Source organism: Daktulosphaira vitifoliae, unplaced genomic scaffold, assembly GCF_025091365.1.
Source record: "Daktulosphaira vitifoliae isolate Bord-2020 unplaced genomic scaffold, ASM2509136v1 Scaffold_4, whole genome shotgun sequence".
NCBI classification, from domain to species: domain Eukaryota; kingdom Metazoa; phylum Arthropoda; class Insecta; order Hemiptera; family Phylloxeridae; genus Daktulosphaira; species Daktulosphaira vitifoliae.
The window spans coordinates 29,822,240-29,894,328 of NW_026099575.1; the positions used below are offsets into that span (position 1 = coordinate 29,822,240).

Genomic DNA, 72,089 nt, shown 5'->3' on the forward strand with positions numbered 1-72,089 from the left:
TCGCGAAACACTGGGGACACGTATAGATGATACCTGACAGTGATTATAATAACTATTATAATAAATGCAAATGTATAGAGTGTATTTAATTTTAAAAAGAAATTCTTATTGAATTATTCTAAAAGAAACACCCACATTCTATTTTATTAATTATATTATAATTACAAGTCTTATGATTTATAAGTATAATACATAAATAATTACTTATTACAGAAATTAAATTTAATATGGAATTGATATTCAATAATTTAGTATTGTAATTTTTACGAAGAAATCATAGATCTTATATGATCAATTAGACTATCGATAAAAAAAAAAAAATTGTAAGTTTTTTTGGGATTTCCCGAATTTATGAGGAACGAGAATTTTTTTTTAATTTTTAAGAGTAATTTCTTCAACTAGAAACAATTTGTAATATTTTGACGTATCGTTTATTAAGATCGATACAGTGAAAGTTGAAAATAAGTAGTAACAAACAAACGAAAAAATATAAACACATCATAGTAAAATTAATATTTTCTCAGCTTTAAATCGAAGCCAATATTCTAAAATATATAGTATTTATGTTATCTACATATATCGTACCTTGTATATATCAATTTCTGATATACATAGGCGGAATCGGGTAGTTTAAGGGGATTTAGTCCACAAAAATTAAATTTTTAAAATACATTTTAACGATATCCACAAAAAGTTGCTATAGCTCTTCAAAATTTTATGAAAATTATATAGTGTTCAGTAAATAAGGAAATGGGTTTCTATTGTTGTCATTGTTTATAACAATTGATATTTATCCTTACTTACTGAATACTCTATATGTATTTTTATACAAAAAAAATTTGTTTCATAAGTTTTTCAATATTTTCAAAAAAAAAGTTTGCCTAAGACAAATATTCGTCACATTATATTATTTCTGTTAAAGTGGTAGCACTGTTACTTTTAATACGATATAGTTGCGTTGTCGAGAGGGTGTATGCCGATTACCGGCAGTCCCTCTTGTCACTGGTTCGTGTTCTGCTCTTATAGTAACGCTATCGGTGCATCTATACGTTGTCTACTGCTCCTCAATCACTCCACAATTAGTTTCGTCTTGTAGCTGTTAATTATTTTTCTTTGACTATTAGAAGTAATTATTTATTTTTTATCTACTAAACCGTGCAATCGATTTACTGTTAAGCATGGCCGAAGAAAATGCAACAGCTGCTCAACCCGAAAAACAACCAGAAACAACCCCAGAACAAACTAAAGCTGAGGGAAATGGCAAGGCCGCGGCTGCTGTCACCGAGGAACCGCCCAAAGAAATGAAAGCTGTTGTGCTAACCGGGTTTGGCGGCTTAAAGTCAGTCAAGATTTTGAAAAAACCTGAGCCCATTCTAGGCGAAGGCGAAGTTATCATTAGGGTGAAGGCATGGTAAGTAATTCTAGTGTTTTACTTAACTATAATAAGGGCAACACTAACATATGTTAGCTTAAATCGTGCGCGCCCGGCTTTTCTCGATCATAACTATCACCGGTTTACTGTATATAAATAGAATTGGAAAAGTACGTTCAGATTTTATGTAAACATAGAAACATATAGTTCATTAGTACTGTAAAGATTACTGCGTGTTATCGTCACGATGTGCAATAAAAGAATTTTTAGGACGAAAGGTATTAAATGTACGTCTTAGAATACGCCCAAATTGAATTGTTTACATCATTTTCATGTTGTAAAAACACGGGAATTATTTTGTTACTGTCCAATATTATCTGATCATAAACGTACGGACCTATTTTTGTTACTGAATTTTATTTTAGCAATGCGAAATACTATTCATATAATGTTAATAACTGCCACCCTTAGCAAAAACACCGCATGATGTATGGCAACAGTAGCAGCTGCTGCAATCGTGTCTTCACCTGTTTGTGTCTAGATGTTTTTTCTTCGTATTCTATTCTTCTGCGGCTCATTGAATTTACGTCTTTGATTATTTATCGTTACTTTTAAACGATATAGATAATCATTTTTGTTTCCAATTAGTAATCGTTAATTATTATTGTTATTTTATTTGGATCTATTTTGGCAGTTCATTTTTCAGATATGTAATTAAACAATTTAGTTTATTGTATTGATTGAAAATCATCTAGTAATATTTACCTTCTGATATTAGCCTGAAGGATTTTTTTTAATATACAAGCTGTACATAACATCTAAAGTTTAAATTTAAAATTAAGTTCACTAGATAATCGAGAGTGTTTCAATTAAAAATGGAAGTATATTTCATAAAATCTATAATGATAGTTTAAAAATATTAACGTCTATCCTAACGCACCTTTGTAAATATAAACTGATTGCAAATCCAGTAAAAACATGTTCAAAAATATAAAACATATTCCTAAATGTATGCAAGTGTGTACATAATTTAAATGTAATCCCAAATGAAAAATAATGTTTTGTTCATGAGCGTTCATGTAACTTAATACTGATCGGCTATCCTTCGGTCGTTATTATTTAAATTTTGTAAAACTGAGCACATTCGTATTTATATTAAAGTCGCTTGCCGTTTAGTTGTTCAAACCGACCAAATAATAATTGTATTAGCCTTGAGTTTTAGACAACCTTGGAACCTTCACGACCATATGTTTGATCGAAAGTAAAATTTATTTGAATCAAAGTAAGTCATATTTTGACTGGCAAGACCCTACCCTCCTATATAATTGTTGAATTATTAAATAAAACAAAAATAAGTAAACCATTATTTTGACCAATGTATGAGAATTTTTGAAATTTAANCCTACCCTCCTATATAATTGTTGAATTATTAAATAAAACAAAAATAAGTAAACCATTATTTTGACCAATGTATGAGAATTTTCAAATTTCATTGAAGATATTAAAAAACCTCATTGACTGTGCGTGTTAGGTCATTAATCTATGAATTAGAATGGTTTTTAACCATTCTAATTTTTTTTTAATTAGTTGACGCATTTTTTATCTTTTATCGAATTGACACCCCAGTATACCCATTTAACAACGATAATGAAAATTTTTTCATAATAATGATGTGTGTAAACAAATTCAAAATGTATTGACTACTATTATGTAATCAATGATTGTTTAAATTATTTGGTCAGTTTCTTTCTCAGTTTTTCGAGTGCGATGTATTCACGTTCGTGTTTATTATATTGACCGGATGTTATATATTTATTGTGTTGCATTATTTTTAGATTGAATATACAAGTAAAACTCGGTACAATGTTCATCTAATAAAACGGTACACAACTCTTTTTTTATTTTAATTGTCCGGTAACCAAACATGAAATGAAATTTAATACACTATTTGCCATTGCGAAATGCATGTTGTGCGCACCACAAACAAATATATCGTCATTTGTCTTTCAATTAAATGTTATATATTTTTTATTCAATATTAGTCATCGGGGAATACATGACCTTCAGTAAATTATTAATACCCGCATTTAAAAGTTATAAATAGAAACCATTGGAGGTGATCAGAGGGAAAGTAATCGTTGAGGGTGTCGTGACGAACACGAGAAAATCACTTTTGGAAAACAGGGCGTATGTTTTATTGGGACGACGGGTTGGGGTGAGCATTGAATTCTACTGACCAAACCTGGCAACGCTGCCACCCTCTTCCCAGTCTACGAGTTGACTATGAACGAAGAAACACGCAAACACATGTTGCAATAACCAACCCCTCCCTCTTATCTCCTGTTTAGCTTTTGGCCAGTGCCTTCGGTTGCCGTCGGCTCATCTCCGTCTGACGCGAAACAACGTGTGGGCAGAATCAACAAGTCCAGTGTTTATATGTAATACTTTCTATTGACTTTTCCGTTGTGTTCAATCTTGTTAACTCAATGGCAACGGCAATAAAAGCACACTAAATTGATGTATTAAAATTCGAGAGGTCAATGGTCTTGTATAAATCACTAATTCGATAGATACTTCTGACCAATTCAAAAGACAATAATTGTTAGTGTTTTAGTTACACACAATTTTTAATTGTGTTAATGTCAAAAAGCAGTTAAAATATTGTCGTTATTAATGCTTGAATAAATTTTAACGGCAAGTGAGGGGAACGCCGAGAGAAAACAATTCTTATGTAAATTATTGTTTTTCCATTATACTATTGTTGTTTCTTTAATTTGTATTTTCTTCTGTTTGTGTTGCACTGCCCTATGTCAAATTTTGTAATCATGTGCCAACTGCCGATTGGTAGCGTACACTAAATGATCAGTCCGTATTTGTCAACATGTTATTAATTTTAATAAATTATATATGTTATCTGAGCTATGAGTAAACTTGTGTAAAATTGATTAAGTGTTTTAATTGATGAGTAATAGATATTTTATAAATAAAATGTTTTTTATTCAAATAGATATATAGTTCAAGTGTATATTTAATATTGTTCAATCCATCGTAATAGGACAATGATATAAATTTCATAAAATATTTCCTAAAGATTAATGAAGATAACACTGTAAATTTTCTCTTTGTCTAAATAATCTGTAATTGACTCGTTTTATGTTGGCTTAAGCTAAATAAAAATTTTAATGATTTAATCGTATACAAAATAAAAAAGAAATTTGGAGATTATTTTCTTCTAACATTTCAAGGACTAAACAATAATTTATTAACTCGTTTTCAAAAGTTTTATTTTTATTAAAATTTTTTGTGTAGAAAATTTAAGTAGGGTTTTTAAATAACGCACATTTATAATGAAACACACATAGATCAATGAACAGGTATCTACAATTTTTTTTTTTTGATTCAATAATAATCTGTTTTTTTTTAACATCCTGGCGGTAGTGTTAAATTAATTTTTACTTTTATTGTACTTATAATTTACAGTTATATTCATAATATTTATTATTGTATAACTTTAGAAAACGAGGAAGTTGATCTATGTACTAATCAATAATAAAAATCTTTAAGAAAATTCCAATAATTTTATACATAATAATCAACAATTTATTTAGTTTTTGTTGAGATATAATTATTTTGATATCGAAGCCTTATATTGTCAGTAATACATTATAGTATTACAAATTGGTTATAACCTTTGGGCATCGAATATGTAATAATGATGACGATTTCGAATGTATATACTCAGAGGCGACAATGCGATATGTTGTTAAATGTAATTATCAATTAAATTTATTAAAACATTATGAAAATATGTAGTTAACTATGGCATTAATATTTTTTTGTCGATAAATGTTTTAATACGTGTTCAAAAATATTTCCTTTGTTAATCATCAATATTTTTGTTCATTGAATTCAGAAAATTATAATGTTATCATAATTGTATTAATAATTTGTTTTTATGAAAATGATTAAAACAAAATTTAAAAAAAACAATCGCTTTGCAGTAATAATGTAATGGGATTATTTTTTTGCGCGAAACTTGTTTTCGACGAACATTTGGTTGTTACAATAACAATATTGTGCGTATGCACGTTGTCGATGAATTGAAAAATCAACAGCAGCAAAAATGCGTATGGTGCGAATACATTTCAGACATAGGTGTAAAAAATGATATATTTGTATATATAATGATGAATACATTCGAATTGTTTTCAACAGCCACGACAACGAAGCTTTGTTGAGTAGTACGTTATAGGTATTGTTATAATAATGTCTTTAATAAAATAAATACAGACTAGGTGTTTGACCCAAGAGCTGTTGTTAATATTTTTTAATTTTACATTATTATCGTATAATAAGAATAGTATGATAATAAAACAACGATTTTTCATAGGATTTCGTGTGTTACGGAGCCGTTTTTATTTTATAGTGTCGTGTCACACCACGTGTACAAACATAAAAGAATATTTTTTAACCTGCACTGTATGTTGTGTACACCATCCACAGCGGAGGGTGAACGTGTATAATAAATATATACACGTATTTAATTTTATGTTAAGTTGAAGACAACGATGAGTTGCTGTTGTGTTTCAGTAACAGCAGTGGCGGCTTTTATCAATGTTCTCTGCTAATGCATTGATATTATTCTTTATTATTATAAATTATAAATAGATAATATCAGTGGTAAACAAACCTAAAACAATAAAAATACCGTTTGTTATAACTGATGAACGCACAATATGACCTTTTGATATGCGCAGTTTCTTATCGACGGCTGTGTTCCTGATGTTAATTACTGCGCGAAGGGAACATTTAAAATAATTATATCATTGGATTGTGTAATAATTTTCATTTGTTTATGTATCGATGGACCAGAACGGTTTCTCATTTGACGAGAGAAATCTGCACCTGTCATGCCGAGAAGTGATCTTGCTAATTTCATGGTGTACCGTTTACCCATTTGTGTTTCCCTTGGAAGCAATCCAGTGTTAAAAATTGTATCGCAACTGTGCTGCACAAACGCAGTAGCACGTCATTTTCTAATTTCTCTTTCACTTAAACGTTATTTTTTCTTGTTACAATTTTGTATGAATCATATCACCGTTATAGTTAAATCCAGTGGCGCCTAAAAACATCAAAAGTAATTACAATTGGCTATAGATACGTTTCGAGGAGAAGAACAGAAAACGTGATCGAATGCAGTTTTATTATAATAAAACGTAAAATTGAGTTAGACCGATGTATGAGTCTCGAGAGACCAATACAAAATATTTTTATACTTAAATAGACAATAAATGCGTTACCAACCCCCTTACCATTCTAAAACTAATCGTCTAGTAAAATAATATCGTTAGGGTTTTATTTCCCTTTTCTGAACAATAAATATTCAAATTATGCAATAATCGCATTTAACTTTTTATGTTTCAACTCGAATTCTATTTGTATAGACCAAAGACATCTTCATGTTTTTTCTCAATTAATCACCAGGTGAATACGTTAATTTTATTTACAAAAAAAAAAAAGAAACAAATGAGTAATTGATGTGATCGTTAATTTGATATTTAAAAATTCACTGTCACTTTGTGTTATAATAAAAATTAATGTGCTTTTAAATCATTTTGAAATGCTAAATTTCTCCTTTTATTTATCGGTATATTAATTATAAAAATTATACAAAATATTGAAGGTTGAATTCATTTTGTATTCCATCGCCTTTTACCTCGTTTTTTTTTTTTTATTAGATTCCTAAAAATAGTTCATGTATTGACGTGTTAGGGTTGCTATTCCTTTATGTCCTAGTATGTCCATGTGCATGACAATAATATGTTATAACTTTGTGATGAGGTTGAATGAATAAAGTTAGGGCGAAGCGGTTGGCGGCAATCGCGTTACGTGACGACAAATCGCGCCTTAAGTCTAGACTAAGCGGCGTCGCAGCTAATACGTTGCTTGCCACTGGTCGTTTACATTTCTGTACTTGGGGTACTAAGAACTTTTTGTGTTTGATGTTCTGATTTCGAAAGCATTTTAATGAGTAACTATCGTCTGTTACGCATTTTAATGGAAAAAACACCTTGTCTAAAAAACCTAGTCTAATAAAAAATGTAATTTTCTCTATCAATTACTACCGAAAATGATATTGTAGAAATTAGTTTTAAGTATCAATATTACACAAATATTTTTATTACATTAAAAAGATATCATTATTATGTAAGTATTATTTAGAATTGTACAATTAAATACATGTGAATTTTTAATATCTTCAACGACATATTATGTTAGATTTCATGTAAGTTTGTTTGGGTATTGTAATATAAATGTAGTGATATTTTGATGTACACTTCTACCTAAAATATTGGTTTAGAGTAACCAATGGAAGGCTTAACTTTTATAACCCCCCTTGTATACGTCTCTTACGGCATGTACATACGTATATAATGTATGCTATTTATGCCTACTGAGATTAGGTAGGGTTAGTACATCATTCTAAGTGAACACAATTTTAAAATTCTTGTTATTCAACTATTTGACAATACCTTATCAAAAATAATACTTATTTTTTATACTACAAAATTCGTATTTTATTAAACAATTATAAATTAACGTAAATTTTATTCATCCTAACGTTTGCCTTGATTTATTTTAATTTTAATTATATATATATATTTTTATAGTGGTCTTAATTTCCAAGATTTAATGGCAAGACAAGGTGCCATCGAATCACTGCCTAAAGCCCCATTTATTTTAGGTTTTGAGTGTTCTGGCGTCATTGAACAAATTGGCGAAGGAGTTGAAAATTTCAAGGTAAGAATAATAAGTTTTCTTAATTTTTGGTATAAAATTTCAAATGGAAAAAGTAGCTAGTAGTTTTGATTATGTTCATGAAACAAACAATAGTCTAACAAGATTCTTTGAATGGTCAAATGAATAACAACGTAAAAATAATTTGCTATTTGAATTGTTGTGCCCACACGTATTCCAGACGAAAATATGTATATTTTTTTAAGTAGTAATTTGGCATATCCTTACTACACTAAAGTGTACGAATTGTGCCTTATTTGATTTTTTTTAATGAAATTTCTGTCTGTTGAAAATTTGTTTTGATAAAATGTGATGATTTTTTGTTTATATAGTGGGGCTTTACTGATATGCTTTTGTCTGTTACTAAGTGTTTCATAAACACAATGTTATCTAGACTCGGTAGCAGCGATTAATTCTTTAAGTGACTATCGCACGACTTAACATATTATTATTACTTCATTACATTGAGCCATCCTTAAAAAGGGGCCCAGATGTATCAAACATTCTGTGCACAAATAATTAAACCTAGCCCGCATTGGACTGCAATACTATAGTGTTCAATTTTAATTCAATAATCATATTATATACAACTGATTATAGTGGTGGTATAACTGTTTCTAATAAAAAATAATTTTTTAATGGACCGTTTATTATTATTCCTTGATGGTAGTTTGTATATAAACTTTAGTAAAGAAAGATTATTTCTCATAGCTATCGGGTTAAATATTGCTTCGACCCGAAACATTAATAATATATAATAAAATAATGTATCACCCAATAGAACTTCTCCGTTATTATTAAATGCTAGTCATTGTAATTATTTTTTATTTATTAACTAAGATTTAAAGTTGTTTAAGAAGTATTTTCTGATGACTTCTGACCTTTCAGAAATTTACTGGCATCATTTATTAGAAATTCTTACTCGGAAGATGTATAATATTAAAATTAGAAGGTCTTTGACATATATGCTATGTAACACTATAGGAGATTAATACTCACTTATAGTAATACCTGTAATAATCATCACTTACATTCTTAAATTCCAAAAACTGCACCGTAAGTTAAGGATAGGGTTAGAAGCGATTTTTAAATGTATTCATAGGTATAATATATCAATAATAAAACGATTGCACCCTTACAATACTTACAAAACAAAAATAATATTGGCTTAAGCATATTGGTATTTGATGGAAATCCTGGGTTACCCCTCTGAACTGAGAGCTAAACTTAAAAATACATTAAGATTGATTTTAAGTTTCGATGCAAAGCTGAGAAGGTATTAATTTTACTATACGTCAAAAGATAACAAATTGTATCTAGTCGAAGACATTACCTCGAAAATTGAAAAATATTCCCTCGTTCTCCGTAAATGGGGGAAATCTCCAAAAAACTTACAAATTTAAAAATCACTAATTTTCGACATTTTTTCAATTTTTTTTTTTCTTAAAACTGCCATAACTTTTTTAATAATGACCGAATCAATATAATTTTTTTTTTTTTGTAAAAATTTGACCCTTTACCAGCCCATAAGGAGGGTTTCGGAATGGCAATTTTTTTACACAAAATTAACTTAAAATGTTCCGAAAAAACTGACACTTTTATATATATATATATTAAATTAAAGCTTATGTAATATACTTTAATTAAAAAAAAAATTGACATCTGGATTCCCGTATTCAAAAATATGCTATTTTTGTGTTAAAATTCTGGGTTTTGTATTTTATTTTAAAATACCTTACAAGGAGAGTACACTGATTTTCATAAATATTATATAAATATATTTGACATAGCATATAAAGTTAAACTTATTTTAATTTTTTTGCTACTTTTTAGTCTAGAAAAATTACTTTGAAATTTGAATTAGCTTAGATTCGATTTTTTCAATCTCGCAAGTTGAAATAAAAGTTATGGTAACAAATTTAACTTTTTTTTATTATAATCTTCACAAAAATCAACTGTATGAATAAAAAAATTGGTTAAATATGTTATTTTCATTATTTTTAACATATTAAAAATCTAAATCAGTAATAATTTAAAATAATTTTTTTTTTTTTTTTTAAATTATTTTTCATATGTAAATACTTATTTTTTACTAATTATTAATAATTACAAAAATTAAAAGTGATAGAAAAAGACTATTTGCAGATTTGAAAACAGCGCGAAAAGTTGAAAAAGAAAAGTATATTTTTGCTTCAGATGAAAGTTCCTTGTAGTCCAATGTATTTATTCATAAGATCAAAAAAATTTTACAAGTACTTTATTATTTCTATAATTTTTCCATAAAATTTACAACACTAAACTATTTGAATATCAATTGTATACAATATTTAATTACTATAGTAAATATATATATATATAAATCAAATAACCCATAATTAGGATATAATCAAGGAAATAAGAGTTTATGTTGCTTTAAGTATAATCCACCAATTTCTTATGATTAAACATTATTTACAGATTTGCATAGAAGCGTTTCTTGTGATAGTGATTTTAATTACTGTCAGATATCGTCTATACTTGTCCCAACTATGCCACGTCCATACTGTATCGCAACCCCACTGTGCTACAGTTTTTTTTTTATGTATGTGGCTGCTTTTTTTCAAAAAAGATTTCTTTCTTTCAATAATACGTCAAAAAATCACAAATCGTATCAAATTCCCTTGTTCTCTGTAAATGAAAGAAATCTCCAAAAAAATTACAATTTTTAATATCCGTAAATTTTGAAATTTTTTTCTTAAAACTACCATAAATTTTTCAAAAATGAACGAATAAAAATTATAATTTTTTGTATAAACATCATACGTATTTACCTTCCATTTGATATTCATTTTTTGAAAATCTGAAACTTGCTTACAGTAAGTGTTCAAAATAGAAACTTATTCACAAAATTCAATGTTTTCATTCAACTTAATTTTTTAAAGTTTTCCAGAAATACTGCGTCCTTTAAACACATGTTTAAACTAAAGCTTATGATGTTACGTACTATATATTAAAAAAAAATTTTTGTTCTGTCGACCTATCTTCTATTTGATAATGGTTGCCGTAATTATAATACATATGTATTATAAACAATATGTATTCATATATTACACTTATATATCACAAAATTTGTAATTTGATATAATTGAGGAAATATGAGTTCATTTTGCTTTTGAAATAATCCACCAAATTCTTAAAATTAAATATTATCTACAGATTTACATCAAAGTGTTTTTTATGATAGAATTTTAATCATTGTCAGATATTATCTACACTTGTTTCAACTATGCCACATCCATACTGTGCTATCGTTTTTTTTTTTAAGAACGATACCTACCATATTTTTTGTTAAATGATTTTTTCATAAAAATGTACAAGTAAAATATTAGGTTTATTGTAAGAAAAAATGTTAGGAGTAACTTTTGAAAGTTAAATAGTAACCTATAATTATTTTTTACTATTTAATGAAGAATGGTCTAAATAAAACGTTGACTAGTTGATAATCAGTTTTATATTACTACTTTTTGAGCTAATGTACTTTTTAGTTTAGATAAAAGGGGGGATGTGCAACGTTGAAGAATTCTTATCTGTGCGTCATGGTAAAAATAAAGGGTCGCTAAACTCCTCTACCCGTTTCCCACCTTTTCTAAATCTTTAATTACTAATATCTCAAAAAGTAATTTTATAAAACTGGTTATTGACCAATCAATATTTTATTTAGACCATTCTTCATTTTGTAATAAAAAAATAATTATAGTATAATATTTAAAACTAAATCAAATATTAATTTGTATATTTTCATAAAAAAAATCATTATTTAACAAAGAAATGGAGGAGGATATATATCTTAAAAAATCTCACTGTTAATATATTAAATAATTTATTATATATTACATTTTTAATAACCTCCTCTATAAAAATTTTCATAATCACCTCCGAAAACTTATTGAAACAACACCATTGATTTAAATAAACATCACATTTTATAATAAAAACAATTACAATTACATATTTTTCTTCCTAGCAAATTATTGCGAAATAGATCAGGGTTCTGAAAAAATATACATTTTATAAAAAAAATTTTATAATGTGGTGTAGGTTGGAGATCGTGTAGTCGCTTTACCTGAGTGGCGAGCTTGGTCCGAATTGGTGTCTGTTCCAGCCAAAAATGTGTTTGGCATACCGGATAACTTAACTTTTATTGATGCCACAGCCTTGGCCACCAACTACATAGTTGCCTATGTCCTACTATTTGAATTAGGTGCCATTAAGCCTGGTAGCAATCTAATTCTACATTCAGCTGGCGGAGGAGTGGTAAGTATTTAATTCTATTTCCTAACATCAATTTTCTTTTTTAGAGTAATTTTAAAATGAAAAACTAAATTTAACAAATCTGATTAATCATTTTATCGTAATGTTCTCTAAATGAAGAGTGAATGTGTCAAACATGAAAAAAGTGAAAAATTGTTTTATTTCTGATTTATGTTCTATGTGCCAAAGGCCACAATCTTTTATGTGTTTCAAATGTCAATTAAATTTTTTACTTGTACAAAATTGCATTCATAGATGGTGTTTGTTGTGTGAGACATGCCCATGTTACCATTGTTTTTTGTGTTTTCTGAGCAAATATGTTTTTGGCACATAGAACGTTTGACATATTCATTCTTCAAATAATGTATATAATATTTTTATTATTGTTTATTAGATAAAATTTAAGATGATATTAAAAAAAATTTTGAATAGTAAACATTTTATCATTGATCGTGTAATAATTGTAATTTCATATAATTTTCTGTAAATTCTGGAAAGCACGTCAAATGTAAGGGTTATTCCATCCTTTCTCCATATACTCTCATGTTTTTCAGATATAACATATATCTGTTTAAAAAATTAATATATTATGACATATATTTAATAATCAGTAATATTATTTTTAGGGTCAAGCTGTTGTTCAACTCAGTAAAACAGTAGAAAATGTTACTGTTTTTGGTGTTGCATCCAAAACAAAGCATGAAGCACTAAAAGACACAATTGATCATCTTTTAGAGCGTGGAAGTGACTATACTTCTGAAGTTCGAAAGTAAATTTTTTTCTTTTATGTTGGTTAGATTTTTTAAACAAATTTTAAATATTTTAGAGTTTCCCCAGAAGGAGTTGATCTATTTTTAGATTGTGTTTGTGGTGAGGAGTGCAGCCGTGGATATTCCTTATTAAAGCCTATGGGAAAATATATTCTTTATGGTAATCTTTTAGTGTTTTTAAATATTTAAATAAAAACTCAATGTAGAATGTATTGTAAGATAATATTTTATTTGAAATAGGATCATCTAATATTGTCACAGGAGAAACAAAGAGCTTTTTCAGTGCAGCAAAATCTGTAAGTATAGTATAGAAAAAATTTTTTTAATCAAACTAATAATTTATTTTCTTATTTAAGTGGTGGCAAGTTGATAAAATTTCACCATTGAAATTATTTGATGACAATAAAACACTAATAGGATTTAATTTGAGGAGATTATTGTTCCATCAAAGTCAATCTACATATGTCGCAAATATTTTCGATAAAGTTGTTGATTTATGGAAAAATGGTAAAATTAAACCAGTTGTTGATTCTACTTGGGCATTTGAAGATGTAAGTATATTAGTAATATGATTTATTTATTTTTAAAAAGTATTAATTTTTCAATTAAATTTCTATGTTTGATTAAATTTATAGCTTACTCTTAAAGAATATTATTTTAAATTGTACTGTTCAATATAAATCTATAGGTTGGTGAAGCTATGCAGAAAATGCACGACAGAAAAAATATTGGAAAAATTGTATTGGATCCAAGTTTAGAACCAAAACCTAAACCAGCAACTCCAATAAAAAGCAAATCAAAGAATTCCGATAAAGAAAAAGAAAAGAAAGAGGATGATTCTGCTAATGGTACTTCTACACCAGAAGTTACTAGTCCTACAAGTATGTTTAAATAACTATTTATATGTAGTAATATGGCTTAGCTGAATAAATGGCAATAATTTCAAATTTCAGTAGATTTTTTTCCTTACATTTATTAGTTAAAATTCTTTTAAAATATTTTTATATTTGTACTGTCTTAATTTTTTGATATCTTATTATATATTATTGTAACATTTTTGTAAACTTTGCTTAATAAATAAATTTATTGATTTTTCAGCTAAAGAAAAAGAAGAAAAAAAGGAATCTAGCTAAATACTACGGTTAATTTATAATATTCAAAAAAATATAATTATTACCTACTTATTTTATAAATATAATATTTAAATTCATTATCGCTTCTTGTGTTGTTTTAAATACATCACAATAAATTATTATTCAAGCATTTTAGCAATATTTTTAATGTATTTGTTCCAATCATTATATGTTTTATTTTAACAATGAACTTAATGTTTATATTTAATCATAAATTATTTTATACAAATATTTTCATTATAATTTTTAATGTTATAAATTATTTTATTTTTTCAACAATTAATTGTTTATTGTAATTTATTTGAACTGAACATGTACCAAATATTTAGGTAATCCTATATGTTATTTTTTATATAATTGTTTTGGTTCATCTAATTCATAAATCACAATACATTTTTTTATTATACTATTATTAATTTTAGCTTATACTTTAAGTTTTATACTATACTAAACAAATTACATTTTACGAATATTTATTTTTCCATTATTTTTTTATACAATTTTTAGGCATGAATTATCATAGAAACTTAAAATATTACATATTTTTTAATTATATCTTATGCCAAAATATTTATATTTGATATCATAAGTATATAAACATAATTATAATATTATCTCTATGATAAAAATTATTCTGTTTAAAAATGTTCGAAATTAATGTGTGAAATATATTTATGTTAAATTACTCATATATTATATATAATGAAAATAAATTAATCAAAACTGGCTACTATGTATATAGGTTTAAGGATCTCTATTTTAATTTTTTGGTGTGTTGGTTGCGAGTTTTATGATCGTGTAATGTATATCTAAATATTTTTAATGATTTCAGCCAAATTTTTTATTAACTAAACCCATATACAGCTGATAAACATTGTTTAAACTCATAAAAGTTGTGAATAAAAAAATGTTTTAATGTTAATTTTTTTTTTTATTTTATAAAATACATAAATATGTAAGAATAATTATAAAAAAAATCTTAAAAAATACAAAATAGCAAATTTTGTATTAATATATATTTTTTAAATAATTATCTAAAAAATTTCTTGTATTAATACAAGAATGAAGAAACTATGAATTATTTGTTTCTATTTGACTAGGAACATCACAGTTAATAAAAAGTCTATAGTATAACAAATGCTTTCACTATAATAAAATATAATAAATTTTAATTTGTTTTCCTGGATAATTCGAAATATTACGATACATGTTTAGTTTTTGTTACATTACTAAATTATTTTTCTAAAATTAATAATTATCAAATATATTGATAGATATTAATATCTAATTTATCGTAAAATTTTAATGAACAGCAATAGATTTAGAAAAATGTGCTTAAAAACTGAATCACCTACTATTTTGAATGATGAATTTTGTTTATAAATCACATAAAAAATAAATTGCATATTTTATTGATATCTTTATTTTTAGATTTTTAATAAAAATTAAGAAATTACAATAGAAATTCAAGTTTTAATATGAAGCTAAGAGACTTCACATTAAAGTAAAATTATAAGAGGACATACAGTAAGGACATCACACCTGCTATAACAACTGGAAAGGCAGTCTAGTTATTACAGCAGTGGTAATTAAGACCACTAATATAGTTTTTGTTGGTAAACTTAAAGGTGGTGCAGAAATAATTTTTAGATTTTCACTATTTAACAAAACTTTAAAACACCAAACATTTTTTTACAAAACTTAGTATAATATTTATAATATCTTTAAAAATATATTATATATTCTTCTTTTTAAAAATTAATAGTATCTTATGTTCTAATATTCTTAAAAAAAAATGGTTCTACTCTCTCTCACCCCTTTAATGTAGTATCAACTTATGATTTTTAAATGGAAATATATGATTAATTATCTTAAAAATGAGAAAATGATTGGGTCAATAACAACTTTTGCCTAATATTTCAAAAGATGTTAGCATTTTTATATTTTGTAGAGAGGAGAAAAACAGGTCTGTTTATTTTGAATTGTGTGCATCTATGAACTGCTAAATTCCTCCAGCTTTTACATAATAAGTACTTAATTCTGTTAGTGACATTTCCTCGATTTTATAAAGTAGAACATTAATGTAAAATTGTTGGATTACATTATAACGAAAAATTAGAATATCACATCTGAATTACATAATATATTCCATGTAGTGATGAATGGTGGGTGCTGGTGGTGGGGTTATGACTTTAAATATAATACCGCTAGTTAAAGGTATAAAAAATTGTCAAATTAAATATAATAAAATAAAACATATATTATTATTTTAAAGGTCATAGTAGAAAATAGAAATGAAAATAATAATAATAGCGATTATACTATTATAGCAACCGTTAACGACGAACGTACACGCAGTTAATTTTAAAAATAAATTACTAATATAGTAATATACTAATATTTTACCGTATGGACGAACAACGCTGCCGGTCGTTTAAAACCCATACATAAGATTTCAGCTGAACCGCACCCGCACGCACACGATTGAGTGCCTTGTTTATAATATATGTTTCAGAATATTGTTTGGACGAAGCTGTCTGTCGTCCAAACACTGCTCATGTGTAATTGCGTACTTGCATGTACTGAAGGAAACAACTTTAATGTTCGTACACGACAAATGTATTATAACTATTTTACTATTTAAAAATTTGAATTTTTAATAAAAATGTAGAAATAAGAATAAACTATTAATTTTCTTCTTTTAATTAATTTTAGTAGGGGTGCAATCGTCATGTTGTGCAAGCCACGAGCCGCCACCGAAAAGAAGGTGACCAAATGTCATATTTTATTACCTTAGAAAATTTAAATTTTTTATGAGGATATATTCTCTATATACTAAAGTGTATTACTAAGTATAATTTATTGTTGTAAATTTATTCCCATATACTAAAATAATCGAAATAAATACATGTTATTGTAATTTTCAACATAACTTTTTTTAACTCAATTATTAAATGTTTAACTATTTATATAATACATTTGATCTAATATTAATAATTATAATACAATTGAATGGGATAAAAGTAACTCTAATTTATACTTTAAATATTTTTAAAATAAAATTAATGTGACCTAAAAAATTAATTTTATTTTAAAAAGACACTGCCTTTTTCCCGAAAAACGGCTTTAACTGAATTTTAAATATTAAATAGATTAATATAAATAAAACTACTATCAAATTAAAATTATTCAACCACAAAAATGTAAAAATTCATGTGTCATTTCAAAATATGTTTTAATTTTAAAAACACCAATATCCTTAAATATAAATATAAAATATGATTTTTGNTTTAAAATCAAAGAACTACTAATCAGGATATAATTAAAGAAATAAGAGTTCATGTTGCTTTTAAAATATTTCACCAATTTCTCTAAAGGAAACACTATCTACAGATTTGCATCGAAGCGTTTCTTATGATAGTGATTTTAATCACTGTCAGATATCATCTATACTTGTCCCATCTATGCCTCGTCCACACTGTGCCTCGACCCCACTGTGCTACCGTTTTTTTTTTTTTTATTTTAGACCACTACTACGCACAGAAGCTAGACGCGTTATAAACATTATAAGAAGAGTAATGACATTTTTAAAACATGTACAAATTTTTAATTTTCAACAAAAAAATAATTGTTGGAATAGTAAAGAAACTCGCATAAGGAAAATTGAAATTAATTTTTTTGTATTACAAGTTTATAATCTCATTAACTGGTAAAAAGTAACTAAATACTTTGATAAACTACTCAGTGGACTATATCATCGACTATATTGTTATGTTTAATAATGCCTATGATATATATATAGTTAAATCATTTATAGAAGTAACTTCAAACTTAAGGGGAGTATTTGTTCTATATATCCTAGACGTTAAATTATGGTTCTGACAAATAATTTTACTTTATTTAATAAATTATTTTAATGATAGGTGAGACTGGGGGAACTACGGTCACCTTAGCAAAAATTGTTATATCTCTGGTTCTAAGACTCTCAATGTTACGCTATTACAACAAATGAATGCATAAACATATTGACTGCATTATGTCAAAGTCTCAGATTTTTAAAACATAATCTTATATATATATATTTTTTTTTTAATGCAAATGACCGATATTCCCCTTACCCCGGGGGAATATCGGGCATTCATATATACTTGCAAAAAGATGGAGAAAAAACTAATTTAAAAAAAATCACTGAAATATAGTTCATATAAATTATAAATATATAAAAATTTGCTTTCCTTAAATTAAATTTCTTAAAAAAATTTTTTTTAGATAAATAAACGCTGAAAACTATTTTTACACATTTAAACATGAAAACGTTTTTTGATAATATTGTTCTAATAAGAATAAGGTTTCTTTATCATTCTTAATTTATACATATGATTAACATAATTTTAGATGCATGGGTTTATTAGATAATGAGGTGACCAGTATTATCCACTGACCATAGTTGCCCCAGTCTCCCCTATCACATTAACACAGCGAAATAAATCAATTAGGATAACTTAAAACTTAATTAATAATGAAATAAACTTGGTAAAATGGCACTCTATGCCATAACATTTATTTTTTTAAAAACATCAATAATTTTCTCTATTAAAATTATTTCATTGAACAAAAACACAATAAGTCAGAAGTGCTTACACAATAATTGTAAAAATTTTAAATGAGATACATTAATAATATAAATCTAAACTAAAATATAAAAAATAATTATAATGGTTTTAACGATTTTTTAAATAAACAAATATTAAGTAGTTTTTAAAGCTGCTGTTTGATAAACATTATTCGGTTTTTATAAACAAAATAAGTTAATTTCATGAGAAATTATTATTTAAATCATAAAAATAATTCAAACATAACATAAATAGTACAAATATTTTTTACACTACATGAGATATTCATGATATGTGTAGGACATATAAGTTACATCTAAAAAAAATTAAGATTTTTAAAAATCTTGTAGTTTTATGTTTAAAATAATTTATGGCACTAAATTTTTTAATTATAGAAGTTTGTTTTTTGTATTTTATCAGCCAACCATATTTTAAACCAACTTTATGTTTTTGCTAGATATTTATTAAAATATGTTTTAAAACTTCGATAATTTTAGATTTTTACATGTAGTGTAATGGCTATAGTTTTAAACCGCATAATAGGTGGTCAAAGTCCATAAAATGCATGTTTAAAAAGGAACATTTTATACTTGAAAAATTACATTAACTATATGTTCGTAATATTAGCTAAATATTAAGTACACCTTTTAAGTATTTAAAATTAATGGATGGGTAATCCTGATAGGGTAGTACAATAATCATTTTTCACAAAAGAATGTTAAAACATAAATAGAGCAATATGAAAAAAAATATATAACAATGCAGACTAAAAAAAAACAAATTAATTTGTATTGCACATATGGAAATATATCACTTGTGAAATTATTCACAAAATAGTCCATACAAACACAAATTTACATATAAAAAATTTAATGAGATTTCATGTTAACAGAAATAGAGAGAATGAAGTAGTTCTGCGAAAATAAATATAAAGTTACATAGTCATTGATATTAAAATATACAGCAAATAATAATGCTATTTGAAAAAAAGTGATTGTATTTAAACACGAGGAAACTTATCACAGCTAAAAAAAATATTAATTTATGTTACGCTGTGTATAATTTGTCCATTGCTCAAAATTTACATAATATAAAATTGTTGATTAAAAAAGTTTGTTCATAAATTTATTTACTTTCTTAAAAACTTTCCTAAATTTTCTAGTGGTCCCCATGGATTTGGATTGGACCACATTTTGATAGTCTCATTCTTTTTTAGTCCGGTCTGGTCTTTTATTTCTGTTCTCAGTTTCGTGAGCAGATGAAACTTCACTTGAAGCAGACATTCTTTGTTTATTTGTTACTTCTTGGTTAAAGAAGTCATCATCCTCGAATGGATCAGCATTTCTTGAAAATATATTAATAGAATCTGATTTTTTTATTCCATCGGTTGCAACATTTTCTTCTTGAACTACCTTGTCGCTCTTTTTACCTGCGAACACATCGTCATCCTTAAAGCTAAATTCACTAGAAACACTTCCTTTTGCTTCAATAGCGTCGGGGGGTGTAAAATCATCTTCAAACGGTGAATGTTTTGATGTCGCATAAATATCCCCTTTTGAGTTAGAAGAATCTACTGAACGCTGCCCACTATCAGATCGTTTTGGTTTCCTCGTTGATGGTACCCTGTTAGTTGTTTTTGAACTAGTCGAAGGTGATGGTTTTGTTAAATAACCCAAATCAGAACAAGTACTGGTTGTTTTGGCAAATACGGAAGAAGAATCTGGACTTTCGTTCGTAAAATTATCATCAAAAGGTGAAGTTTGATTACGTTTTGATGGCCACATTTTATGTTTTGTTTTTTTTGGCCAGTTTTGTTCTATCTCAGATTCACTAAAATCCAAATCTTCTTGACTATATGGTTTACGGGACTGTACAACATTGCGTTCTTCATCACTCCCTTCGCTTCGTCGATGATATAATCGACGAGGTTTTCTAGGTGTAGTGGTTGATACATATCGACTTTTTTTAGGTAACCTATACCGCATTTTCAAATCCTCTTCATCGCTATTATCTACCGAAGGTCTTGGGTAACTTTTTGGATAGCTCATAGGCGGCATTGGCGGTCCGTAACGATCCCAACTGTATTGCTCTTCTAAGAATCTTCTTCTCCTTTCATACATTAATCTTTGATACTTTTCGTCTTCCCAATTTGGGGCTGATCCCATCTTTTGAATCCTTCTATCTATATCAGGTCGTGCATATATTCGTCGTTTGTCGTCCTTAGTTCGTCTACGCTCGTCATCGATATGAGAAGGTATTCTCCAATGAGGTGGAAACATATATGGTGACTCCCATTCACCACTATACATGTTTTCGTCGTCCCACGGAGATGGTTCTCTAAGTCTAGGTGATATCTTACGATTGTTTCTTCTGTTAGGTCGTCTGTCATAATATGGCTCGTCCTCATACATAGATTCGCCATCACTCCAACCGTTTTTCGACGAAAAATCTTCCATTGAACTATCTAAACTTCTTTTAGGTGTATCCCAATTGTCTTCAGACTCTTCACAGTCATCCCAACTAGACGAACATTTGCTAAGATTTGAACCAATTTTTCTCACATGCATTTTGGGTTTTGGCATTGGTTCATGATCATCTGAAACCCAAGGTGAGGTAGCCTTTTTCATAGCATTTTCCGTTGATTCAGCATCAAAGGTGGCCCAACAATGTATACTATCAATTGACTTGGGTTGTAATACTTCTTCCTTCAAACATGATGGTTCTTTTAATACATTTTCTAAAACTTCCTTTTGACATTCAATAACATATTGTTTCTCCTCTTGTTTAATCAAGTTCTCAATTTTCATATTGTCTTTCTGTATTTCAACGTTTTTAACTGCATCTTCTTTTTTGTTTGTAATTTCGTTTAATATTTCAACGCCTACCTTGGTAATTTTACTGTGTATTTCATCTTCAACAGCTTCGTCTACTACATCATTATTCATATTGTTCTCAAAATTTGATTCACTATCTTCACGATTTAATGAAATAACATTTGAATTATGTTCAAAAGTTAATTTTTCATTACTAATCACATTTATTTGTTGTTTTTCTTCGGATGTTGGTTCTTCAGTAGAATCAATATTTCTTAGAGCAGCGTATTTATCATTTTCTTCATCTCTAACAATCTCAGACGTTTTCTCCTCATCAAGTAATTCCCTGAATACCGCGTATTTGTCATATAACGATTTTTCTCGTTCTTTTTTTTCTTCGTCAGTCTTTTTAGGATCAACCTGTGGCAACTCCTCTGTATCTTTAGTAGTTAATTCAGATAATCGCAACGTCAATTCCTGAAGAGTCATTTTAGAAAGAGAATTTGGAGATATTTTTAAAGTATCAGCCAAATCACTAAACCCTGTTTTCGTTAATTGACTTAGAGTAATATCAAGGGACGTAGGAACAGATGACTTCAATTCATTGGAATTTGGTTCATTATTATTTACAGTAGAAGTGGATTTTTTAGTATTAACTGGCATAAGATAGTACTCAGAATCGAGTTCTTCTTCAATTTTTTTTTTAATTTCATTTTTTGGTTTTCTAGATGGCAAAGGTAAAGGCGGCGCTTCGTTTTCTTGTTGTGTAGATGTTATATTATAGGAACTAACATAATTTTCTATGTAATCGTAATGATCGTTACGCGATCTTGTCGGCTTAGTATTTTTAATAGGTACTTGCTGTTTCTTGGGAGGCAATGGTGGAGGTTCCATTGAAGATGAAGGTCGTGGTGGAGGTTCAGGAGCAATGTCAATTCGTTGAGGTAACGTCATCAATTTCATAACAGAATAATCATCATCTGGTGACGTAGGTTCTTCCTTTTTGTAATATTCAGGACTTGGCGTTTTTCTTGATTTTAATTTCGATTTATTTTTATATATTAAAGTATACTTGGGCGAAGTGGACACATTGTATGATTTTTGAGATTCTGATGGAAGTGAGACTCTAAGTAGACCTTGAATAGAATTTTGTGATGAAGAGCTATCACTTTGCATAAGTGGAGTTTTTTGTTTAAGCTTAGGGGATACCGGTTTTAAAGAATCGAATGATGAAAAGTCGGCAAATTCTATTTCAATTGAATTTGAATCATTTGACTTATTAATATTATTATTATTGTTAAAAGGATCTATTTTAAATGGATCTTCAACAAACCCTTGTGTATCTTTAAATGACAAATCAGAAGAAAATGAGTTACTCATCATTTTAGGTGGAAGACTTTGAGATAGTTCTGTAGTTTTATCATTTTCAGGCATGACTAATTGATTTAAAATTTTTTTAGGAGGGTTTTTAAGTTCTTGGAAAAAGTCTTTTTTATCCACATAAGGTTTACTACGACCAGTACCCAATGGATCTAATTCAGTGAATACATCAAATGAATCTATTTTTGGAGGACTATGATTACTAGTTGATAAATCATTTATCTGTAAGCAAATAATAGGAATAAATTATTATTTTATAAAACAAAAAAGCTTAAAAATGTATTCTAACCTTAAAATCAGCTGTTTTAAGTGATTCGCGAACTTCACTAGAATTTGTAAGGCTGAAGATACTTTCTGTTTCCTTATCAAACCAATGCATTTCCTCTTGGTCATTAGAGATAGTGTTATTACGAGCTCTACGTTCACCCGTACTGGGTGGAGGAGGTAATTTAGTAAGTGCAACTGCTGGAAGCGATGTAAAAGAATCACCAAAAGGGTCAGATGATGGAGGTGTGATACTTTCCATTTGAGACAATCCTTGCTGTAAATTATTCAGTTCTAGTTCCAAGTTCAGAAGATCATTAGCATTTGGTGTTGAATTCTTCAAATCTAATTTATCTGAGTATGAAGACTCTCGATTAAATCTTTTGTCATCATTTCCAATCTAAAAGAAAAACTAATTAAAATATGCAATAAAAATGTAAATATTTATCAGAAGAATAATAATCAATTATTTGTTATAATATGTATAAATAATTTACATGATCTACTTTTGACGTTGTATGAGAAAGAGCTTCTAAATATAGTCCACTTCCTTTCATAATTTGCTGTTGTCTCGTCATTTCTATTTCTTGTTTTTTTAATTCAAAAACTGTTTGAAAAAGATCTCTCATTGTTACAACAACCTAGAAGTTAATTAAATACTTAAGTATTTCTCAAATTTTTAACAACAATTCTTTATTACTATTTTGTAAATACATTTTTTAAAATTCAATAAGAACTTATGAAATTTAATTTGGTACTGAAAAATCAAATTTTTAACATACTAAAGTATTTATTATTTACTTGAAATTATTTCTTATACACAGGTTAGTCAACATCTTTTTGTATAAATCTTTAATTTTTTGGCAAATACAAAACCTTAGTCTTTAAACCTTTCTATAAGTTATTTAGATAAAACTACTTTTTTAGCATACAAAATAAAAAAATTATTTCAAGAGAAAAAACTATGAGCTAACACATAAAAAACTGTTGTCTGGGGCAGTATCTTAAAATTTTTAGCTGTATTTCTCCAAAATATAATATGAGCAAAAGAAATAGAGAATATCACAGAACATAAAAAATGACATCAACTTTTTTTACACAGTAAAAATAGTTATATTTTTTATTAAATTTTATTTTATCATTCACTAATTTCAAACCCTTAACATGAGCTTAATAAAATATTTTATTTAAATGATGCAAAAATTGCATTAAAATAATTACTTGACTAGCAGCTTTATCCGTTTTAATACCAAAAAATCTATGACCAGTATCTGGTGATCCAAAAATGTATCCAAATGCTCTTGAATCAACCATATCTTGAGCTATAAATGATATTTTGTGAATTGGATGGTGGTACAAACAATCCTATAATAGGTAAAAAATAATTTTAAAATAATTTCTGATGACTAGAAAACTCAGTAATTTACCCCAGTTTTTTCATCTCTTAATTTTAATCCATCAATAGCAACATTTATTGTAATACGCTGCTTATGCTCTCCAGCTGCTCTAATAGCCACTTTTAAATCAAATAATGCTTCTTGACACATTCTATCTCCCCTGGCTTCACTAACTTCTAAGATACCAATAAGTTTAGCCTTAAAACTAACACCATCTCCCATGAAACGAATAGCACCACCTTTTTCAGCTAGAAAATACAATAATAAATAAGTTACTTGAAATAAATATTAGAACAAATATACATCAAATAAAATAATTTAATTATTCTCGCAATTCTATTTTGTTTTCTTATTTTGTTAAAAACGTTTAAATTGTACAAACGACGACAATAATATTAAATTTAATTCAATTACAAATAATAAAATGAAACATATTTTTGTACATTAAAAACTCACATTTGAATGGACTTGTTTTTCTTCTAAGAGTTTGCATGATTACCTAATTATTTATATTTTACTACGTGTTTCGAATTACTTTCTTGAAATCGCGAGAATGTTTCTTAAACACCTACTAGTTTGTATCAAACTCGATGACAAGCGCACGGCAGGGTAAGGGTTGACTGAGTATGGCTAAACCACCCGGCCGAGGATTAATCAATATAACTCAGTCTGTACAGTAACACGACAAGAAAGTTGTGTATATATTTACCACGTCAATTATATTTTAAGTCTTATGTTTCTCATAATATAAGTAAAATACGAGTAACATTATTGTATATTGTATTATATTATACAAGTATATTGTATTAACTTGTGTTAGTCAAAAGAAATAACTTTTATTGCACCCGACATAAGAAATTAATATATTTTTTTAATCAAATACAACAAAAGTGGTAACTTTTAGTGCATGTACATTTATTATTTTTTATAACGATTACTCGAAAATTATATTAAAAAATATCTTTTTTAGAATATTTCATTCAGAAAATCACACTATATCGCATCATAACAATATAAGTCTTATTTCGTTATTACTAGAGTTATGCGTTTAAATGAAAATATATTAATTAATATTAGGCAAAATTTTAATTTAATACCAAGACGTCTATTTATGATTTAAATGAGTACTAACTATGTTTATAATGCTATACTTATAATTATTAAAAAAAAAATATATATATATATATATATATATATATAAGAAGTAGCAAATTAATAATAGTAATGAATGATGTCAATATGTTATGTTATCATAGTTTATCAAACATGCCAGAAACGATTATAGAAGAAAATAACAAAACATAAAATCATTAGACACAAACAAAAAATCATGACTTCTCAATTTCTTTTTTAGTATAAACTTAAATAAATCATAAGATTATACACATTACAGTCAAAAAATAGTTGATAGCTAAATATCGATAATAAAATTTAACAAATCATTACATCCCTTAAATTATAAATAATGTTTTCATAATTTATATTATGTTTAAAAATATAAAATTAAGAATATAGCTAGTCCAAAATAACATCTAAAGAATAAAGTACAAGAAATAAATAATTTATAAAAAAAATATATTAAATTACTAAAAACTATGATCATAGATTATTCAATATTCCCAAGAAAATTTTATAAAATTTTTTTTTTTTTAAATTCCAAATTTATTAAAGAATAATTTTATATATTTTTTTAATTAAAAAATGTACAATGCAATAATGAAAAATGCAAGTTGTGAAATTTTATGATTATACTAATTGTTCAAAATAAAAACTATTTATCAATGTACTTATTAAGATAATATACTTAATAATTATATATACATATATCATATAATAAAAATTGTTTACTCAAAAGAGTAAAATTAAAATGTTGAAAATGTTTTTTACAAGCTTTTCCCCAAATCATTCATATGTTTTTATAGAATTTAATGTTACACTTATAATTGGTATATATTAAAAGTAATAGTATAATAAAAAATATTTTACTCAAAATGTATCTTACTAAATTATAAACAAATTTTAGAAAAATATTTAATATCTTCTTTTATTGAGTTTTAAATTATAATTCAAACATTTTATTTATAATATGATTCAAGTGTTATTTTTTCAGATTTTTTGTTTTACACACCTTTTTGGTAAGCTTGCTCAACAACAAAACTTTACAGTAAGATATATCCGTAAACAATTTTAAAATTTCACAATACATTAATTTTGAGTTTGAATTAAAAATTATGTTCCATAAAACACATATAAATATATTATAATGATACAGGTATTAAAATACAAAAAATAGTACATAGTAAATATAGTAGTTAATTAGGTAAAGATATAAATATCAAATTTAAAAATTTTGAACAATAGAAAGTATTTTATTAAATTAACAATTTACAAACATACAAAAGTTTCATATTGTAAATTAAGTTAAATGTGTAAATTATACAAAACTCATTACTAAATTTTGTTAATTTATACCGAGAAACCATGATATTAATAATAATATAAATGATGTTAGACATATTCTTACATAAGACTATATAAAATTAATTATTAGGTATTTTATAATAATGCCCGAAAAGTAATTACATTTTATCAATTAACTTCTACAATTATTATACATAAATTATCATACAATATTATACAATTAAATTATCATTGTTTTAATTTAACTATAAGATTTCAAAAAAGATTATTAAAGATGTATCTACTTATGAAAAGGTCAAAAAAAGTATTTTTGTTGTATTATTTAAGCAACTCAGTTGTTTATTTTACTATAATACTGAAAATATAAAAACATCAATAATTTTACCTTTGGCCACAACTGATTGTCTATTAGCATTTTTCAATGTTCTGAATGATTCCTTTATCTGTATAAAACTCCTCTTAGGTACTTCTTTCAACGAATTTAATTTATTTTCTTTATCATCATTTTTATTATCCGTAGGATTTGAATTAGTTGACGTCGGCCCTTTAATTTGTTCCATTTATACCATTACATATAAGAAGTCAATAGATTCATTGTATTATAATCGTATAAACCAATATGTTTTATAATATATACAAAATAAAATGTAATGGAAAATTATTAAAATTGAACTTTGAAATCAAATTTCAACTCCCTTCATTAAAAATGTTATTATTATTTGGATACTATCAATTTATCAATAATTTTGTTTTGATTGATAATATTACTAAAATTGCAGTCATACCAATTCAAATTTTTCCAATTTGATAATATTGTATAAGAACACTGATTAAATGTACTGATATCAAATACATTATCAGTGATTATGAAATGTTTCTCTATAAATACTTTACGATATACAGCGCTATCTGTACAAGTAAAAGTTTAGTAGGTTAATAAATCATAAATCACCTGATAAGGATTAAATCCACGCAGAACTTTTTAAAAATTAGGAAAAGAAATGATGTTTAGGTAATGGATATTAATTAACCTAAATTAGACAACCGATAACTACAGGAAGATTGGATGACGTCAGTACTATGTCCATTATATAAGAAAGGGGACAAACAAAATTGTAATAACTATCGAGTAATTGCTCTCCTGAGTGTAGTATACAAAGTTTTTACAAACTGTATGTATTCAATGTTAAAAAGTAGTCCGATCAAATAATTGGTGATTATCAAGGAGGATTTAGATCAAGAAGATCTACGATGGACCAGATATTTATTGTCAGACAATTAGTCCAAAAGATGTGGGAGTTCGATAAAAAAGTACATATTCTCTTTATTGATTTTTAGAAGGCATACAATAGTAGCCATTGTATTAGCCTGATAAATATTCTTTAAGAGGTTATAATTCCTCAAAAATTAGTGAAGTTGATCGAGACTAGCATTATAGAAACATAAATTAAAATAAAAGTGGGAGAAGTTGAAATTGACCTAATACCAGTGCATCCAGGTCTACGACAGGGGGACTTTATGTCACCCGTTCTATTTAAAATAATGTTAGGAAAATTGATTAGAGAGACTAATATTAGAGCTCAAGAAGAAATACAATTATATGAGTACATGGAACTGTTGGCATATACGAACGATTTGGTCCTTGTGTATAAATCGCACAATGGCTTTAAAACACTAATTAACCAACTAAAAGAAGCAGTGAAGAAATTTGGTTTTAAAATAAATGAAGAAAAACCAGAGTATATGGCTTGAGGAGAAACGACAGTACAGAAAAGTATCCAGACCAAGAAACCACCGATTTGAGAATACAAAAAAATAAAAATTAGTGGAACTCTTTAAGAAACCCAACATATTAGATACAATTCAGAGTAGAAGATTAGAGTGGACTGGGCATGCCTGGCGTAATTAAAACCCACTATTACACATGGTAATGTCAGACAATCTAGATGGAAAAAGGCCTCTCAAACAACCATGACTAAGATGGGAAGACATGGTGAAAAGTAACGTAGAATCTCTAAATGAAAGACCAGATTAGATAGTAAGAGCAGCTGACAGAGAAGATAGAAAGATTGGATGTTTGACGGGATGGTCATAATGGCTGACTAAACCCACAGGAAGAATTTTTTACTATTTTTAAATAACATTAAAGTTGTTTCCTTCAGTACATGCAAGTACGCAAGTACACATGAGCAGTGTTTGGACGACAGACAGCTTCGTCCAAACAATATTCTGAAACATATATTATAAACAAGGCACTCAATCGTGTGCGTGCGGGTGCGGTTCAGCTGAAATCTTATGTATGGGTTTTAAACGACCGGCAGCGTTGTTCGTCCATACGGTAAAATATTAGTATATTACTATATTAGTAATTTATTTTTAAAATTAACTGCGTGTACGTTCGTCGTTAACGGTTGCTATAATAGTATAATCGCTATTATTATTATTTTCATTTCTATTTTCTACTATGACTTTTAAAATAATAATATATGTTTTATTTTATTATATTTAATTTGACAATTTTTTACACCTTTAACTAGCGGTATTATATTTAAAGTTGCACCCACAAGCCATCACTGTTTTTTCAATTTTAGACTATTGTGCGTAAATCTTGAAGTTATATTCTGTTTACTAACCTATGTAAACTGTACTCTCTGGCACAAATAATAGTTTTTTAAGAGTAATTAAATGTGAATAATTATTATTCACATCGCTTAAAAAGCAACATCATGCATTTCATTTTTGTAAATTTTACATCAGATCAAAAAACAGTTTCCTCTAAAATGTATAGAATCTATAATGATTTTTTTATTATTTGATTAGTGCATTTCAATTGAAAGTGTAAGTTCGCCATTCGAATCCCATTAATTTTACATGTGCTAGCGTAGCTAACTCATTTTCACTTAAGTGTGAAATAAATGGTTTATTCTCAATTATAAATAATTAATCACAATATATTAAAATTAAAATAACAGAAGTATAATAATAATGCTCTATTAAGATCATAAAAACTCTGTTATTTTTTAAGGCGTTGAAATTTTAACATAATTCTATATCTTTCTAATTTAATTATAATAAGAAACTTTTCTATTTTCGTAAGAGTTATTATTCTTACAAATATTCTGAATTAAAAATATTTTATACTTTCCATAATGTTTTTGAAATAGCTCAATCAAAGGTTTAATGCATTAATAAAAAATATATTAAATGACCTAATTTATGTCACGTTGAGAGAAGTATAAATTTATAACTCGTGCTAATATTTTGATTTATTATGCAGTGATCATATTTATACTTTTAAAAAAGTGCTATTTATAATGTAGTTTTATATTTAAATACATTAATTAGATTCCATTCAACCTCTGAAAATTATTATTTATTTAGTTAAATTTGTTTGCATAAAAACTTTTTATTTTAATACATTCATTACCGTAATTTATAATAACCAAGAACCACAATGTATAAAAATAGAAGCCGATTAAAACTTGATTAGCAAACTCGTTTTTTCAGTACATCGTAGTCCTACGGTAATAATTTGAGGTATAACACATTGTATTATACCTCATATTATCATAACAACTAACATTCACTAACTTAACAACTAATTTATTTTTAAAATCATTATAAAAGTTTTTAGTAAAATTCTTACTAAAAACTGACTTATTAATGTTAACTCTATCTCGATATTTAAAAAATTATAATATAAAATACTATTAAAAATTATAAAATTTAATTTAAAATGGTTTTAAAAATAATAAATGATTTCCATGAAAAAAAAATTAATAACTTTGTTAATGATCCTAACATATTACAAAATATCTACAAAAACAATATTGCGTCAACATTATGATTTAAAAGAATGCTTTCAAAACGAGATCATTAAGACCACATTTATACAATACACAATGTATATGGTCCATCAAAAATGAATCATTTATGTGTTTATAGTTATAAAATTCTAGAAATGTCGTCTTTTTCGATTTATATTATATAGTATTAAAATATTTTGTAGGCTTTAATCATTCTTAAAGTGGTTTATTTATCATTATGGTAAAAGATATTAACCAACATTTTTAGAGATTGAGAAAATAGTAACCTACAGGAAAGAACATCAACAACAATCTATAAACAACAAAGTGTTTTAAAATATATTAGCGTTATAAAATTTAAGAGGGGGAAAATGTCTTTGAGAATTACAGATGAATAAATACTATATTTCATTTCAAGAGCTTATTAATAATATAAATTTTATTCTAGCTTAAATGAGAAGAATATATTTACTCCAGTTTACTTAAAAAAATTACTCTTAATTTAATTTAATATTTAATATTAATAGGATGTAAAAATTTACAAAAATTAAAAGGCCATAATTGCTTCAATATTTTTAACTACCTAGTAAATTGTTTTGTTGGTAAGTATTAATTTTTATCATCATTTATTTTTCGATGTAGCCTTTTATAAAATATATATTTCATTTTTGTAAAATTACAACCTTGAGTGAGAATATTATCATCCAAGAGAGTTATTAGGGTAGGTACGTAAAATTTTTGACATAACATTGGCATAAATGGGATACTTTACTTATCGCTTTAATTATTTTATGACCATTTGCTAATTTAAGTGTGACTGTACTGAAGAAACATATTTTGTACCTATCCAAGAAATATTATTTTTTCAGCCCTCTCCCAAATTTTATACAAAATATCCGTCCATACATATTAACCAATCTCACTTTCTTTAAATAAAGTAAGTTTGTGAGAATAGAAAATTTTGTTTTATTTGTTATATTTTAAACTATACTACTATTAAGGTTAAAATCCAATTGAATAAATTATAAATATTAATTGGTATACTAAATATGAATATAATTTATAACAGTTAATAAATATAATTATTATTTTTTTAATTTCTACCCGTTTTCGGGTATTGGATACCAGTTCTTAAGGTGAACTGGTATTACTAGGGAATGAATAAATGCAGTGGTTTTCCGTTGCTCTTTGCACTGGGACACATTGTACTTTTTGCCACCGTAAAACTTAAGTATTGTCATCCATCTGTCACTACAGCGGCAGGCGTGACTTATTATTAGTTTTGTCAACAGTTAGTATGTCCATCACGCTCCAAAATATATAATACAAACATAAAAATATTAAAAAACTTAATCATTTAAAAAAAAAATTTAATTTCTTTTATAGTATGTTTTTATTTTTCACGAATAAAGTTTTTATTTTGATTACTATTTATACCTATTGGGAGAAATATGTTTCCAATACATTACATTACAGATCATTTCCAAATTTTATGACCCCTAAAATAATGATGTCGGCAGTAATTGCTCCTCTGTGTCACGACTTATATATGTGCATGCATAATTGTTCCAAAAAAATAGTAATTTTAAACCATTAAAATATTAAAATGTGTACAATAGCTTTTAAAACATTATTTATTATAAACTATTTAGATCCTGACAGTGGTGTAACCAAAGGAGGATTAAAATGGTTAAAAACTCCCTATTGGCCTTGCTAAGTCAACATTTTATGTAAAAAATCATTGATATATTTTGGTATAGCCCCCCCTTATATAAAATAAATTCAAGGTCACCACTAAATCCTGAAATGTTGCGTGATTATTTTAGCCATCTCAAAAATTGTTTGTGTTTTGACTCGGAGAATAATTCTATTATACTTATACTCCCAACTATGCCAAAAACTGAAATATCAAGTATTGGTAATATTTATTAGACATAGATTATTTTTATTTCCACTTGATGTCTTATGTAATTAAAAATTAATTTGTGTTGAATTTGTAATTTTGTAAAAAGTACATACGACGGAAGCTTTTAAGCCCATTAATGATTCTTTGTTTCTCACCATGTCTACATTTGACGCTGATGTTTCCGAAACATATTAAGAGGGAAGTGGTTACTATTATTTATTAAATATATTATACTTGACACTAATTCTGTTCAGGTGCCACAGTTTCACTTCTTCAACTCGCGCTCACTAAGACATGCCTGGCATTTTATTTTAGTTATTATGATATGTTTTCTTTTTTTGTCCTGCTCTTCGTTATCCATTGGTGACAATTGTTATTATTATGTTTCAATTCGTTAATATTTCAATATTTTTTATTGCTGAGTGAATAATGTACTGGTAGAAATGCGGATTCAGTTGCATTTCACTGTAAAACACAAGTAATTCAGCACACTCGTGCCGCTTTAAAAACACACGTACACTATCCGGACTCGAATTGACTTCTGCAAAACAAATCTGTGGAATATCAATATGCTGACATGCGTTCCACATTGAATTCTAAAAAAATTGGATTTCATTTTATAATTAATCGTAATCAGTACTTTTTAGCGCCTGCATTACTTGTTACAAGAATTTATTATTAAACATTAATTCTGACCTGATAGCAATGGAACAAGTTTTTTACTTCCTGAAATTTATTATTCTAAAATGAAATATTATCTGCTACAAACGAGATTTCAATACAAAATGTTAAAAATTAATACAATGGTTATAAAAAAAAATTGTAAAAAAATAGTTGTATTTTCTTTGTTAAATATCAATAAATTTTTATTTTGATTTGTGTTCCAGCTACATTGATTTTTCCTATATAAAAATCACTAGTATCGTTTTATGTTGCCTATACATAATATCGTAGCTAGATTTTGCAAAGCACTGGCAAACCTTTTAATTGCCAGATGGAGTGGAACCCCTCAAATTGTCAAAAAGGTTTTTCTTTTATAACAACGTTCTGAAGATCCTAATCCCTTTGTTGAACTAAATCATATTGAATATGATTTAAATTGAAAAAAATGATTAAACAATTTGTCTTGTTATGTTTTTTTAATAAAAAAAGTTATTTAATTTATGAGTACATAGAAATGTATAAGCTCAAAGCCTTAAAAATAACAATAAGACCTGAAGACCCCGGAAAATCAGCAAATTTTCACACGATGGCACTACCTTTACTTATCTTCTTTCAAATAAAAATAATTTGGATATTATTAAAGTAAATTTTTTAAATGTATTACATGACTCTTATTTTGACTAGCTTAGTAGCAATAATTATGCAGTATGGTGTTATTTCGCATAAATTTTAACAATTTTTTTAAAATACTAATCACATATTTTACTGTCTCTATAAATCTAAAGTGCTAAAAAAAATACTCATCTTGAATGCAAACAAATGTAAACTAAATACTTCCTACTTTAAAGGATATATTTAAAATAATTTTTTTAATTTTTTTCTTGGCACTATTTTTTGACGTGGTTATTAGTTTAAACTTGTTGTACACGTTTTCTATAGTAGATTTTAAATTCTACACACTTGTATGTAATCTTATTTGTATGATAAATGTCATTATGATTAATGCCATACAGATATTTTTATTGCGCACTAATACCGTGTTCAAAATAGACAACATTAGTTTTATGAATACTTTCTTTTCTATGATAACTAAATCTTAAACAGAGTGTCTTTAGTGAAAATTTAGGTTTATTACACACTAGTGAGATATTAATTTTTTTTTGTTTTATATAATATTCAATACTGAAATTACACTATTGTAACAATAGTTGAAGCAGTAACTGCTAAGAAAAATATTGGTATTGTTTAATACATATTTTTTTTTGTTAAACGGATTGTATTGTTTTTAATATCGACTGTTATCTAAAATATACTTAAGAAAAATCGTTTACAATGAAATAGTTGATTTTTCAGTGAATAGCTTTTAAAAATATAACCATCTTGCAAGCATATTGATTTTTTTTATATTTAAACTAGTTCATTAATTAACAAACGTAAGGACTTCATAGTGCTTATAAGATAAACAACGATTTTTAAATGAATTTTTTGAGAACAGTTATTTTTAATAGGATTACGCTAGGATCGTTTTTTTCTCAGGTCACTAAATATACATAATTTCGGTATGCATAATTGATAAAAAAAGAGATATATGAATCACAATATATGTTTTTTTTTAGACTAACTTTAATAATTATAAAAGTCAGTCCTCATTAGAATATAATCAGTGCTGACGCAAGGTCAGGGCACGTGCCACGGATCCTGCGTTTCACGGGGGAAGACCCATATAGCAGTTTAGTTAGGGTTTTGTTTTTTGGAGAGATATACATAAGAAAAAATTTTAATTAAAGAAATCTATTTCCTTTCGAGTCTTTCCCTATTGGCATAGAGGTCCAGCGATTATAATTTTCCCCGGAACCCAGGTTTGACTGTTTTTGTTTTTTACAAATTTATTGATGTAGTCCATCACTACTTATAAATATACACGGCCATAAAAGTTCTAAAAAATAAAAGCTTTAAATAGTAATATTTATATTGTATGTACCGATAGGTGCAAATAGGGGGATGCTTAGGTTACTTATAACACCCAAACTAAAAAATAATACCATATAAGAATATTTAAATTTTTATATGATAATATATGATTATATTTTTATAACTTTAAAGAGATATACAATTACTTATAGCAACCCAAGTTTTTTATTTTTTGTCAATGTGTACAACACAATTTAATCTAATGTATAGTTAATTATATATTAATTACATAATTCTATTATAGGTCATTGACCAGCTGTTACTGAAATTAAATTATAGCAGTTTTTTTTAAAGTGAAAGTATTTAAATATAAAACAAAATGGATAGCAAATTTTAAATATACATTTTTTGTTTAAATATTGAATTAAAAAGAGTGATATACGGATTGTATTCGAATTTTTTACTATTTTGACAGCAAAACTAACTTAAGGTTTATTATTAATAGAACTACTTTTTTTTCTAAAATATTATTTGAATCAAAATGTTGTTTAACTACCAAATGAAAAGCCGCATGCAGTAATTTTGCTCCATATACACTTCTATACATCGTCCTAACGATAGAGTGTCGTAATATGTTTCAGATGAGATACTCCGTAAACAACCATGTAATAATAATGCACACATTCTTCTATATTCATTAGCATCTACGAATAAAAAACATACTACATGTTACGTACTTATGATATTTGAGAATAGCATTAAGTAGCATACATATGAGTTACGAATTGAAACTATCGGTAGGCTTAAGGTAATACTAAAAACATTGCGCAAGATTAACGAACTTTGAATACGCTGGACGGCGGAAATTAAATCATAAAAAATGAAAAAAAAAATGGTAAATTCGAGAACAATCGAGTGACGCGTGCGGGTAAATGTCGGCGTTTGCTTTCTTCTGAACGACTACAATAATAACGAAACATAATATAATATTATTACAATTATAACAATCACGTGCACAGAGAACCAAATAAACGCGATTTGACCATCGTCGGATTTATTGACTATAGCCTACTTTCTTCTGTGGAGTGTGTTGTGTCTTCATATGTATTTGAGTAAACTGGCAAGCAGCACTGTCTCTTCGTCTCTACTATACTCATTGAAGACCGACCAATAAACCCACATTCGTTTTCGTTCGTCCAAGTCGTCACCACCGTTCTTGCAGGTCGCGTGTTCGTGATTCTTATAGTCGTTGCTGCAGTCCATCACAACAGTTACTGACCTAACAACACTCAACCGCGTTTTGAATCGTCCGGTACGGCTGTCAAAGTCCGGGAAAGTGTCTCGTGCTTGTTACTTACATAAATAGATACTCTTTTATTATTTTGTAATCCGTATTTTGTGCCGCCTTTGGATATTCCGTCCGGCCAAAAGTTATTACGCCAGCTGAAGATAAGATTGAGTTTTAGTAAGTATTAACAATGACTTTGAAAAATCTTAAAATATTTGATGAACCGAGGGGAAAATATGTAATACGTTAATGTGGATACTGCGAAGAACTGGCTAATCAGTTCAGTAAATTGGAAAACCAGTTTCGGTATGCTTGATTACCTATATCAACATGTTAAACTGCAAGAAATGAATAGAGTATAATTTCTTTATAAACCTGAACTATAATTACTGTATAACTAGAAGTACTTTATTTTAATTAACGGTTAATAATTATGTTATTTTTATAATTTCAATTTAATACAGTTGAAAGTACTCTTATTTTAAAAGTTCATATCCGGTTTGAGTTAAAATTAATTTAACATAAATATTTTATGCTCATAGGCTTTAATAATACTCATTAATTCATCTTTTTCATTACCTACTTCTTAAATCTATCCTAATCCGGGCTTTGACCATTTGATATGAAATAAAAATTATTATTCATTAAATAAATTTAAAGAATTTTGATTTTTGTAAGGTTAGACAGTATAAATTTACCAACACTTATTGATAGGAATCTGATGCGCGGTTTCTTTTTTATTCTCTTCCCTTAAAATAAAAGATAAATTTAGGTTTAAGTGTTTTTTTACTTAAAATAATTACAAATAGTTGATTTAATTAATGAAGTTATTAAATTCGCTATTCATCACATTTTTCACTCAAAGAAATTTTTAGCTAACATTTTTAGAAAAAAGATTATTTCCGAAATATTAATTTAAGGCTCATATATTCTATGTAACTTATTTTTTTTTATGTTGAACAGTTTTTTTTTATCATTCTGTTTTAAAATCAAAATTTAACTCTCACTAGCCAGAGGTCAAACCACAAAAAATCATGACCCACTTCAAAATAATTATTTTTTATGCATGAAATCTGCCTTTTACAACCTTTTTTACCTTAAGGGAAATATATCATATATAGGAGTAACAGTATGCTATAAAAAGTATGTGTTTACGTTATTTTACAATTTTTTGAGTGTGTATTTTAATTAAAGTAAATTAAATAAAGAAAAATTTCATAAATATTTTTTCATACAAATTATAACCTTGTGAATAAAGCTTAAAATGGTTAATTTTGAAAAGATATCGAAACTGATTAATGGCGTGACCAGGGTTGAATACACGGTATTAGCATTACCCCATTGACTATATTACTGTAAAAAGTGTACGACTTAGGCGCTAATAAGAGCAAAATAATAATAATATGCAAAAAACAAAATAGCTTAAATCCAAGCAAAAATCCTTTCTACGCCTCTAAAACGGATAATTTGCAAAACAAGAAGGGTAATGCTATTGCAAATCAATAAGTAGTATTAATTATTATTTTGCTTTTAGTGCCTAAAACATTTCTGCTAATGTTTAATTAGCGTTTTAAAGCCATTAAGACTTCGGAGTAAATTAATATATTAATCGTAGAACCAAATCTAATTTTTCTTTGCTATAGGTTTTACATTGAAAATAAAATTAATACCGGAGAATAGTAAATATTTTTAAATGACTAATTACATATTTATTACCATTAAAGAAAGGGTATAATTATAGTTACAGTGTAACAAAAAAATTATTAACTAGTAATTGATAATCTTCTGGAAGCGGTCAAATTTTGATAGGCACTATGATATAGTATACTATATGTTATATAAATCTATTAATTTAATTAACTAATTTTTTTTTTTTTAATGAACACGTATTATCGACCTATACAGGGTGTTCAGTAAATAAGGAAACGAATTTCTATTGTACTCATTGTTTGTAACAATTTAACTGTTTCCTAACTTACTGAACACTCTGTATACAGGGCAGTATTGCGCCCTTGGTCTTAGCCCTCCTGTCAAGAATACGATCCTGCTTATATATATATATTTCCTATGTTTTTTATTGAAGTTTATCCCAAAAATTTTCAGTCATTGGTCAATAGACAATTTTTTGTAATAGAACATGCGTATGTATAAAAAAATCAACAAATGAATTATTTTTGTACATATGTATATGTAGGAAAAATCTCACTAACTTCCGGTGAGCACGATGTTACGTTTTATTTTGTAGCATTGTTACCTAGCGTTAACGTCTCCGTAATATTATTAAAAAAAAAGTGTTACAAAATTCATTGAAATCGCTGTAGTGTATCGTTAAAAAGGATTCACTGATTACACAAAAACTACACACAACAGCTAATAAGTTTTATTCATATGTCTTTTGTCGTTACACATTTATGTTATATAAATTGGGCAAATTATTTTATTTTATAAAAATAATCTGTATCCGGTTCATTAATCAATGATATATGTTTATGTTGTTTAAGAAATGAACTTTTTAACTTACAATTAAAAATAAAATTAATTTTTTTTATAAAAAGTACATTATAATTTTAATACTGCGTTACATTTAAACTATAAAATATTATTAAATTAAACTTTAAAAATCAAGTTAACAACTTATGACTTAAAAGATAATCGTACCAATTATAAAAATAGTTATCGGTGAAAGTGAAGTTTATTTTCATTAATATAAAGAAAAAAGAAGCTACAATCACATTTTATATTTAAGTGAGTAACTCAATAATAATAACCTGTAGATTTTAGTCTTTCAATATGCTACTGGAAAAAATTATGAAGAAATTATTATTCGATTTAAACTATAATCTCTTTAGTTCCTTATATTTTTCTAGTAAGTATACCAAAATATAAAGTAAAATTAAATATCGTGTAATGTCTTATTTAAAATGAAAAATTCCCGAGGATAAATAAAATAAATAACATGTAGTAGGTACAATACTCACGATTCTTTATTTAATGATACATTGCGTTTTACAGATCTATTCCGCTTGAATTGCCTATCAATCTCAAACACGTGATTCCCAACACCTTACCATTAAATCGATCATATATTAATGCATAGTATGAATGTCCTAAAAAATATAGCATGTGTGAAGTTGTAATAATTTAATCTTAATAATATGCATTGACCTGTTCGATATAAAAATAATACATTTTCCCTTAACTTATTAGTACCGTGTTCTATATCGTGAATTCCGCTATGACCTTTTGATAAAATTACTATATTATTATCAAGTCTCAGGATAATATAAAAATAAATAATTCTGTCTTGATTATATATGGTGAAAGCATAATGACGTTATTGGATTTGTAAAACTGATTCAAAAGGAAAACATGTGTTTTACAAAGAACTGCAGTATTTCAAATTTGCCTAAAAATTTTATTCCATTTTTTTTTTTTTTTGAGGCATGAAACAACAACTAACGAGAAAGTAGATATCGAAAACCTGTGATTTAAAACATCCAATTATTCATCATTATTATTATTCCTTTATGTTATTTTTAATTCTTATGAAAATAAAAATTGCATAAAATCAATATTTTTTTATGGGTTTATATTTTGATAACTGATGTACGTTTCACATTTTTCAGCTTTTTTGCATAAGTCTAGTGTGTGAACATTTAAAAATAAATTATTAATTATTACATGATAAAAATTATTTATGATTTGAAAATTGTCTCAACATTCCCATTCGATATTTTATTAATATACAATGCACGAGTAGTGAAAACAATTTTGAAATTATCTGACTTAAACGTGACTGAGATTTTGTAGTATCAAATTATTATTGTCCTTTTAGTTGTATCATGAAAGCTTTCACTATATGGATTTCAAAAATAAATGTTATAGTAGTTATTATTATTTATATTTTACGATAGAAATTATAACTATTTTACAATTAATGTTAAAATGAAAAAACAACTATATAACTACTATTTTCTGTAGTATTTTTATAATCATTCCTTGTTCTTAGTTAACAACAATTATTCACATACATAAATCAAAATCTAGTAACCTACTGTATATCAAAACACTTCTTAAAAATATGCCTTTTACTTTTGTTATATATATTAACATTACTCGTTTAATTGTATAACGGTTAGGATATTTGAGTTGTTTATTTATTTTTATGCTAGAAAAGTAAGGATAATGGATACCATAAAATTGCATTTAAGATTTTTTATACCTTTTGAGAAGGTCAATGTCGTTGCTATTGTAATACTCAATAGTGAAAGTATAATCCTTACAGTGTACGTTTGCTGTTAATACTAAATTTGTTTTTCTAGACAATGAATTTATGTACTTAGATATTTACTATGTAAACATGTACTATACCAAGGAATTTTATTGGATAGAAATCATGATTGTTTATACCTTTTAGTCTTGGTAGGTTTTGGAAAAATTATCTATGAGTTAATTATAGGGCGGATTAAGGGGTTTTTGGCCCAATGTGTTAGAAAAAAATTCAGCCTATATCTCTATGTTCTCAAATCTAAGACATGACTTTTTTTACTCATCAATTCAATTATTTGAGGAAAATTTAATAATTTAATATTCTAAACATATTAATTAACATAAGTTATTATTATACCAATTTATTATAAATCAATAAACGTTTATGTAAATATTTGTTGTACAATATGAAAAAAAAATACATTTTTTTTAACTTCGATTCGATCTGAGAAGATATTAATTTTACAATAATGTGTTTTTTTATTTATTTATTTATTTTTTGTGTCTGTTAACATTTTTTCTCAGCTCTCAGCTCTCACCGAACCGATTTCTTTCAACAATACGCCAAATGATCACAAATCGTATTTAGTCGAAGACATTGCCCTCAAAAATTGAAAAAACTTCCCTCTTTTTCCGTAGATGGGGAAATCTCCAAAAAATTTACAAATTTATAAATCGCTAATTTTCGACATTTATTCAATTTTTTTTTTTTTTATGTCTGTTGCCACTTTTCTCAGTTCTCACTAGACCGATTTCTTTCAAAAATACGTCAAAAGATCACAAATCGTATCTAGTTGGAGACATTACCCTTAAAAATTGAAAAAAATTCCCTCGTTTCCCGAAAATGGGGGAAATATCCAAAAAAATTACAAATTTAAGTTTAATTTTATTAAAATTTAATTTTAGTTTCGCCTGAATTAAAAAAAAAAATTTACAATTATGACATTTTATAATACGCTCAACTGATTAGACTTTTAACAACATTTTGATTGTATTATAGTTAAAGTAAATCATTAACAGTGGCGCCGGATCTGGGGTCAAAGGGGGAAGTTGCACTCTTGGTCAAAACACGAGGGAGGCAAAAGTGTAATTATGTCCTCCCAATAAAATCTAACAAAAAAATTTCAACAAATCTGGATTCGTTGATTATAATTCATATAACACTACAATACTTAATTATTTAACTACTCAGATTTTAGGATTAAAAAGTGTTAATAAATTTACCTAACTCCAGTTGAATTTTAAAAAACAGTAGCACAGTGGAGTCGTGGCATAGTTGGGACAAGTATAAATGATATTTGACAGTAATTAAAATCACTATCATAAGTAACGCTTCGATGCAAATTTGTAGATAGTCTTTAATTTTAAGAAATCGGTGAATTATTTTTAAAGCAAAATTAACTATTTTTTTTTTTTTAATCAATTTGCACATAGAAAATAGGTCGTTAGTACAAATTTTTTTTTTAACTTCCAGTACATAAAATAAGCTATAATATATTTTAACATATATTTAAAAGAAACAGTATTCCCGGAACATTTTCAAAACTTAAGTTGAAAAAGTTCTACTTTTTATACAAATTTTCAAGTTTTCAAAAAGTCAAACCTACTTTTCTTAATTTTGAAGAGGCAAAATAATCAAAATAAGTACAAATTTATAGTTAATGTAAATTTTATATATTTATTTATGGACTCATAACAAATCCATATAAGGTATTTTAAAATCAAAAAAAAAAAAATAATAAAATTTGAACACAAAAATTGTATGTTATTTAACTACGACAGCCATTTTCAATGAGAAGATTGGTCGTCAGGAAAAAATAGTTAAAAAATAGTTTCGGCGTCCCTGTCATTATCATTAAAATTAATTAAGTTTTGAATATTTCAAATGTAGAATATTTTTTAAAACACCAAAAATTACTTAGAAATAATTACTATGGTTTACTTTAAGTTATCTATTATAATAAAAATGCAAAAAAAATATTGATCTTTTCTGATTATTTATAGTAAATTGTAATTTTAAATTTCCTGACTACATATTCATCTTAACAATATTACTTTTTTAATTCTCATAAAATTTTCTATTCAATTATGTATTAAGAGTAGATTATATCTCAAATTTTTTATTATCAAATTATCTGAAACTAAAAAGATAAAATCGGAAGTGACCAATTTTTTTAAAAGTTTGCCAATTTAAGATTATTTTATAATAATGTAAACTACAATAAAAATAAAATAAAAAAATATTTTATTCTTTAGAGAATATTCTCAAAAAAGATTTTGACGGTAATTTTACATCATTAATTATTACTGCTATTTGTATTAATTATTAAATTTAAATTTTTACTTTCATATTAAATCTAAAAATAATAAATGGTATTAAATTTATATACCAACTATCTGTTAATGAATACGATTTTAAAAAATTTTTATTTGTCATGATAATCATTAATATTTAAATGTAACTTGATATCACAGAAAAAAGTCGTAATTCAAATTTATATTTTATTAAGTTACGTAATATTCTACATTCTGAAATTTATTTATACCCTCCCACAGTGGTTCAAGTGGGAAAAACTACGAGGGGGGACTATAGTTCCTAAAAATGAGGAGCCACGCCGAATAGTCTCCCTTCTTCAAAGGCTAAAAATGATATTGATCATAATAGGTAAATAGACTTACTTAGTAATAAAAATTATCTCAATAAAGGAATAGATTAGTACCAACCTAGAATTTTTGTTATTTCATTAAAAATCAATTAGAAATAAATATTATGAAAACACATCACAAAGTATCAAAATTATAATAATCCCAAACACATAAATAACAATAATTATTTGTACAAACATATTTTTTATGATAACCTTATGATATTTTTTTACGTGCTTGAACCAGAATAACATTTAGGTAGGTATTAAAAACTACCTTTTGACACACATGACTTATGTTACAACATTTATATCTATATCACTAATTTATAATTTGTACATATTCATGCAAGCAGACGTTAATTATTAATATAAAATTCATGAACCAATATGAATTTTTTAACTAGACACGATAATGTAAATTTAATAAACTAATAAATATGTTGAAATATATTAACATAAAAAATGAATAATACTTAATTAAAATCCCAACATTCAGGAACGTCTAATTTAATCTCTGTTAATTTTATTTTAGCCAAACAGCTGTTCACAGAAATAATAATTTCACTAATTTGCTTGTTTGTTCAATATTTGGACTAGATAAATTAACATCAGTCTTTTTAATCTTTGTAAAGTCATACTTCAAAAGACTAGTCATAGTTATTACAAACAAGTTATTACGTCATATAATATTATTTATTTATAAGATCTATGTATAAAACTTATTATTATAAGTTATCAACTTATCAGTTAATCACCACGGTTGAAGATTATTGACTACAGTTTATACTCTAAGACCGGACTCCAAGTATTTAAATTACCACGGTCTCATCATAAAATTCGTATAATTTCATAATTTTAGTTCTTCTACAATTATTTTTTTGAAATTGTGACTATTCGAATAAATTTCTTATATTAACGTTTTACACTCTTCAGTGCTCAAAATTAAAGCGTCCCCCGGCCTTTTTGGGATTTGACTTAAAAGGAACGCTAAATTACACTCCAAATAAGAATGGAGACTCCGTCCCTCCTCACTTTAACCAATACCCTCCCATAATTAATCTTAAATATGTTACTGCTGTGTTGGGGCATATTGGGACAAGGAATGAAATAAAAAGATTATTTAAAAATAGATAATGAAAATTTAAAAATAATTTTTATTTTTAGAGATATTCAGTGGCAAACGATAAAAGAATCATTCTGGACATATAACGCTTTATACACTGCTTTGATTTTTTTTGTTTGATTTTGAAAGAACATAAATTTTTAGTTATTTATGTAATATATTATAGAAATTCACTTTTATTTAATATTTAAAAACTAGTTATTAAACTATATGATTCGAATAACTTATTATATATATATATTTCATTATATTTGAATGCATCGATGTATTTTGACTATCGGTTTACTCACTATTATCCAAAAATGACAATTCACATATTTTCAATTATCCAATAACACGTACAACTCTACGTTAGATATTTTGTTCACTTTCTTTTCTTTTATATTCGTGATCATTTATTATGAAAAAATGACATATTTTTTATAATTACAAGTAGAAAAGAAAAATTAAAATTGAAGTAAAAAAAAAAAGGATTGAAAGTTATATTTCAATCGAAAATATTATTTAGCAAGATATTTTAATATTATTAATAAAATTTCATAATACTTAATAATTTTTATAAAAATTAAACATTTAGTAAAATAAATGTTCTCTTACTACCAGATGCACTGAATTAAAATATATCAGGTGTGATATAAACAGGATAACTACCAAAAAACCAATATTTTAATGTGATTTAGATTAATCACATAATCTAATGTTTATTATACTTTGATGTAGGGCGAAGATAGGCAATACAATTTACATACCTACGAATGAATTCATTTCACCTTTTTTAATTGAGTATTTTCCTATTTATTATTATATAATTTATTTTAAAATTATAATATTCAATTAATAACATGACAAAAATTGTAGTATAAAATAAAATATTAATATTATCATAAAAAATTCTAGAAGGGTGCGTGATGTATCATAATCTCTCTCTCTAGCAAAATTTAATCATTTTAATTGATAAATTTTTAATATAAAAGGATATTACTAAAAATAATTACTAAAATAAAGGTTGCACAATTTTAAAAACTTTATTCAAATGGCAAAACTAAATGTTTACTACTCTATACTTTTAGTGTCGTAACCTTTGGTCTTATCATTCATTATAATTTTACATTAATAATATTCATTTAAAAAGAAAACTTGAAGATTAATAGAACGTTAAGATAGTGTTTACTAAATAAGATAATATAATTTTTTGAATGAATTTTGATTAAATGTCAATTATTTAATTTTTTGTTTATGTTAACTCAAAGGATATAAATATATATATTTTTTAATTAACAATTTTTCAGGAGTAAATGGGTTTAACAAAAATACAATGAGTGTAAGGATTTCTACTTGTTGGATTTCTCTCAACATTCTTTTAGGTAATTATTTCTGTTTTATAAATGGTCATAAAAATTGTAATACTTATATATTTTATTTTAAAGGAATTGTTGTCATTGTCGCAAGTGAACACTTTTATTTGCCAAAGGAAAATAATGTAAATTCATTTTGAAAAATTATTGTTAAGACTATAATTGTAGATTTTAACTATACAATTTTTTCAGGTGTTTTCCAATGATTTGCAAGATGACTGGGTACCTGTACCTAGTGCTGACAAACGTTCTACTAGATTAAGTCATCCTCATACGCCAAACATTCACATAACTCCTACAGTTAGGTTTAGCAGTAGACCATCTATCCAACAAATGGATGATGCAGCGTCGAACAAAGTCGAAGTATTTGCCCCACCACCTCCATCTATTCTTGGATCTTTTAGTGAATTCGGCCATGCTACAATAGAAGCACGAGAACCGGCTCATATGTTGAATTTTAGACCTAGCTATAATTTTGATAGACAATACGATGAAGGAAATGATCGTCGTTATCAACAAAACGAACATCAAGAAATTCAGGATGAACAAAAACCATTGGCTATTTTTGGGTTTAATGCCCAACAAAGACATCCTCAAAATTATCATAGAGCACCCCTGCAATCACAACCTCAGTTTTTTCAATATCAAACTAATCACAAATTACCCGTGTACAAAGAGTCACAAACTTTAAAAGAAACACCTAAGCGTGTTGTACAACATTTTGTTTCCAATGATCATATATATTCACGACCCATTAATAAACAAATATATTCTGAACAACGACCAAAGACTTATCAAATCAATACAGCAGAAACTTCTGCCGTTCATCAACAGCAATTTATTAAATCAACTACGGAAAATCCGTACTTCCAGAAATACCCTGGCCACGTTGATAATCAAAAGTTATTCCCACAAATTTCAAATTTTGCAAGGCCCTTTGAACAACCTAGTGACCATAACGTTTATATTAAACCAAATCAATTTATTCATAACTTTAATGTAGGTTCAGAAGTTAGATTCGGACAAGAATCGGATACAATTAAAACCACCGCACCACCGATCGATCTATCATCTGCTTTTACACATCCCTCGACAAGACCTTTCAGTAGATTCCCAACACCTCCTACTAACAATCCAGAACTATTCCGTATATTTCCTGTAAAAGAGGTAAATGCATTGCCGACATTTTTACCAACGCCCTCTACATTCAATCTGAGTGACACTTGGCATTCTAATTATGGCTTATCCCATTATAACAAAGACATAATAACTGGTTCTGAAGAATTCAATGAAGGAAGTGAAGAACAAGACGAAACTGAATCTATAGAACAGTATGGCTTTTCTAAACATCCACAAATTACCACTACAACCACAGAACCACCACCTCCACCAATCAGACCTTTACGTAGAAAAAAACCATCCAAAACAAGAACAACCACAGCAATACCGGAGGAAGAATATGAAGCACCACAACAAGAGGAAGATTCGACTACTTCGTATTATGAACCTGAACTTGTACTTAACAAATATAAGAAAAAGAAACCATTGCCATCATCATTGTACTCTTATAATAGATTGAGAGATCCCGATGATAAGTTAATGAACAATAATGTTGAGCAACAAGAATCGTTCTCGCCACCAACCACAACTTCAACGACTACAACTACTACTACAACGACAACTCAGCCAAGTACTACTACAGAATCGGACTCATTAGCTCTTAGAGTGAGAACAAAACCTAAGTACGGAAACGGAACTCGTCCAAGATTCAGTATTAAAGATTATAAAACCTCAACATCAACACCATTAACAATAATGACTACTGCAAAAGTAGTTCCACAATCTTCACCAACTCGTCGGACTACAATCACTACCACTAGCACTACGCAAGACCGGGAAGTGTCAGAGCAAACAACCACTAGAAAAACTTATAAACTACGCGCTCGACCAAATCGGTTCAAGTCAACAAGCACATCGACCACTGAAGAACCACAAATTGAACCAGAAACAACGACTATCGAAAGAAGAATAGTTTATCGAGCTAAGTATAAACCAGGTAAATATAATCGTCTGAGGACAAGTACTGAGTCAACTTCAGAAAATGCACCAATAGAAGAAACTGAAGAGCCACAACCAGCTGAAACTTCCAAACCGACTATGGTTTATTCTGCCAAAAGACGAACGCTTCCTAAATTGCCAACAACAGAGGCTGAAACTAACGTGATCCGACGTAGTTCTGTTGCAATAAATGAAAAACCTGTTGAAACTATGCATGTCGCATCTTCAGAAGATGTAGACTATATTGTTACAAGCACTCTAGAACCAACTAACCATAAATATTATTCCTTTGCGCCCGAACGGCCCCTATTACCAATTGAGGCTTTCTTTCAATCTTCATTCACCGGGAAAAGACATAATATAAGATAACTACAAAATTCGCATTTTATTGATTCGAGAAATAAAATGTATTTTTATTTCATTTTCTCATCTATGATATTGCCTCTAATTACTCAAATATTTATAAATAATATGTATATTCATTATACATATATATTATATATATACTCAATCTAATTGTTTTATATTCACTATAGGATCTAAATTCAAAATCACTTGATATTATTGAAAATTACATCCATTTATAATACCCGAGTTAAATATTTTTAAACTAAAGATATTTTTTTTTTAATTTTAAAAGTAATGAAAACACAATTATTTGTTTAAATTAGACAAATTTTATGAATGATGTTTAAGGCATTTTAAAAAATTTAAATAATGGGAATAGAAATCAAAAAATAAAAATTATAGGAAATAATTAATGGATTATTTTATGTACATAAATATTATGAATAATTTTGTTAAATATTTTTTTTATTTTTTTAACTATATAGTAGTTTTTGGACTAGAGATCCATTATAAATTTTAAATTTCGTTCTAAAAATGAATGATTGTTAAACCTTGGCATAAACTTACATATGTAAAATATTTACTATATATATTTTTTATAGAATACCTTAGTCAGAATTTTTATTTCAAACTTGATTTTTAAAAAATGTAAATAATATTAGGTCAAACGTTTAGTGAGTAATTTATCATAATTTTTAAATTTCTATGTATTTTAATTATTTATTAAAAAAAAATTTATACTAAAAATAAACATTCTTCCTTATAGAGATATAATAATTTGATTATATAATAAAAATTTGTTGAAAATTTTATGTAGATGTTATTTAGTTGATTCTATTAAAAAATATCAGCAGCTGATGTTTATTTTATAGAAATAAAAATGGTCGATATTAGCAAAAATTTACCTTGATACAACATTAAATATATATGATGTTGAGAATTGTAAATTGAAATATGTTTCTTCTATTTCTTATACAAAATTTATATTTAAATCGAACAATAATTAATTTTATAACAGACACTAGAAATAAAAACAAAAAAATGTATGTAATAAGTGTAATTTTAATAAAAGAAAATATTTTTAAAAATATATGAGCGTTTAAAGACATTTGAAGCATCCCTTAATAAATTGCATTGAAAAGCTAATATTTTATTACATTTTTAAATCTAATATTCCATTTTTATGCTTTGATTCATGCATTGAATATATCTATTATTTTTATAAAACGCTCATATTAATTCGTGATTATACTAATATATCATATATTTTGTTTGTCCAAATTTGTAATTTTTTTGTATCAGAAAAAACTTAAGAAAATACGATAAGAATTATGTTTAGAAATTTTTTTACATTGGACGAAATTATCCAAAAATTCCTCCTCGTCAGTATATTATTTTTAATATACACGTTTATTTTACACATGAATAGTGTGTAAAATTGATCGTACCTTCCAAATAAAGCAATGAGCAAAAGAAACTATTAAAAAACAATAGTTACTTGTTGCTTCATTATCAAATAAAAAGCACATTTTTCAGCCTCTGAAAAGTCTGAAAAGCCAATAGTCACAAAGTAGTAATTAAAAAATTTAATTAAATTAATAAAAGCCAGCACAATGGGGACATGGTATAGTTAGGACAAGTGTAGAACATATACAGGGTGATTTTTTTATCATATCCCACTGAATTACTTATAGAATAATAATAATTAAAATTTTTTTTTTTATTACTATCTTTAGTTACACATTATTCTTGAATTATTAACTATGTAATACTTTTTAAGTTCATCCCTTATGCCTGGTAAGGGTGTCAACTTTGTTTTTTTAAATGGTAACACATATTTTTAATTTAATAAAATGTTTGAGTTTTTAATTCAATAGTAAATGGCATTTGAATTTTTAATGAAACTTTATTTGTTTATTAGATATAAACATTTAAAGTTTCAAATTTTTGAGTTAATATATAGGTATAATACAAGGGAATACAAATACAGGTAGCTAATTGGTTTTTTATGATATTGCTATCACAGTCACGCATTGTTTATTATCAAATATGACTATCAATAGATATACTTTTTGCATTGTCAGTTAGTGTATTTATAAACTCACAACAATGTACCTTACTATCATTGATAATAACAATGCTGTGTACCTGCTAATATCGATGTCATAAAAAACCAATTAGCTACCTGTATTTGTAATCCCTTGTGTATTATACCTATATATTAACTCAAAAATTTGAAACTTTAAATGTTTATATCTAATAAACAAATTAAGTTTTATTAAAAATTCAAATGCCATTTACTATTGAATTAAAAACTCAAACATTTTATTAAATTAAAAATATGTGTTACCATTTAAAAAAACAAAGTTGACACCCTTACCAGGCATAAGGGATGAACTTAAAAAGTATTACATAGTTAATAATTCAAGAATAATGTGTAACTAAAGATAGTAATAAAAAATTTTTTTAAATTATTATTATTCTGTAAGTAATTGAGTGGGTTATGATAAAAAAATCACCCTGTATATCAGTAATAACATTTCAGTAAAATAACTATGATAAAAAAGTATTCTTGCCAATTTGTAGAGAGCGATTAATTTTTAAAAGAAATTGCGAATTTGTTAACTTTAATAGCTGATTTCTCAGATTTCTCACAGTGAGGTCGCGACTTAGTTGAAGGAAATTTTGATGATATCTAACAGTGATTATTATAACTACCATAAAAAAACGCTTTGATGCGAATCTGTTAGGTTTCACAATAATTTATATATTTTTAATTTTACAATTTCTATGTTTTATTGATATACTCAAATATTAATGCTTATTAAATTATTTGCTTTATTGAAAATGAAGTAATATTTTTGTAAAATTTGCGGTACTTGTAATAGTAATTTTTTACTTTGGCGACTGAATTCTTATATTAGAACAAACGTCCGGACAAAGTATTTTTTTAATATTTTAGTACACTTTAAAAGCTTTAATTTTGTATATGTTAAAAGTTATTCCGGAATATTTTCAAAAATTCAGTTGATTAAATTTTTTGTATGCTTGGGTAATTTCTTTTAAATCTATCTTGTATTTAGCTTTCCTATTACATTTTCATAGAAAATAAAAGTTTAAAAACTAAGTTAATACACGGTAGTATGATTTTCAATACTGATAAATTCAACTAAATTGAAATCATGGTAAAAGTAATACCTTCTCAACTTCGCATAGGTAGTAAAAAATTAATATTTAGCCGAGAAGAAACTTTAAGATATAAATAATTTTTTTTTTTTCAAATTTACAATGCCGATAGGTTTAACTATATGCAAATTGAGTTCTTTAAATGTAAGCCAAAAAAATTGGTCCAACTGAGATATTTTATGGGCAATGATTTTTGGTTGAATGTGAAAATTTATTAATATAAATGAATAATTACGTTATAGATACAATTTTGAAATTGTCTGTTAATAAAAGTGTATCTAAGGGGGTGAAGGGAACACATTGTACCAAATTTATTTATGATTAATAGCCATGTCAAAAATCATAAATAAACTTCTAACTGTTGGCTTTATAATTGAATATTGAAGATTCTATCTTCACAAAACATTTAACTTTGTAGCATTAAGTCAATGTATTAGTTATTATATATTTTTTACATCATGTAATATTTTTATTTATGTAAATTTAACAAACAGTTAAACTACGATCACGTTTTTAAAAACATTGTTTATAATAGTGCTTTATTAATTACACGAGTATATATGCAAATATATAAATAGACTCGAGATGATTATGAGATAACGATTTTACTATATTTATAATAGTGAAAAAAATTATTATATGAGATGTTTAAATTTGTATTATAATAATTATTTTTTTAATAATTACATAGGTAAACAGTTATGGTCCAATTAGTAGCTATCTTGAAGACAGGCTTTTTCTATCAAGGTTATTTTAGATGTTTGAAGTATTATACTTTCTCCGTTGCGTCTGTTCGGAAATGGCTTTCACTGTGTAAAATTAAATACTTGAGAAATGTTTTCGGTGAATTGAAATAAAGTGCCAATGACTTTGATGTATCACTACTGTTAATACGCTTATTGCTTAGCCATGTATGCCGTACAGGAATTTCTATTAATCTATTCGTTATAGTAGTTAGTTAAATCTCAAAAGTTTTTACTTGTGATATTTTCTTAATTTTTTTAAAATGAAACAACTGCGGACGACAAAATAAAACCATTTATTTATGTAATAAAGCTTTTAGAGTATTAAATGTAGGCAAAAAGGTGTATTCAAATATTTTATAAATACATAACGTGTATTTATTCAAATGTGAATAGTATGATTCTTATTTTTTCGTCAGAGTACTATTCATTTGTGTGAATTAGAATGTAAATACAATAATTGATTTAAGTTGTGAATTAAATAAAACATCAACCCATTACACATTTATTACCTTCCTTAAATTAAACATGTCAGTTTAAGCAGTCGTGATTTAACTCTCACTTTTTAAATAAAATTATTAAAATTTACGTCACAAAACATAACTTTGTAATTGTATGTACTATTTCATAAATAAATATGTTCGCTAATAATATTAATTAAAAATTTGTTTTTCAACAAGTGAGAAATTATATTTTAATTAAACAAAAATATAATTTTATTGACATGATCGTTAATATTCTATCTGAGGAACATTTTCAAATGTATTAATGATTTTATCAAATTTATCAACTTGTAACATTTTTTTATGATTATATGTTATTAATTAGGCTTTATTGATAATTTATGAAACAAATATTATGAATGAACAATTCAAAATAATTAATGAGAAAGATAATTACAATTTTTAATCTAGAAGGCGAGGATATTAGCAAATACTTCTCTCTTTTAATAAAAAGATACATTTATTTTAAAACAATGAAATTCATACTATTCATTTTTCTTCTTAATATATCCTCGCTATAATAAAAAATGTACGCACAAATTTCTTAATGCATTTTTATTAAAAAAAAAAATGTGTACATTTTCATAACACAAGGATAATAGCCAATTTACTGTCTGAAATATTTATGTAATTTTCATATGGAATTTCAACTATAGATTCATATTTTTTCCATTACGTCTAGTTTTTAAGATAATTATTATTAATAAATAATAAGTTAAAACATAAAAAACTGTAAACAATTTTTTTGTACTATTTTTAGTGAAATTTGATTATTTAAAAATAATGTGTTCAAAATTTGAAGCATATCGGTTAAATTCAACCGTTTATATAGATTTCAGTTAGATTTGAGTTTGATGAGTATTTTTTAGAAATAAACTAACTTTCTCCTTTAATAAATTTTGAATCAATTTTATAATTATGAAATTGTTATCAATAGATAGATAATTTTGTAAGAAATTATAGAATATAAATTTTTTCATTACATGAAAAGTGCAATTATGAAAAAATATAAATTCAAAGATTTCTAATAAGACTACAAGTTAATTTTTAGAAATTTTTTTATAGTTTTTGCGAGTTTAGAAAAAAAAATTAACAGCATTATGTGCTTTTTAATTCTTAAGACAAGGTTGTAATTAGATTTGTTTTGTATTACACTTGGTCACACAATTTTGAAATCATAACAACCAATTGAATTATAATTTTTAAACGTCTTTTTTCTTAAGTATCAAAATATACATATAACTGTTAATTTTTTTTTTATCCCGCAAATACTGTACTAAAAAAATGTTATGACATTATAATAGTTTAATTAGAACTTAATTACTAATTAATACTTATTTTAAAAACTAAATGTTATGAAAAAAATCAGAATCTAAACCTCCCACTAAGACGAAGTCTCAAATATACTGCTGTAACGAGGCTGACAAAAGGGTAAAGCCACTATCGCAATTGTTCAGAACCCTGCCCTAAAAAACCTCATAAACGTAGATGAAAAAAATGGTCATTTTTAATAAACAAATAAATAAAAGGAGCTTTGCATTATCTATCGCCGGAAAAATAATAAGTATTCTTCTTTTTCCTCTTCTTAATTCCAATTACTGGTGTCGGCCACCCTTATCCTAAACTTCTGGAAAAATAATAATAGTAATTTAGAAAAATATGAACTGTAGTAAAATATTTACTAATTATATGTATAGATATTAAAAAACAATTGAGGTTTACAGCAATTCTTTATATTAGTTTAAGTATAAAAAATAAAATGCAATGCAATAAAAGTAAAATATATTTAATATATATTAATTAATATATTAATATATTGTCTGGCACAAATTAATAGTTTTTGAAAATAACGTTAAACAAACATAAAAAATAAAATAATAATATTAATATTAGTAATATACATTGACATATAGGATATTTGATACCTGAAGTATTTATTAGATAATTATCTCAGTTTAAATAAATTATTGTATAGATTAGCTACAAGGAGTCTAAATGTCGACCGATATGATCAATCCGGAAACGACGCTAGTAAAATCAGTTCAGTTTCCGAGTTACGTAACTAACACAGAGCGTTTCGTTTTCTATGGAACTGATACACTGTGTCAAATATAGCACAATTATGCAATAAATATTGTCCAGGTCTGACCATAAAGCATGTGGTTTCATCTAAAATCCGATAAAAAATTTATGATTTTCATAATAATACAGAAATATTCTTAATTTATGACTATAACAAACCGAATAATTAAAACCTCTATGATAAATAGCCTTTTTTTTTAAAGTAATTTGATCAGAATAAAAAATTAATTAAATAAGAATTTAAAGTGTCTCAATCATAGTGCTTTAGTATTTCTGAAGACGTTTATAGCAAGTAAGATAGCGTGTTATCAAACATTAGGACTTGTAAAATAAACATTTTTAAAAAAATTTTAAAGTCTTCATTTAATTATGGATTATCTATATTTACAATGTCTAATTAAGATTCAAACTCTTAGAGACTGAACCTTTTATATTACCACTACTTTTAATGAATATTAACTTAAAGTTGACTTATTGGAGGGACTAACTTAAAATTTGTTTATGCCCTTCCTATATTCATCAATATATCCTTTGTCTTATGAAATAAATCTCAAATCAAAATTGTATTAATATTTTAAAAGTTCACAGCACGAGGGAGTTACCCAGAAAGAGGTATCTTCCCTGTTATCCTCCTCGAAGAACATAACGTATTAAAAATATAATTTTGAGTAGATAGTAAATTTTTTCTAAACCTCTTCGCACTATAAATAAATCTTAGACATCCACTGCATGTCACAATCTCAATCAGTAAATAGTCACGAAATAATGTGAAATCAATCGAATTATAAAATATTTATGAATATTTTACAATGGAATGAATTTTAATAGAACATAATATGGTATTTTTTAATCGGATATGTCATAATAATCATATCTATGATCTGGCGTCAAAATTTGCTGAGTTCAAATAATATAACAAACTAAAATTCTTAAACATTTTTTTTTATATATTAAGCTGTGTCCTTAGAATCAATTTTTTTATAATACAAATATTAAAGAAACAATTTAAACGAATTTAAATGTTAGATTTTCTTTATTTTATTTCTTTATCTAATCATTTTTTTTTTATTAAGCTGTAGAAAAAATAATAACTAATCTAAATTTTAAGCAGTTACTTTCCAAATTAATTTCTTCCTTTCTAAGTAGGGAATACAAATAAAAACTACTTTTACTAAGTAATTATTATGCAATTTCACAATAAGCTTATTATGGAAGTAGACTCATATTTTTAAAAATGTAGAAATAACTTTTAAAGTGTTTGATTGGTCATCAAAAATTGGCAATTTTTTTCAGTAGATACAATGCGCATTTTTAAGCTTAAAAATGATATGTAATACTTCTCAAACTAAATTATAATTCGATAATATTCAATTACTATTCGACAAATGCACAAATTGTTTTTTTCATTATTTACTATCAAAAAAAAATTGAACAATAAAAACCTTAAGTTTAGCAATTTTTAAAAGCACAAATTGACAGTTTTATTTTCAACACCCTCGTAGAAATACATTGTAGAAACTTCATTGCCCTTAAGTTGATTTAAAAAATGAAGAGTTTATTTTATTCATTCGTATAGGGTACTAGCAAAAAAAAACACAAAAGTAATGTAAAAAAGCTACAGTCTGATGTTTATTGTAAAGTTTTGATTTATTCTTAATTTCTCAGTTTTAGTTTTTTTCAATTAAAATTAAATTTTAAACCAACAAACGAAGTTAGTTAACGTAGGCCGATTAAAAATCTAAGTATCTCTGTATATTAAAAAAAACTTAGCTGTATATTATCTTTCAACAACTGACAAATTTTGTATTTCAAACAATAGTATGAATATATTTTTAATATAATATTTAATTATAGTAAACAAATTGCTTCAGTTTAAGTTTTGCAATACACATTAGATAGAAGACAATAAAATAATTATATTGTAAAATGTATATAATCAGCTTATGCGCAACAGCAAAAATTTTAAACGTCGTTCTTACCAATGAATACTAAGACTTGAAAAAGTGTGTGAAAAATGTGACCTATTGCAAAAAAAAGGTTATAATACAGCCTTGACTAGGTCAGTAGATATGGACCAAAATTAAATGATAATAATGCATATTATTATAGGAACACCACCGGACACGGAGAAAGCGTAATATTTTTATAGTGATCACTATGTTTGGGTGTGGTATATTATTTCATTATATACCTCAGGCAACAGTTGGTTGAATAATGTCTTTTAACTAGATTAACACGTTGTCATTAAAATCGTCTGAGCTCTGATTTTTTTATTATTTAATTTAACCATAATTACAAAACCAAACTATATATATATGAGCTCACATTACCAGTGGATGACAGTTTCAAGTTTTTAATTAAACACCAAGTCATTTGATTACAACAAGTTTTGGTTACAAGGGAATTTAACTATTTAATTAATAGGGCCGTGTCAAGTTAAAGCTACTTACTTTATTTATTTAATAGCAATGTTATAATTAACAAAAAAAATGTTACAAAAGTTATTCACTAAATAGTTCTGATTTTCAACGTTAATTGTAATAATAAATTAAAATTATTAAATAAGACAAATATGAATATATTTACATTATTTTCAGTGGTATACAATGCATACCTAATTACAATTCCTTTAATTAACTTTTAAGTACTGTAGAAAAATAAAACTTCTATATACTTTTATATTAAAGGATATATGCTCACAAATCAGTGTACACCCTAAAATAAAATAAATATTAACAACTCTAGAAAATTAATTTATTGTTACTGTTAGACTATACAGAGTGTTCAGTAAGTAAAGAAATAGGTTAATTGTTATAAACAATAAGAACAATAGAAACCCGTTTCCTTACTTATTGAAAACCTATATACATAAACATTGAATATGCATATAACATATGTAATATATTATATTTATTTATTTAATTATTATAACTAATACTGTTGATTTCAAAACAGAAGCCGAGTTTTGTACTAATGCAACTAACTGATTTATAGTATATTTTAAAGATATCTTACCTTACTTCGATATTTCTATATTTCTAGAAAAATTGATTAGTAAAAAAATAGTTTCCACAGACGTAACTTTATAAAAAAAATTGGGGGATTACATTCCCTAAATTTGTTTGTTTAAAAATATATATCATTTTTTTAATTTTAAGGGAATACATCTATGGAGATTTCTCTAGAGATTATAGAAAGTAAATAATATACTAATAATACTTAATAAATGTACGACTAATTTATATTAACAATTCATTAAGTTTTAAAAAAATTTTCACTAGTACAAAGCAAGAAAATGTTTTTAGTTTTAATGCGAAACTGGAAGGGTATTTATAAATTAGTTTCTACAATAATAACTAATAAGAGAGCCAACGCCTATTGAGGTTTTAGATTGTAATGTTATGTCAAAAATGTCGAGTATTTAATATTATGGGATTATTTTATCTCATTCTCTTGTCAAATTTTCATTAATTTTTATTTATAATAAGACACTACCAGAAAAAAAAGTTAGTTATAAAAAGTTTTATCTAGTTCTCGAAATGAGCTAATTTCATTTTTTTTTTATAATTATGGAGTTCATAATAATCATATTGTCAATAGTCAAATTTAATTTTTTTCAAATACTAATTTAAAGTTCTATAATATACGTTTTTTATGAAAATTAAAATTCTAAAATTAAGTAAAATAAAATCATAGTGTCACTTTATTTATCTTATTAGTAAATATCGTATCAAAAAAATTGTTAAATATAAAATATTTACTTCTCAGCCGAACATATTTTACTAAAAAATCAACTTTTCACTATTACGACTTTAACCCCCTCAAAAAATAGAAATAATTTTCGATTATCAGCATACTTCCGAGAACTAGATAATTGAAACTTGTAAAACCTGATTTTTTATAGTACTCTTTTCTATTAAATTAAACTGCTTTTTTAAAACTGCTAAATTTTGAAACGCTGTATAATTTTATTGTTCTATAACCATATAAAAATAACTTTTTAACAACACGCCTAATATTTTTATTGCATGAAAATCTTTATAATTGTTTTATGTACTTTCCAAAAATATAGAAAAGAATAATAGGTTTACATACACAGTTCCGGTTTAGTCTTTCGTTTATTATATCCCCCAAAATTATGTATTTGCATACAAAGTCTAATTAGTAATGTAACAATATATTATTATAACTCTCAGTAAAAATATCTACTCATAGTACAAGTAAATCAAATTGTGTAATTAAACGAATCTTAGTATAACATATATTTAGTTTTTACCTAACAGATTTGTAATAACATATTAATTGATAATTATCAGGATTAAGACCTGTATGATCCCCGAGGTGATACTTTAAGATGACCTCTTCTCTTATAGAAAATATTGCTGTTATAAAAAGTGATGAGCAAAAAAAAAACAGAAAAACTGTTTGTTACTAATCATGACAGGTCCTAAAAATTTGTGATGGGTCTCTAAGCGCATAAGACCCAAGGCGTTTACCCTCTCGTCCCCTTAATCCGAGTCTGATAATTATTCTTTGATTCATATGCACTAATATTTTAAAATCATGTATATTATCATTGTATATTAATCATGTTTAATTTATAAACTATCAAATTATGGACGTCTCAGATACCTATTATATTTTTAATTATGTAGAATAACAATACTACTTACTGAAATGCAAACAAGACAGAAAGGGTAGATTGTAAATAAGAATTAAAGATAAAGTTTCCAACGCAAATTACAATGGAACAATATACCGATCATATAACAAATAATTTTTATCATAATATATTAACATCGTATGAATGTCGTAACTGGGCGAAAAGCGTTAGTGACAATTGGAACAACCCGTGGTAGTATAATATGATAATATGAACAGAGAAAAAAATACGTTTTGATAGTACTGAAGGTAACCAAATTCCTTTTGAAGAAAGATTGAGAAGAAAACAAATTGTATAACTCGATTCATTAAACATAGGCATGATGTTTTTTACTGAACAGCGAAGGCGGTTTATGTAGACATAACAACACGTACGTGTGACAAAATATTTTTGTCTTTGAGTATCTTTATAATGGCTACTCACCTACTGTCGTTCTTTGCAAGTTACTGATTTAATTTTAAAGAACTAAATATCACAATTGAAGGGTTTGGGGCAATAACCGAATAAACTTTTTTTTTTAATTTTTCAGAAGAAGCAATTTTATCAACATTTTTAATTAAAAGCCACTGTAAGATATTTTTTTGTAAATTAAATATACCATAAATAATAGAAATATAGAACTCGTTTATGTACTAAATTATACAGAAAACCCATATTTATTCATAATACTACAAAAAAACATATTTGCACAAATATCTTAGAAAATGAAAATGTAAAAGTTAAAATGAATGTCATTGCAATCACATTCATTTGAACTTTTTGAATCTACAAGTGTACATATACATATGATAATAAAGATGTAATTAAAAAGGTTATATGAATCATATTATAATTAAAGAAATTAATTACATGAAAACATATAACAACAAATATACAGAGTGTTTCAAAAGTAATAAAACAGATTAATTCTGTGGTATTCGAGCCGAAGAGGATAAGTGTAAAATTGAAATTTTAGGAAAAATGAAATTATAAACATTATAATTATGTTATTATTAAAATGTTTGTTTAATTATAATTTTTTTAAAATCATTATGGCAGATAATATTCCAGAAAATAAATATCAAAGTATGATATCAAAGTATAAATTTAAAAAAACTTTAAAAAATGAAAAACACTCTTAACTATTCAATTCTTGATGTCAAATACCACTCTCTAAGGCGAATGTGTTAGAAAAGCTTTTCAGAAACAAATTATGGTAAATATCACAAAATTATTGTCCATAAATAACATTTTCTAGCTTTTTACCCAGTTAAAAATGGAGAAATTTTATTCAAACAACAATGATCTTTCATTTTAAATAAATACATATGATATAATTTCAAATAAAATTAATTATAAGATATTTCCTTCAGTCATGGACGAATTTGTATTGTTTACAGGCGATAATTGATTATTTGCAAAATGTACATGAAAAAAAAATCAAAAGTAAATGAATTTTTATTAATTAAGTCCGAACACGTAGTCAAAAATTAATCTATTTTATAAAAGACTATTGCCTAAATCACTGCTTATTGATATTTCTTAAAAATTTCTTTAAGGTTAGACAACTTAATTAGATGAATGAAATATACTACAGATTCTGTGTTATTATAACAGTGATACTATATAATAATTAACGGTGAATATATTTTTAATTTTCGGTTTCATTCACATTGAAAATTGCTAATTAATTCTGCTTCGTTATTTTAATATTATGACGTTGACTAGTCGTATATCTATTTATTTAACAATGAAAAGTATCATGAGATACTATTAAATAATCGTAGATAGTAGGAGGTTGAAAGAGAATGGTCTGGATGAAAGTAAAATAGAATATAGTAAGAACTGGAAGAGTTAAGTATCATGTCGACAGAAACAGTTAACCATTAAACTCGATAACATAGTTGTCGAGAGTCTGTAGTCAACTAGTCTTGTTCATACGCAGTTTCCGGATAAAAAAAGTAAGTTTAATTTTTTATAAAATCACATTAAATAAGAAAAAATGTTGTTGGTATTTACAAATACTGACATCATTACGTTATAACTTGCAACACTTTTTCAATGATCAATCGATCAATCGATCAATCCTCATATTACAATATATTGCATACAATTTTTTTTCTGGAATACTAACATTTTTTTGGTTTGCGAATTAAAATCAAAAAACCTAAACAAAGTCTGAGTTGCATATCATGTATTAAATTATTCACTTCTAAATTGAACTTTTATACAACTTTATTTAACTCGAAAAATACAATTGGCAATCTAGAATACTTTGAGTAAAAGTTACCAATGCTCCAATTATATTTTTTCAAACTAGGTTAAAGTGTACAGTTATTGACAGGGGTATAGAATATTGGTACATTTTAACATTTTTTTTTTTTTAATAATTAGTCTGTCTATTCGCTTTATATTTGTACTATAAATATAATTTTTAATCAACTGTGAAGGGTACTATAATCAATTTAAAGAGGTTTCAATAAATTAGACTGTTCCAATAACTGTCTGATCTAAATAATATTAGATCTAATGATAAAATAAAGGTGCCAACTGAATATTATACATTTTTTTAAAAAAATCTGTTACTTAAAAAAAAGTATTGATCTTACACGAACTCATAATTCGAATTCCAATAAAATGTTTGATTTATAAAATCTAATAAGAAAATTTCAGTTTATATAATAAAATAAATATGCTGATTAAAACCTAAGTGGTAATTTCCTTCAGGTACCAATAACTGTAAACTTTACCGTGTATAAAATTAAAAAATTAAATTTGGTAGTTGCAAACTTTTTATTTTATAGACAATTCAGATCCATTTCACGGTAGTTATTAATTCTCATAATACATCGTTTAATTTCATTTAACAATTGAAAAAATATTTTTTTAAATCATTCAATTAAATAATTTTAACACAATAAGCTGAAATTATACTATCATTTTGTAATACATTTACATTTTTATTCATGTAATAATAATATGTAACATGAATCGTCTTATATCAAAAATTGTTCGAATTTTTAATTATAATCCATATGATTTATTCAAATAATTTCGCAGGTGAGTATAAGAATATGTTATATACATTTATAAAAATATGTTACACTAAAAAAATATTTTTGTACAGTAATTTTTGAAGAGTTTTGTTTTAAATTTAAATTGTTATCATTAACATTAATGATGTTTTTAAATTAAAATTAAACTTTTTGAATTAAAATCCAATGACTTCGTTAATAAATTTCTTGTACCTTATTATTATTTAAAACAATTCTAAGACGTTATTCTATAGCTTAATTTATTTTACCTAAAAAATAATATTTATTCTTTCATGTGCTACATCATAAATATTTTATTCAAATTTTTAAATAAAACAATATTTTCACGTTATACATTTTTAATTGTAACAGGGGAAAATATTTCTTTTAAATATTTAAGTTATTCTTATTTTTTGAGCATAGTGTAGTATTTTGAACTCTTTAAATGCTGCTAAGCTCTGAAGTTAAGCTTCACCTGCCGTTTTAGGCTGCCAGATAGGTTACTGCAAGTTAACTTCATCAACGGAAAACACTATGTTTTTGTTTCTTGATACAGAAATAAAGCAGGAAACCACTGTGCTAGGTAATTACCAAGGATATACTAGATTAATAGAATATTTCTGTCGTAAACCAAACTAAATAGTTGAAAAAAACTTCTTTGTTATAAATATAGAAATACTAATACTATTTAAGTCACCATCTGCTTATCTATTATGGTTCCAACATTTAACAGAATTTTTTTATTTCATTTTATAAATCTTTGAGATATTTATGTACTACAGATTACAGATATTATTAAGTTTACAAATGTCACACTACATTTGTTCTTAAAGTATATGAGTAGGATTTTTCATAGTTTAATAATATACATTTATATGACATAATTATAATTATAATTTAAAACTCTAATCAAAATTCTAGTGTAATATGCTTAGTCTATTAAAATCTTAAGTGAAAATATGATAGGCAATGAAATAAGACTCGTTTAAATTATACTCATGTACCTACTCAACCTTTGCCCCATAATACCAACCCATATTAATACAAAGTTGTTTACAATTTATATTTCCAGTTAACAGTTTATCTCATACTCAATAGTAAGTCATACATTTAAAGCTACTTAAATATCATAATATTCATTGCCTATTCGTCCAAATATAATAATAGATAATAAAAAAAAATAAGTGGATAATTGTCTCTTCTGTATATTCAAATGTACTTTTTCTTTTTACCATAGTAATATTATCTACTATAATCATCAAGGCGTAAAACGAAAACTATGTAAAGATGGTTTGGTTACTTGCAATGGAATAAAATAAACTGCATATTTTTCTAACGCTTTCCGATTATGTTTATAGCATGAAAACGATAATAGTATTAAGTTCAGTAGTTGTGATACTACAAGTAATTTACATATCTGCTGCTGGTGGAGACCGACAACCCCCAACATTTTTCCAGACTGGAAAACCATTCAATGCGCCAGGAGCTCCTTTACCCAAGTTTGTTGGAATAGGCGGAAGTCAGCCTCCTCAAGCCTTTCGATCACAAGCGCCACAAGTTGATGAAGAACAAGAAGATGAAGAGCAGCGGGATGAAGAAGAACTTAACCAAAGAAACATTCTTATACCGACACCTTTACCATTTAGACCCCAACCAACACAACACCAGGTATAATAACGTATAAATATTAACAAAGAACATTAATTATAATATATATATATAACACTTTAAATATTATTATAAATTATAATATAGAGTTCAACAATTTTTGTATTTCAAGCCAAATTCAGAATTCTTAGAAAAAATTAAAATATGAACGCTAATAAACAACTTTTTTTTTATTTGAGAATTTAAATGAAAGCTATAATTGGCATTTGCTTTTGTCTATTTCAGTTCGATGTATAAACCAGAAATTAAATTAAAATACCGTTTTTCTTTTCTGTGTAATATTCATTACCTGAAACTGCATAATTTTTTTCCAATTTGAGACCACCAGACTTGAAGCTTTACCTTGAAATGTTTGATAAAACTTCTATTTAAATTAATCGTAAAAAAATCATTTTAAATTTTTTTCATTAATAGTTAAGAAATCTAAAGGAAAGAGAATCTATCATAATTAAGAAAGCAAATATTATGTACTTGATTATTAGAAATATAAAAGTCTAGATTTTTTGCAAAACACTTTATTATAAGTCTCCCATTTATTAGATTACTCAAAAACATAATTCACTCTTCAAACATTTGTGACAAAGAGAGGCTAATAACTTTTGAAAAATGTTAAAAATTCTGTACTCAGGTTAAAAATATTTACTGTTATCAGAACCGCATTTAGGAATTATGCCACCGGTATACTCATACATACCGCTACTAATAACCTATTTATTTTGCTTATCAAACAAATTTTTCTCTATTTTTTATGTACTGCTATTTTTTTTATATGAATGAACAATATATAGGTCTTCAACTTTGTAATTTATATTGCTCTTTATTTCAGTGTCACCCTTAGAACTTTACGCACACCCATATGTGACCCTGGACGTATACCAAATTTTATAAATTGTATAAATGAGCGAATAAAAAACTTTAATATAAATAATAATAATAAAATTTCCGTAGTTATTAAAGAAGCTATTTTAATAATAAAAATTAAATCATTCATCATAGCTGTATTTTACTTTAGTTCAATCAATTCCGTGTACCTCCATCGCCATCTCCCCAAACTTTACAACCAATTCGCATAAACAGACCAACTGAAGATGCGCCAAGAAGACAATCTCAACAACAGCAACAACAATTTAAACCATTTGCCCATCAACCTCTATCGGTAACATTTTTAATTAGTTAAAGACAGTACTTATTTTAAATTTAAGTTTGTAATTCAATAATAGTTACTATTATTAAATAAAGACAACGCTAATAGTCGGCAATAATAATAGTTCAAAATTTTCAATTTTATGACTTTTGTACCATCAAAATATATAAAAAATATTGAATTATAAGTCGACAAATTTTTGTTAGTATAGTTATAATCATTTCTCGGAAAATTTTAGGTAAACATATTTTGTAATTAAGTAACATGGAAATTTCTATTTTATTTTCTCTCCAGTAAAATTTATTCATTTTTTAAATCACATCACTATTCTTTTCATCAGGTGACATATTTAAATAAATACATAAAATACATTGTTAGTATTTAAATATTACTATGATTTCTTCAAAAATTAATACAGTTTTAAAATTAAAATAAAAAATACATTCTTAAGGCTAAATGCCGTACTCACAGCTTTCATCGTTGGTAATTTCAATATTATTTTGCAATGTATCACGTTAGTATATATCAAACGTAACTTTTTAATTAAAAATAATCTTATGTTTTATGCATTACATTATTTATTTTCCTATAAAAATGAACAAAACTTTGTTTAACTTACAATTAAAACAATGAACCAGAATTAAATTATGATTTAAATTGATTAATTATAGGAAGAAGCCCAAGAATTAGAAGAAGAAAAGGAAGAACCTGATCGTCTTACTGAACTTTTACCACAATCTAAATTCTCGTGTAGTGGTAAAAAAACTGGATACTATGCCGACGATGGTCTAAACTGTGAAGTATTCCACTATTGTCAGGATAATGCAAGACATTCTTGGATATGCCCAGAAGGATTCGTTTTTCATCAGGTTAAAATATAACATTTAAAACTAACAGATAGACTTTTATATATAAATGCATACTACAATCATCAATCTTATAAAAATAACTTTTAAAAGTAGGTTGGGAACTTTAATTAATGCTTTATTTTTAAAGTAGATATTTACAAACGCCTTTAAGTTCTTACCATGTATAAAACTAAGTATTTTTTAAACAATTCACCTTTTTGAAAATAATTCTCACTTATTAAAATATATTGAACCATAGCACTTTGAGTTCTTTTAACTTCTAGATTAAAAAAAACTTAATCATAAACTATATGAAAATATAAGTACTTATACTTACACCACCTTAACACATGTAGCCTGTGACTTTATTTTGATTTATTGAGAAAATTAAATAATTTTGTACAAATAAAAGTAAAATTCGTATTTTTGTTATTTTATATTCTTATTTGATTGATTGTACATAGTTATATAGTTGATAGTGTACAGCTAATGTATGAACCAATATTAAGCTTTTTAGCTCTTCAAACTATACCTATATTTTGTAATACAACTTAAAAAGAAAGCTTTTTTTTCAACGTTAAGAAATGATAATAATAACATTTTGGAATTTTATACTAGGTTCATTTGATTTGTTTACCCCCCAGCAGTGAAAATATCTGCAAAGACTCATCGCAATATCATTTTGTTAACGATTTCTTGTATAAACCTGTCAATGCCGAAGAAGCTCAAACTAGGCCTAATGTTACCATCAGATATGCAGACAGATATTATCCAACTAACAGCTTCGAGAATGAAGAAGAATACGAAAGAGAAGAAGCACCACAACATAGACCACAACAATTTCGACAACAGCCAGTTATAAGACAAAGAGTACAACAACCACAACCACAACAGACACAGCAAGTACAAATCTTATCCTCTCCAAGGCCAATTATCTTGCAACAACAGCCACAACAATTTGCAAGACAACCATTGCCAAATCAAGTGTTCCATTCATCTGAAGAAGTCAATATACCACTTCAACAAAGGAGGCCTACTTTGCAATCACAACAAAGGCCACAATTCCAACAACAACAACAGCAATCGAACGAATTTGACTTCGAAAGAAAATAATTTGATGAGATGATTTTTGTTATCACACATCACACAACTACTGGCTATTATATAATTTGTATGATAAATATCAGCACATATGTATTTATATTTCAAAACATTTAATAAGTATTATAAAATAAGTTTTATAATCTTATTGTACATATAATTTTCAAACAAAAAAATTATATAAATAAACAAAAATGTATATTAATTTAAGGTGTATATTGAATACTTCAAAAGGGACATATTTTATTCAATCGTTAATAATTTTTCGAATATTATTTTCAAAATGAAAATCTAAATGTTTTTTTCTTAATTTAATTATTAGCTACCAAATATATTTTTGTTACTTGATAATTCTTAATTACTTTATTTTTTTGCCATTATTTAGTGTAGGTAATCTCCAAAATTATTATAGTATTAATTATTTTTTATAAGTATATGTTTATTAGATATAAATAACAATCGTTATTGATGTATTATACAAACTTTTTAATATACATCTAGTATGTGTTTAATTTGAAAAATCATTTTTGTAAATATATTTAAAGTTTTTTAATATTATGTGTTAATATTTCTAGGAATATCTCTATAATTATTAAAAGTGAAGAACAATTTAATTTCACTGCTATGTAATAATTAAATAATATTAATTTAAGCAAAGTTGTTAAAAAACATATTTATTAAAAATATTTTTTTTAAACATAAATAAACAATTTAAAACGTCCCACAATATTAATTTTAATTTTGACATTTTTGGTGTTTTAAACAAGCAGTATTTAAAACGTAACAACCTAGATTTTAGTCGATTTCTTAAATTTCACTACAAATAAACCCTAAATTTATTTATAATAATTAAAACGAACTATACAATATGTTAGTCTCATATATGGTTAAAATTTATACTACAATATTTAAAATACAATTTGTCCCGACGTTTATTCTACTATAAGAAATCAGTCTAAATTGATTTTAACTTCACTCAACTAAGCTACATCCTCACTATGCCGCGATTCCACTGTACAGGATTTTTTTGATTTCTCTCAAGTTTTTATAACTTAATAATCCTAGTGGCTACTTTAAAATATTATTTAAACACTTTTCACTACATAAAACAAAATAATAATAAAAATTAGATAAAATTTCAAACAAGATCTTTTTAATTTTAATTACTCTTCGTAAAAAAAAGAGCAATATCTGTAACTAATTTTAACTTAAACACAATGTACAACCCATTATTTAGTTCATTATAGTTGAATTTGAATACCTGTAAAGAAATCCATTAAAAACTTTTTTAAAAAATTTAAAAAAAAATGTTTTTGATCACAATGATCAATTTAAATTTAAATACATTTACAATAAATGTACAAATTAAAACAAAGAAATTTAAAAATTGAATAAAATTACATAACTTATTATGTATTTTTTGTATATTAAATTACTATTATTCATTAAATAGGATCTATTGAACTTAAAAGAATACATAGTGTCTTACCAGGTTTTGACATTTTTAATAACTTTTGATCAAGTGAATACTTCGCGTTATTTTAATTTTTGAACATTTATAGTTTTTAACTACATTAAAAATATATTTTATATTAATTATTTTTAAAAATAAAAAAATTTTAGAATAGGACGAGATTCTAAATAAACACCAACACGAGCTATAACCACACGCAATACATACCTACTCTATGTATTAAAATGATTGTACCTCAATAAGTACTTATCCTAAAGTTAATATAGGACTTATTACAATATTTTGTAAAAAAAAAAAAGCTAAAAAGATAACTACTTAAAAACTTCTAAAAATTTAAAAAAAAAATTTAGTTTTTGTTTTTTGAAAATAAATAAATTTTTTACGTAATCTCAAATTATTAATTTAAAAATAAAAATTAATACAAAATATTCACTAGATCAAAAGTTATTAAAGATACCAAAATCTGATGGAACTCTTTGTATATCCTTGTAATATAATAGCCAAATATAAAAAAAAATAATAATAAACTTTCACTAGAATATAAGAAATTTCTTAGAGAAAGACATCTAATTTTTAAAAGTGAAATTTTTTATTTTTTGCTACCTTATTATCAATTTTGAACAACTATACATTCGGAACACATTGTGAACTGGAGTAATCATTGCAGATATTGCTGTCATATTCCTCCATGACCACATAATTATATGGTGATGATACAATTTGTTTTCTTTTGGAAAGGGAAGTGAAACATTTTCTTATATATAACCATCTCCCTCAAAGAAAAAAAACCCTAAGCACCCCACTGATATTATAAACTTTGGTTTTTAATTATACAATTCAATAAAAAAGCGATAGCACAGTGTGGACGTGGCATAGTTGGGTCCAGTATAGATAATATTTCACAGTGATTAAAATCACTATCATAAGAAATGCTCCGATGAAAATCTGTATGTAGTGTTTAATTTTAAGAAATTGGTGAATGATTAAAAAAGCAGTATCAACTCCTATTTTCTTGATTATATCCTGATTATTGGTTCTTTGATTTAAATGTATAATCTATAATTCTTCTTCTTTTTCCTCGTCTTAATCTCAACTATTTAAGGTCGGTCACCCTTATCCTAAACTTCCACTTGACAAGAAATCCCACATTATCCACGCTCACATCAGCTGTCCTCAAATCGCATTCAATAGCATCCCTCCATCTCTTTTTTGGTCTTTCACTACCTCTTCTTCCTTCAAAGTTCACTTCTATAACTGTTCTTACAGCTTCCATTTCTTCTCTCCTCATAGCATGGCCAGAAGTGAAAAGAACCAAAAGTATAATATATGAATAAATACTTATTATAGTAATTAAATTAAATTTTGAAATTAATATTCAATAATTTAATATTGTAATTTATACGGAGAAATTATAAAAATAATAAAGTAGTTTAATAGAGTATATTTCTTTACTTTTAATGCACCCAAAGAAAAACCTCAATCAAAATTGAAAGAGAAATTTTATCAAGGGTTTATGATAATGTTTTATTAATACGAACAAAATAACTATTCTTATAAATAATTATTGTTCAAGACAAGAAAAAAAAATATCATATTGATAAATATATCATTGATTCAATAGTAATGATATATTTATCAAATTGAACAATGAATTTATTATATAGATCGAGGTTTTTCTCTGGGTGTGAGTATAAAAATTTAAAGGGTTTGATGCAATACTTTTTAATAACAAATTGTTGTTACTTATGAATGCACATATATATATGAACATACTGTAGTACAAGGAACTTTCATCAGGAACAGAAGTATAATTTTTTAAATCTTTTTCTGTCACAAATTTTATAAGTATACTATAAATTGTATTGTTAAGATATATATAGTCAGGAAATTTTATAATTACTATTTATAGTAAATTTATCAGAAAAGACATCAAGCATCTATAAAAAAAAATAATATTGATCCATACATTTTTCAAAAAATTATAGCATTATAAAGTTAAAAATATAAAAAACAACTTTTTTACAAAAATCGTATTTTTTTTTAATAACTTTGATGTCTATTTTCACCATGAAGACAACATAAAGTCCGAAATTTTTTTTTCCATAATAAAGTATATTACATTACCTTTAATTTTAAATCCCCCCCGTGAACAGTTAAAGGATTAAATTTATAAAAAAATATATACTAAATGATAGGTAAAGGCATCAAGCATCTATAAAAAAAAACTATATTGATTTGTTCATTTTTGAAAAAGTTATGGAAGTTTTAAGAAAAAAAAATTGAAAAAATTAGCGATTTTTAAATTTGTAATTTTTTTGAAGGTTTCCCCCATTTACCAAGAAGTAGAGAAAGACCAAAACTGTCAAGTGGAAGTTTGTGATAAGGGTGGCCGACCCCAAGTAGTTGGGATTAAGGCAATGAAGAAGAAGAAGATCACTATAGAATTCGAGAATTGATTCATGTATTTTTTAATAAGTTATAGCAACACACCCAGAGAAAAACCTCGATCTATAAAATAAATTCATTGTTCAATTTGATAAATATATCATTACTATAAAATCTATGATATATTTATCAATATGATAATTTTTTTTCTTGTCTTGAACAATAATTATTTATAAGAATAATTATTTTGTTCGTATTAATAAAACATTATCATAAACCCTTGATAAAATTTCTCTATCAAAATTGATTGAGGTTTTTCTTTGGGTGCATAATATTAAGAAATGCAAAATATAATATCAAGAATTTTTTCACAAAAATATCATATTTTAGCAGTCATTTTCACTATGATGACAAGTCCAGAGGTCAATTTTTTTTCAAATTAAAGTATATTACATAAGCTTAAATTTAAGGTATATATAAAAGTGTCAGTATTTCCGAAACATTTTCAAAAGTTAATTTATTGTGAAACAGTTGCCATTTTGAAACCCTCCCTTTGGGCTGGTAAAGGGTCAAATGTGTCACAAAATTATATCAAATGATAGGTAAATACCTAAGGTATCTATAAAACAAATTATATTGATTCGGTCATTTT

The 72,089-nt window shown here is 25.9% G+C and overlaps 4 protein-coding genes and 1 long non-coding RNA gene across 8 annotated transcripts; 3 read left to right on the top strand and 2 right to left on the bottom strand.

The window, feature by feature from the left end:
* The first annotated feature begins 979 nt into the window (after positions 1 to 979).
* Positions 980 to 15,285, top strand: LOC126903459 (synaptic vesicle membrane protein VAT-1 homolog-like). The gene is made up of 9 exons (XM_050681605.1): positions 980 to 1,411; positions 8,044 to 8,173; positions 12,248 to 12,463; positions 13,087 to 13,229; positions 13,287 to 13,390; positions 13,471 to 13,526; positions 13,587 to 13,781; positions 13,919 to 14,111; positions 14,329 to 15,285. Exons 1-9 carry the CDS (start codon positions 1,179 to 1,181, stop codon positions 14,361 to 14,363), a joined length of 1,305 nt encoding a protein of 434 aa, XP_050537562.1. The 5' UTR covers positions 980 to 1,178; the 3' UTR covers positions 14,364 to 15,285.
* A 3,812-nt stretch (positions 15,286 to 19,097) lies between these two features.
* Positions 19,098 to 27,972, bottom strand: LOC126903449 (protein disabled). 2 transcript variants are annotated; one of them, XM_050681566.1, is made up of 6 exons: positions 27,637 to 27,972; positions 24,861 to 25,078; positions 24,655 to 24,798; positions 23,931 to 24,074; positions 23,459 to 23,833; positions 19,098 to 23,391 (listed from the first exon to the last, which is right to left on the bottom strand). In XM_050681566.1, the coding sequence occupies exons 1-6, from the start codon at positions 27,809 to 27,811 to the stop codon at positions 20,179 to 20,181; spliced, it is 4,269 nt and encodes a 1,422-aa protein (XP_050537523.1). In that variant the 5' UTR covers positions 27,812 to 27,972; the 3' UTR covers positions 19,098 to 20,178. The 2 variants fall into 2 exon arrangements, with proteins under 2 accessions (XP_050537523.1, XP_050537524.1); XM_050681567.1 differs by lacking the exon at positions 27,637 to 27,972 and adding an exon at positions 25,287 to 25,448.
* Positions 27,973 to 31,641: 3,669 nt separating this feature from the next.
* On the top strand, positions 31,642 to 49,438 carry LOC126903452 (mucin-5AC-like). 2 transcript variants are annotated; one of them, XM_050681577.1, is made up of 4 exons: positions 31,642 to 31,659; positions 46,155 to 46,229; positions 46,293 to 46,345; positions 46,413 to 49,438. In XM_050681577.1, the coding sequence occupies exons 2-4, from the start codon at positions 46,181 to 46,183 to the stop codon at positions 48,645 to 48,647; spliced, it is 2,337 nt and encodes a 778-aa protein (XP_050537534.1). In that variant the 5' UTR covers positions 31,642 to 31,659; positions 46,155 to 46,180; the 3' UTR covers positions 48,648 to 49,438. The 2 variants fall into 2 exon arrangements, with proteins under 2 accessions (XP_050537534.1, XP_050537533.1); XM_050681576.1 differs by lacking the exon at positions 31,642 to 31,659 and adding an exon at positions 36,711 to 37,002.
* Positions 32,155 to 36,728, bottom strand: LOC126903480 (uncharacterized). 2 transcript variants are annotated; one of them, XR_007703511.1, is made up of 3 exons: positions 36,610 to 36,728; positions 36,094 to 36,241; positions 32,155 to 33,559 (listed from the first exon to the last, which is right to left on the bottom strand). It is a non-coding gene; the product is annotated as an uncharacterized LOC126903480 (long non-coding RNA). The 2 variants fall into 2 exon arrangements; XR_007703512.1 differs by lacking the exon at positions 36,610 to 36,728 and adding an exon at positions 36,309 to 36,560.
* Positions 49,439 to 61,609: 12,171 nt separating the features above from the next.
* LOC126903465 (putative mediator of RNA polymerase II transcription subunit 26) lies at positions 61,610 to 68,133 on the top strand. The gene is made up of 5 exons (XM_050681613.1): positions 61,610 to 61,743; positions 64,176 to 64,485; positions 65,498 to 65,641; positions 66,301 to 66,498; positions 67,096 to 68,133. The coding sequence occupies exons 2-5, from the start codon at positions 64,177 to 64,179 to the stop codon at positions 67,588 to 67,590; spliced, it is 1,146 nt and encodes a 381-aa protein (XP_050537570.1). The 5' UTR covers positions 61,610 to 61,743; position 64,176; the 3' UTR covers positions 67,591 to 68,133.
* The last annotated feature ends 3,956 nt before the right edge of the window (positions 68,134 to 72,089 follow it).

What these genes read in the sequence shown, in the direction of transcription:
- LOC126903465 (XM_050681613.1), top strand. Translation starts at nt 64,177, where the DNA reads ATGAAAACGATAATAGTATTAAGTTCAGTAGTTGTGATACTACAAGTA. An exon ending in CCCAACCAACACAACACCAG is followed by an intron (nt 64,486 to 65,497) that starts GTATAATAACGT and finishes ATTTTACTTTAG; the next exon opens with TTCAATCAATTCCGTGTACC. An exon ending in TTGCCCATCAACCTCTATCG is followed by an intron (nt 65,642 to 66,300) that starts GTAACATTTTTA and finishes GATTAATTATAG; the next exon opens with GAAGAAGCCCAAGAATTAGA.
- LOC126903459 (XM_050681605.1), top strand. Translation starts at nt 1,179, where the DNA reads ATGGCCGAAGAAAATGCAACAGCTGCTCAACCCGAAAAACAACCAGAA. An exon ending in ATCATTAGGGTGAAGGCATG is followed by an intron (nt 1,412 to 8,043) that starts GTAAGTAATTCT and finishes ATATTTTTATAG; the next exon opens with TGGTCTTAATTTCCAAGATT. An exon ending in TATACTTCTGAAGTTCGAAA is followed by an intron (nt 13,230 to 13,286) that starts GTAAATTTTTTT and finishes TAAATATTTTAG; the next exon opens with AGTTTCCCCAGAAGGAGTTG.
- LOC126903452 (XM_050681577.1), top strand. Translation starts at nt 46,181, where the DNA reads ATGAGTGTAAGGATTTCTACTTGTTGGATTTCTCTCAACATTCTTTTA. An exon ending in TTCTCTCAACATTCTTTTAG is followed by an intron (nt 46,230 to 46,292) that starts GTAATTATTTCT and finishes TTTATTTTAAAG; the next exon opens with GAATTGTTGTCATTGTCGCA. An exon ending in ATTTGCCAAAGGAAAATAAT is followed by an intron (nt 46,346 to 46,412) that starts GTAAATTCATTT and finishes CAATTTTTTCAG; the next exon opens with GTGTTTTCCAATGATTTGCA.
- LOC126903449 (XM_050681566.1), bottom strand. Translation starts at nt 27,811, where the DNA reads ATGGAACAAATTAAAGGGCCGACGTCAACTAATTCAAATCCTACGGAT. An exon ending in ACAATCAGTTGTGGCCAAAG is followed by an intron (nt 25,079 to 27,636) that starts GTAAAATTATTG and finishes TGTATTTTCTAG; the next exon opens with CTGAAAAAGGTGGTGCTATT. An exon ending in TTAAAACAGCTGATTTTAAG is followed by an intron (nt 23,392 to 23,458) that starts GTTAGAATACAT and finishes ATTTGCTTACAG; the next exon opens with ATAAATGATTTATCAACTAG.